General features: G+C 35.7%; 1 protein-coding gene across 1 annotated transcript; it reads left to right on the plus strand.

Annotated features, from left to right (window-relative positions):
* The first annotated feature begins 3903 nt into the window (after positions 1-3903).
* LOC149083040 (uncharacterized) lies at positions 3904-44429 on the plus strand. The gene is made up of 3 exons (XM_089236781.1): positions 3904-4507; positions 39967-43203; positions 43432-44429. Exons 1-3 carry the CDS (start codon positions 3904-3906, stop codon positions 44427-44429), a joined length of 4839 nt encoding a protein of 1612 aa, XP_089092907.1.
* Positions 44430-72089: the final 27660 nt, after the last annotated feature.

Below are 72089 nucleotides of genomic sequence, written 5' to 3' on the forward strand. Positions count from 1 at the left end.
GAAAAATATACATAATTATTTTTTCAAAAATGTGTAGATAAAAAGTTAAAACCTTTCTAAAAAAAGTTTCAGATAATACGCAATGGTCTATAATCACATTAACCGTTTAAATATTCGACTTTGATTTTTAGAGCCGATATTTCTTATCACAGTTGATGACACGTATTGAAAAGCAGAAAAAAACCTCCAAAAAAATCTATTTCGAAATGTACTGCTTATGCAGGGCCTTATTAAAGATGTGCAAAGCCTTAAAAAATTTTACATAGAAAAAATGTATTGGAATAAACATTACTTTCCAAATATATATAACTGCATTTTTTGTGATTCAAACTATAGTGAGAAAAAAAATTCGAATTGCAAACATCACATTTTAAGAAATTAGCGGAATCACAGTCACATGCTCTGCAACAAACAAAAGAGTTGTCGTCGTCGTTAATTGGAACATCTCTAAAAGCAAATTAAAGATATAAATTGGATTGAGAAAGGATAAATGATCTCAGTTTATGTGCAAAAAGTCAATTCCGAATTTTTATCATCAAACTGGCTGCAGTAGTGAACGTTTAAATGGACCCTTTCCACACATGCAAAGCAACGCATTTGAGAGTTAAATATATATTTTTATGTTTTTTTCCCCAACGTATAATCCGTGATTTTAAGGTAGGAAACCACTGCAGGTCACGTGATTCGCTGAAATTAGAAACGCGAATGTTTTTCAAACCGTGCGCATAGCATTTTTCAAAAACGTCGATAAAAATCTTACTTCAGGGGAATAGAAAAACGGGCGCAGTATCAGAGTAGAAACGACCGGGCAATTTGTGTGTACTCCCCAAGATAGTTCCGTTTTCCCATCTTGAAGAGAGAGAGCTAGCAAGGGATATCTGGTGGGAGAAGCGCCGCGGTGGCATTGTATGATGATGGCGGTAAGAGCAGCGAGTGAGAGAGGTATAGCGATGGATATGGATGGATGCCGGTGAATTTCGTAGGATGCTGGCTCGCTTCTCTTTTCCACCGAACCTGGCTCACGCGATTCCCCGGAAAAAGCGCGGGCTTATATGTCTCAGATCAGATGCGAGTCACAACCAGTAGCACGTTTTGTTTGTGTGTAGCCAATCATGAATGAGGTTCGAGAGCCAAATTCATAAGATCCACCTCGTGCGCCTCGTCGTCTGTCTGGTATTCGCCAGATTTATATGTCCAAATCCCTGTCTGGATCTTTACACAATCTTCACGTTGGAGAGAACCACAGCATCATCATAATTCTTAATTCCTCCAGATGCGAACGATGGAACAGACACCTGTGTGACGGAGCGTCTGAGACGTGCTGTTGAATATGAATCGACTTTCAGTGTGACCGACGCCTGAATACATTAATATTTGAATGACATCCGCTGGGACTTGGAGGTTATCTGTTACTCGGTGGTCATCCGAAGGTGGTCCGCTATCCACAGATGTCGTCTACACTCTGTTCCGTCGCTGATGTGTGTCGGGAAAGACACGGATTAATATCGTAATGACATACAATATGCATATTGTGATTATCCTCCAACTCGAATAAGTTATGGGATGTTAAGCTTCACGTCAACGGTACTAGGGGTCGGTCTTCCAGTGTTATGACTATCATCATAGGTTTTTTGTGGAATTGTGTATTTTAATTTCAAGTGAAACTGCTCTAATGTGCATGTCTCAGAATGAAGACAATCAGTGACTAAACGATTTCTAAGCGGATTTTATCTGCTGAAATTTTGATTGCGTGGGATTTGTGCTTGTCACTGTGATTATGTATTCGAGTAGACAGAGAACTGGGATTCATATTGAACGGTGGACGATTTGCTTCGAGGTGACGATGGGGGTAATTCAAATTTGATAAACTCTGTCCAGTTCAGTGTTCAAGGTGAGGTATCGGTGTTTTTACATGGATTTAATGTGTAATTAGAGTGACATTTCATCGATAATTTAATTTCTGCTTAAGTAACATTGCGCTCATCAGATGTTAATATCATTCCAGTTCATCATAAGAGAAAGTGTTATTGAGACTTCTAATTATTCGAAGCATTTCGAAGACTGTGCTAACAAAACATTCTTTATCCCTGTTTAAAGACTATGGATACTGCGGTGTATGTGATAAAATTAATCGTTCTTAAGACTTGAAGAGCTTAAGCTTTAGAGTTGAATTCCGAAATTTCGAGCTTAAAAAAGGGTTTTGCGTCGGGTATATTTTCTCATCAAGTTTACATTGCCATTTTTTTTCTGTTCAAACGATTTGAAAATCAACAACGGAAATTGTGGTGTTGAAAACAACCATATTTTCGTGCGATGTGTCTTTGGATCTGTGATTACATTTTAGTAGTGATAGCTAATGTGTGTGCAATTATGCATTAAAAATATCACGTATAATCAAATCAGGTGTGAGCCATTGATCGCAAGTGGAATTCTCAACAGTTGGATGAGTCACGACGCTTGAATTTCAGGTAATGTAAAAAACTGTTTTATATAATTATTGGGTATATCGAACACCTGCTACGAAAGTATTTTTCTTGACTGCTTCTTTTCGAGTAAGACACTTTATAAACTTAAAATTTAGGCATTGAGTTGATTTCACTATGAAGCATCATGTCTGTTTACGATAGAGATATACGACTATTCCTCCACCTGAAATATGACAATACTCGTAAATCTGGGGATATACTCGGCCACAAGAGTCGGCTTTCCAGCCGTGAAACAGATCGATTAATGAGCGCATAGACGCACACATACACGAGAACGAAGCTATCACCGTCAAGGTATTGAAATTACCTGCTCCTGTTTTGGATTCTGAAACGGTTCTCCCGTTGTATAGCTTCCGTAGCCGATTCAATCGTTGGAAGTTTCCGGAAGGAAAATCGATACGGCAGACTACGAAAATCCAACGCCGCTATGACATCTGTTGCGCCTCCACATCTCGAGCCCTCACCATCCTCTACATCCAGCTTGCTTACATCGTCTCATTCAGTTCTCCTACAATAAATTTTGGTTTTTTTCCCCCCTTCGATCAGGAGCTGGATTTCCCGAGAGAATCATTAGCATAAAGCCCATTGAGATACGCATAAGCAGCAAGACTAAAAATAGATTATAATTGACAATAAATGCAAGAAAAACTTTAACTGGAATCATCATCATTATAGTGAAAGTATTTCGAAACTATGTAATATTTCATGTATTCTTCATATTATGGCCAGTTACAGATAACAATTGGACATTTAATTAGGAACCTCGGTTAAATACTGCTACTTAATTGACTATTTAATTAGGGAACTTTCTGAACTGAGCTTATTTGAAAAAATATATATAAGAAGCACTCAGCAATATATATTGAGATTTCAATGTGCTGGGAAAGTGATAATGTTACGGATATATTGCTAGAATATGTGTGATTGATAATTTTCGATTAAAAAAAAATGTTATCATCAGTGAAAGGGGATACAACAAAAATAGGAAAGATTATAAACTATCATATGTAGATTACGCCATGTTCGCAAAGAACTAACTACAATCATTCTACGCACAATCTGACAAATACGTACTGATGATTTTCATGATTCGTGGTAGAAGAGTATAAAACTGAAATCTTCGATTACATTGATTAACATGACCTTAAGAAACCATTTCTATGCAGTTTTGCAGTTAATACTTAGAAAGTATAAAATGGGAGTGAATTAATGGAAAAGATAATTTTATAGAATACCTGGTAGATAACATTTATGAATGATTTTTTGGGTATTTATTAATGTATAACATGAACAGAAAATTTTCTAGTGACATAGATTGAAAACACGTGTCAAATTCGATCAAAATTTAAAAAAAAATTTAAATTATCGAATCAAAAATAGCAAGACTCTATTGATACTGAAGCTACGGAAATTGACCATGTCTCTGGATAGAAAAGATAAGCGGTCCATCAAAGGAAAAGATGTCGAGCCTAACAATTCTCTCGAGGAACCGGGAACCTCCAACAATTATCTCAGCCCCGGTGACCTGACAAGCCACAACCATCTCAGGAGATCGTGGCACAACGTCCAAGACGAAGCTCTGTCTTCTCAGTCATCGTCCCAGCACCATCGCCGCCACCACCACCGATCTAATAGAGATCTAGTAGTGAAATCGTCGATAGAAGATCAAGATCTGATCTCTTGCGGTAGTCACAGGAAACATAAACGAAATCACGGATCTCCAGACCACAAATCACGATCACGTGCCCAATCACCGAGTTCCAAGTCCAGACATTCTCACCACAAGAGTAAAGACACCGATTCCCATAACAGTGGGACTTCTTCGAGGAAATCTCACGAACGTGGTAGGAACAGGAGAGAAAGGGGAGACATAGAAGAAGGGTTCCAAATGGAGGTCGTTGAGAATCGCAACCGCAGCTGGGCCACGTGCGTCGTGGTCGCCTTCAGCACCGCGATTATTGCTTTTGCTGTACTTCTGGTGATCGTGTCTCTTTACCTGACGCCTCAGATCAACGAGCAACGTAAGTACAATTTTTCTTTGCACTTTTTTGACGTTATTCGAAAAATATTTTTTTGCTGCAAAACTCTCAAGATTTTCCTGAAATTTTTTGTTCAGTTCTATTATCACTATATGAAGGGAGAAAAATGTCCTCGCGACTTCTCCAACACAAGATATATTGAAAACTGGCTGTTTGTGAAGAGCTATTGATTTTAAGAAATTCACCTTTGCCTGTACGGGTCGTTTACGATTAGCTGATTACTGTCACCGTCCATCACGCACAGTAACGTACAGCATATATGCGCGCCGCGGAACAAATGTTCCATCAGCTTCTATAGCGTAATGGTGGCGCACTTGTCCAGAATGCGGGAGGGCATAAGTTCATGCCCCTGTAGAAGCGTAGGCGAATTTTTCTTTCCAAAAATTAGTATCTCTATATAAACAACCAGTTTTCAGTATATACCTTGTACTGTTATGATTAGACAAGTTCTTTAAATCTATTTTGCATAAATTTCAGTTTGATGACTTAAGAAAAGTACGAGAGATAATTGAACTCTTTTGACTACGATTCCCCTCACCCCATAACATATGACATTATGGGTATCAGAGCTGCTAATTTGATTATTTGAATTTTTTAAAGATGAATTAAAAATGGCTCAAGACTAAAATTTGGATTCTTCGACTTCAAAATTTCGTTCCTGGATGATTTTTCCCGAGTGGCAAACAGTAGTTTTTGAACTTGTGGGACAATAATGTTAGTTACCAAGGGCTGAAAGGTATTCCAGGTTTACAACTATGTAATGAATAACAGAATCTTTCTCGTATTTAAATTCTCAGGTTCATCATTGTATTCAGAAGCACAAAAATCAACATTGGATTTAGTTAGAATATTTAAGAATAGAAAGTAAAGCTGTCAAAGTAATAATTATTTTCACAAACGTTCCTATATCTGCGGTGAACTTAAGTGAAGGTTAGAGCTTAGTCCAAACAGTATCCTGTAAGACTATGGAAGATCATCTGCACTCAAGATATTCACCACAGATGTGAACGAAACGTTTGGAAAATATCAACTTTCTGGGGCTTTGCCCTACCCCCTTAGACAACAATCTTCCAACCTCAAAAATTTCCTATTCAACCTAGGATTAATGGATTAATATATTGCTTCTACCTAGGATTCTTCCGCACCCTAAAACTCCATCTTAGTAAGGATCTATCGGCTAAGTATATGGGAACGTGATAAGTATCTTAAACGATTTATAATTTCTTTCTAGTTACTGCCGTTTTTCTAGGCTCAAGCAATTTAACACAGCGAGGCTTCGTCGGTGACTCTTTCTTATACAAGTGTCGATCTATTTCTCTCAGAGAAAAAAAGGAGTGTAGTCCCTTCCTTTCCTTTCGGAAATTTTGAAATCGTCCTACAGAGAAAACTGGACTGGAACCAAGCTGGTTCGAAAGTCATCGGACGAAATCTCGAAATTTAAAGTTGCATAAATCACTTTTTATACAGTATTTTTTTCTTTAGCGATGTCTCCATCGTCATCAGAAAAGTTTGGTAAAAATATTACTTCATCTTATTTTCACTTTTTTTCAGACCCGGGCTACAGTGGAACGCCCCACAATTTGAATTACATTACGTTTTCGAGCCCACTTGTGAAATATAGTGCATATAGAAAAGTTTCCGAGTGTAGAAAAGATACGTGGTACGGCTGTATGCATTCGTGGACGTGCAGAGAAATGTAATCATGTGTTTTCTAAGAATGAAAAGGGAGTCTTGGGTAAACTACTTCCTCTACAAACACATACAAAATATGTAGCTTGCCCGCTATTGCAAGTCTCGACTAAGAATTTAACATCATAATATATTTCAGGTGTTGACAGAGATTTGTATTCAGACATAATACAGGGTGCATAGGTAACAGGACGTATGCCATTTTATTGGAGAAACGTTCGTTCTAGGGGCATACTTCACATTAAAGAAAGTATTCAAATAACATGTTGTACTTAGATATACCATCCGTGTTGCAAGAGGTTGTATAGTTATTAAAATTATTAACTTTTTATACAGTCCCCCCGTGCTCATGAACCCAATTAGAAAGTTGACGTCTCTTCCTGATGCCAAATAAAAAAAATCCACGTTTCTAAGTGTAATATTAATTGAGATATTCTCTCGAATTCGAAAAAAACGGAAGAAAATTGGGGAAAAATGATTAAATATATTCGGGAGAAACAATTTACCCGCATTTAATGATATTTTTCCCAACTTTTCCTCCGTTGTTTGAATTCGAATATCTCAGTGACTGTTGCTCTTAGAAACATGGCGTTTTTTTCTCTGAGCTCAAGAGAAACAGGGCAGCAACTTTTTCTAATTGGGTTCTTGACCACGTGGGGACAGTATAAAAATTAATTTATTTTTATAACTATACAACCCCCTTGCTAACACGAATGGCGTACAACACGTTAAATGGATATTTTTCTCTAATTGGAATAATACGGTTAATCGGATATTGTTTGCTGAAATCGTTTACATACGTTTGAGCGCAGCCGAACTGCATACGATATCGTTACTGCTCGCGGGCAAGAAGATGATACATATAGGGTGAACATACGACTCGAATTTTACGGGGGTTTACCGTAATTTTGTCTGTCCTGACTATTTTTTCATAAAAAAACGAAGTCTATTTAAATTTTGAGTCTTCTCTGAAATCCAGGATGGAAATTATTTTCACACTTCGTAAATATGATACAATTATCGTAATTGTAAAATAATTACATAAATGCATTCATATAATATTTTTGACAAACTAAATGATTTTTCGTGAAATCCATTTTAATCTTTTAATACATTTTTTTCAGTGATGAATGGTGACTTTTTTTTTTACTTATCAAAAGTTAAGTTTTTGACGATAATTGGCAATATCCCGTTTGGCTCCAAATTTCCTGTGTTTTTATCGAAAACATTTGGCCAACTTGAGTATAGCGTATTGTGTGGATAAGTAGATTTTGATCGAAACTTCTTTCGTGGGGCAGAGTCTGTGCAACTCTGGTGTAGAGTATAACCAATATGCTTGACAGTTACGGACATCGTCAAAGCTTTGCATGCTCGTTGTGCTCCTTATGGAATCGAAAAAGAACTTAACACACCTGTTTTTTATCCTATATCAGAGTTTCGCAAACTTTTTGTTTTAACACATCCCCTCCCCTTTGAAAATATTTTTTCTCATGACCCCAAACTTCAACCGATCCATTTAGGATCCTATACTATACCCGTAGCTTCTATCACGATTCTCTGTACCCAGTGTTTCTCAAAGTGTGCGTCGCGGTTCTTAGGAGCGTCACCAACTTTAGTCAAAGGAGTAGCAGCGAGCTAGAGATATTGATTTGTATCCCTTTTTATGATTTGAACTGGTTCTATTTTCGTATGAAAATATCACTAAACTATTATGTAGAATCACAAATGAGTAATGAAATAGGCAAAGGGGAGTCGCGGGTGACAAAAGTTTTTAAGAACCACTGCCTTGGACCATTCCGTCGACCATGGGAGTAATAGAGCCCAATTTGAGAAACACTGCCCTATATATGTGTTTCTTGTCAAACACTGTCCGTTATCTCGAACAACAGGGCCTTTACAGAGTACAAATTTATTCGATATCAACGCTATGTCAACAAGGAAGAACATGTGTTTGTCAGGATTTATGCATGCTCGACAGCAAGTTATTAATTTTATTGATTCAGGTCTGTAAAGTCTAATGATATTCACAAAATCTGTTCAAGTTTCTTCAAATATTGAGATTAGACAAGATAAGGGTTTTCCTTAATCGATGTAAAACATGCACAGAAAATTGAGATTCAACTTGATATGTATTGGCATATATGCTCAAAATCAACTTCCACTTCTCACTAGATCACGCATAAAAGGATTATATACGCATGTTCAGGCTCATCTTCGAGGTTAAATTGCTAATTGAAAGTTTAACAAGCTTTGAGATCAGAAATTTATTAAGCGTGGCATTTCCACAATAGTAAGATTTTAATACCTCGGTATTTATCTGCTGAAGCACTTTTGTATTGATGGGGTACTTATATAATAGTGTACATAAGTACTACGTATATTTATACAGTCGAATCCCGTTATAACGAAATCCATGAGACCGGAGAAATCACTTCGTTATAGCGAAATTTAGTTTTAAAGGAATTCCATGTTTTCGCATTGTTCCTATGTAAACGTATCTGGGGGGGGGGGATTACAAAGTGTTCGTTAAAACGAGACTTTCACTATAACGGTATTCGTTAAAATGGGATTCGACTGTATATATATACTGGGTGATGTTTCACGCAGTGCGTCGAAAATTTATAAAAATTCTGCGGTTTATCCTACAATTAAAATATGAAAAATAAGAAAAATCTCAAGAATCTCTCGAAAATCGAAAATAATCTCAGCTTTGACAGAGAAACGTAGTCATTAAAAAAAGATGTGATTATATAATTTACATGGATTAAAATAATACAAAAATGCCATATATCGCTTGCAAACTCTGGCAGGAGCACTGGAGTAATCAAGTAAATAATAAATTGCATGCCATTAAGCCCGCACTTGGCCATTGGCGTTCGAGCTGCAGGAATAACCAAAAGGCGGAAGTCTTTCTCGCCCATTTGCACATAGGACCCAGTCGTATCACACAATCATATCTTTTATTACGAGAGAGTCAGCCATAGTGTCCCCATTGTCAGAGTCCATTGCTCACGCTTTTACTTGTTCACATCATAGACATCGTTTTACGACCGCTTTTTGGTCAAAGTCATCTTGTACTTCGTGACATTCTATCTGACCATTGCGATGCATCTCGAATTTTTAAATTCATCAAAGTCATTGGTTTTTACGACGGATTATAGTATTTTACAATCTGCGTCATTGTTTTATTGATATACATACTTTTACTCCCTTTGCGTGACAAGAACAAATTTTACGTTATTTTTATATGGTGATTTGTTTGGCGCAGTTTGACCAAATCGGTCCTTGCGCCAATAAATCCAATCTGATCTTGCAAACTTACTTTTCTATCATTGTTGAAGAATGCACAGCAATGTCATACATACACGTGGTATTTCGCTTCAAAATGCAAAGGCTAAAAATCGTTCTTGCTTGGCTTGTCAGTAAATAGGAGACACGAGTACCTTTGGGCCATTGTGCTGGTAATCGTAGCAACTTCATCAACAACTCACCAGTAAACATCGAATGTTCGCTGAAACGAGCTCAAAATATACAATACCTTGAAAATAAAATAAAAACAAACATTTTTCCTTGTCCGAAAAAGTGACAAATCTTTTTTTCCCTTAAGATTTCATTTGATCATTTTTACCGCAAAACGTTTATTTTCCGTAGACGAGATCTGCCCCCGGGACTTACATTTTATTACCGATTCCGTACGGCACCCTTTCTTTTTTTTTTTATCACCGAGAGGTTGGTGCGCTTACCCCTCGGTGTGGGACTCCCTGCGGTAGCAAAGTTTTTCTTCGGTAATGTTATCGCCGTTTCTGTTGTATCTCTGTGTCAGTACTGACAAGGACGGGCAGGGTATCGAACTCGCGACTCCTCTAAACATCCTTTGGTGCTTTAGGCGAATATCTTATCGACCTGGCCTGGCCATTTCATCATCGTTATTTAATTTTCAAGATTTCAGTATTAATGAATGAAGTCCTCACGGGTGTATTATATGACGCTGTGGAATATAAGATGCCATCTTTCTTTCTCAAAGTAGCGAAATCAGCATTTACTTATTGTACTGAGGAAATTATGGCACATCCAATTTTTTTTCCGAAACACTCAGATCCGGTCAGAACTGAGCTATAAGACGTGTTCACTGATACTGGCTCGTAAATCTATAGAAGTAAAAATATTTGTGGATCCAGCTGCCGATACCTCTAAAAAAATTAATAAACATGAAACCGAAATTATGATTTTGAAATACAGTCGGCCCCACTCAATAGGATAAACGGATTCCCCGCTTAATCTGATAGAATCCTCCGGCACCAAAAATTCTCCCATAGAGACAATATTAAAGTTTCCCGATTGACGTGATAATTCCAATGACTTTTTCCAGCACCTGCTAGCTAAGGCGACTTGATAAGGGCTTATTCTAGTGGCTATACTGCTAGCGATAGGCCTCCTTCAGTCTACTTGTGACGTCAGTAAGTAGTCTATTTTCCCTTAGAATATTCAAGGAAAAAAATTCCCTGCTTGTGCCAGTATCATCGTTGTGAGGAAAAGAAATGATCGTGCTGAGAATTGACGATTTCTATGTCCCACATCCAATCACTATGCGGCATTTAATATTGATCATTCAACATATTTTTCAATATATGCGAACAGAAGCTCTTCACAACTGCGACAGGTGCAGGTAATTTTTTTAGGGAAATGTTTTGTGGAAAACACTTCTCTTCGCAGGCCTGTAAAAATCTGAGAAATAATTTGTGGACCGGCGAAAATAAACAGGAGGAAAAATAGATAGTGTAAGAATTTGGGGACAGCATAAATTAAATAACTAGTAAATATGAGAAAAAATAAAAAAAGAAGTCATCGTCAGACCAAAACATAAATAATAGCGTAAATAATTTGTGGACGTGCAAAAAGTAGCAAAACTATGTCAAAAATAAATAAACGAAGTAGTTTACGGTCCAGCAAAAAAAAATGAAAATAAATAAATATAAGAAAAAAAATAGATGTAATTTTAACGAACCGAATATTATTAAATAGGAAAATAATAAAAGTAATTTGCGGACTATAGCGAAAAATAAATGAATGATGAAAAATAATTTGCAGAACCGACGAATAAGACAGAAGTAGAAAGCAATAAAGATACGGTACAGGGTGCAAAATTAATTATAAATGTATATAGTAGTCACGTGAATTGGGTGAAATGTTTCGCCGGCCGGTGGGAAATTCAGTAGTACCGACACCGGTCCGTGGACCAGCGGATGGACTAACGACAAATACCCTCAAATTTGGATGTTTTTATTCTCGGAACAATGAAAGCTTCCAACATAGAGATTGATGGAAGTTGCGCGTGAATCACTGAAGAATAAATACTGGTAAACGTACATGTATTAAAGGCCTGCAGTAAATCATCATCAACCCGTGTTCTTTCGTCCTCAGCACTTTGAGAGAATTCTTATATCTTTTGATTTTTGATCGATCGGCCAGAAATACTCCCGAGTTTCATTCATCTTCATACGAGAAACGACAGCAAAAGCCGTCACGTGTTGTCGAAAGTTTCTTTTGTGCGGTAAGAGAAACTTGAAAATTCATGATCAAAGAAATTCTGAGAGAATGCAACGCTTTACGTCGGTGTTTCCCAAACTTTTGATGTTCGCGGCACCCTTGGGAATAACGTTAAATACTTGAGGCACCTTTCCTTGAATACAGAATACAGTTTACTACGACAAAAACCACTGAGTAAAAATCCCTCGATAGAGTTTTGTTCGATTAACCATTAATGTGAAACTTTCGATTGATGCTTAGAGCACAGATTCTTGATATCAGTCCTTACAGTTGACAACAAAACACGCATATTGTCCTCAAGGTCTTGCAGTCTATTTCTTGCTTTGTATTTTATTGTCTCCATAGCACAAGACTTGCTCCCATATATATGATGTTGGAAAGAGCAAAAGTTTAGTAATTGCTTTCTCCATCAGATTAGGATACTCCTATCTCAGTCGAAGCCAAAAAAACAGCCATCGACGTTTCACTCTTTATAAACTTAGGTTTGAGTGTGGAATCAGCGCGCAAAGATAATTAAATTCACTAAATGAAATGGTGAGGCAACCCAGTCGAGATTCTTAATGGAAATAGATTCAAAGTACATATATATTGCATCTTGCAATCTTGAAAAATGAGGTCTTTCAGCTTATCGGAAGATATGTTACTCTCCGCTATCACTACGAAGGTTTCGACAGCCGGCTGAGGCGAAGACGAGTCCAAGAAAGAAAATTCAACTGTCTTTGCGGAGAATCGAAACCACGTCCTCTCACTTGCCGGGTGAGCACGCTAGACTACAAAGCTAACGAATCCTCGTTCCTTAGAGATCGTGTACTCTGAACGGGGTCGTACATGGACAGCAGGACGACCTAACACATTGCTGACACCAGACCGCGACTTCTTATCCGATAAGTCTGTCATGCATGAGAATAATTAATTCGACTTAATTTATTTTAAGACCTGGAGTGAATCACAATATTTTTTTGATTATTCAAGATATTATTTCTCAAGACATAATTTTCCCCCATAATATTTCACGACACTCCTTGCCGATATCGCGGCACCCTAGTGTGCCGGGGCACACAGGTTGGGAAAGACTGCTTTCCATGTTTTGATTTAGGTATATCACACCCCTATGGTGAGTTTCAAATATCTACTTCTTTCTCTTCCTGATAGTTGATCTTAGCCCAGTTCGCACATTCAACGCCTTCACGAAATCTAAAATTCAAACATGAATTATTCTTCTAACCAAGCAAATTAATAATACTGTAATAAAGACATTAAGAATTATGGGAATATTATTTTACAAGTAAATTTATGGGAACTCGATTACATTGGAATCTGCATTGAATAGTCGGCCCCACTTCATCGGATATAAATGATTCCAGCACAAAATACCCTATTAAGCGGGTGACAATTCAATTGCAATTTCACAAAACTCATTTGGTCAGCTTCATTCAGCACAGCTACTGAAAACCCCAGGCTGACTTATCCGCCATCGTTGTGCAAAGTGTGGCGTCGTTATTATCTCTACAGCGAGTAATTGTTCTCTAATTTTTTCTTAATAATTAAGCGTCACTTTCAACAGAAAACTGGTTTTCCCAACTTGAGATGGTGGATGATGATTCCGCTAGGCATTTTCTGGTCGCCTTAATTTGAAGATATTCGTGAGGTTCTTCGATATTACTTAGGTTTTGACAAGGACGTCACTGTATCGCTTGTTGATGATGGTAACAGCTGGTTTACACACTGTAAATCGTAATTCACCTGCTGTACCCTGTTTTATTGCTGTTTTTCTATCTCGGTAAACTTCCTCAATACCAGCGCAGAAGAGTAAAGAAAAATCATAGCAGACACAGAGACTTGTTTTTGAGCCAAGTGTGGGAGTGAGAGAAAGAAAGGTTTTTTTTTTCTTAGTTATTATCCCTTGAACAACTAGCACTTGTTCCACAACGCGTAAAGTTGAGATGATTGATGGAGGAGTAAAAATATATGTTCACACAACTCGAAATATATTCCTTACACTAAAATATCCTTGAACATCCAGAGGAAAAGTTGCATACATATGTATCATTTCCACAATCGTCATTAGTTGTTACAACGCTGCTTTATTCAGTGGAAATTGATGCCGCTCTTTCAGTTTGAAGCCAAGTGTGACAAGAGTGGCAAGTTTATTGTATGTGCATCGCACATTATTTGCGGCATGGTTTGATAACATTACATACCAAGACATTTTGAAACAATTTCAAGGTGTTAAACAACGTTAGCAAAAAAAAAAAAAGGAGGTGCATATTGTGTCATCTTTGTGGAGTCAGCTGAATTCAATCGCATAATTATTCTTGGCTGAAATTCTGTTGCATTGGTGCATTTGTAGTTTCGTCTATGCCCGAGAAAATTTAAAATTATTATTTCTTTTGGTAGCTCTCGAACGAAGTGCCAGGTAAGACAGATCAGGCAAACGAAATGCCAGGTAAGACAGATCAGGCAAACGAAATGCCAGATTCCTGAATGAAGTATATACACGCACCTCCAAATGTCATTGGTACTTTTGAGAGTAAAGGTTAAATATCACGTGAGCATGGCTCAATTTTATTAATCATTTAAAGTGTGATGTTATCGACGAGGAATCTATACTTAAACTGTATAACAACATAAACACGTTAGAGTTCACGCATAAGACTTTCATTAGAAATTCCTTAATGCTTACGAGATGCATGTACGTTTAAGTATTGATGCGAGCCGATACCCCCGTGGTTCTGTTGCTCTACTAGAGAGCAACAAACATGGTATGTGTCTATTAGAGAGCAACAAAGCCTCTCTAAAACGGTACAAATATTCAATCGTCACACTTTACTCGAAACTTGAAATATGCGAGCTTCAAGATTTGATCATAACAGACCACACACAATTAAGAGCAGTCCAGAAATGAGAGAGTTTATACTACGAGAGACTTTCCCTCTCTTATAGTCGGCTAGCCAGAGGTCAAGAAAGTGTTATAAGTTTTTTCAGCATTTGAATTTTTTTTAGGCATTGAAAAGATCCGTCAGTGTAGCAGCCGTCAAAAACACATTTGAGGGGGGTTTCTTCAATCCAAAACGCCCGCCTTCGATGAAACTGGTATTAATGAAATGCTATCTCGATATATAAAAGCTTTATTACATGAAATGATGCCTTAAACTCGTCGGACAAAAAATATCAGAATATCTTAACCATACAATGCATGATTTTTTATTTTGAGCTGATAATTTTTCCCATAATGAAGCATATAGAAAACCGGGAAAAATATTTCGAAAAACATCTATCCTTAATTGTACTCCTTATACAGGGTCTTAAAGAGGACGTAAAATAGCATATAAAATATAGAGAGATGTATTGAAATATTTATTTTTCCAAATACACAACTACCGTCTTTATGATTCAAGTTATAGAAAGAAAAAAAATTGGGTTGTAAACTTCAACGTAAAAAAAACGAAATGCAAATAAATCATTTCGACCCTACAGTGAACAATTTTTTTTTTTGACAGGTTACAGAGTATTTGCATTTTTTTTTAAATTAAGGAGTTTTGCTGCCATCTATGAATGGTTTTCGAAGAAAATTTAAAATGGGAATAATGAGTGTTTCAAACATGACGTTGCTAATTGGCAACGGGAAAAGAAACATGTTTAAGGTAGAGGTTGCCGATCGGCAATAGTTATGCAACTGTAGGATTGATGTAGGATATTGTTTTAAATTATTACATACTGAATTTGATACAATTTTAAACTCTTCGTGATCATTAAATGACAATTAAAAATAAAGATAAATATTTAATTTTATTATATATACATAAATATACAAGAGAAACAATTTATGTATTTAATAGATAAATTTGCACTACTATATACAGAAAATCTTAAATCAATTTCCCAACCGGTAGATGGAAGCACATTATTGACTTGAACAGAATTTAAAATTTTTTTCGTATGCTTTCTTAAACACCTAAACTCTTTCTTGATAATATATGTAGTTAAATTCCGATGGTTTTAGTGAAATAAACATGCCGTATTGTTTCAGGCTTCTGCGTAATATTGCGATATTGATCTGATTATTGAACGGAGGATTTGCCAAACAAACTAGCTTCTATTAATCCCCCGGATAACTTCTATTAATCACCAGCTTCTATTAATAACTGAATTAATTATGTATGTTATCAAATATTTCAATTACACGCCTCATTTTCCAGTCTGTAATTAAATTATTTTTCCACATCCAAACTGCAGAAGAGAGCATTAACTGGAGGCGAGATGAGCCGATTCGGCAAATGGGGAATGAACAGTATTGATTATTAATTTAATCCTCGATTTTCGACGAAAAAATAATGCATAAATTAATATAATGGCATTAGAATGCTTTAATGAAAACACTGGCATCACATCGATTCGGCCCTGAAAGTTTGGCAACTGCCAACAGCTTAAGTGAGAATGAATTTAAGGCGTCACAAACTCATCATTGATACATTCAAAGTTTGAGGAGAAATAATAGTGGCTTTTGAATGAGCAAATTTATTTTGGAAAAATTCTGTAACAAGTCAGACTTAGTTTCTCTCGACCAAGTTGTTATACAACTAATCTTTGAAGACCAAAAATGTATAATTTGAATATTATGACGTATATTCGTCACACTGGATGTTCTTTCGATGTTGATTTCTGAATTGAACTGTCATGCTAACATCCTTAACGGAAAGAAATGAGGAGCCAACCCTGAAGATATGACCCAGGTTTTTCCTTATGGTAGGCTTTTGATTGAAAAAAAAAATGAGTTCTTTTTCTTTCTCAGAACAAAACGTACATAAGAAATTAGTTTGCTTTTCGCTTCAGATTTATTTACATTTTAGCAACTCATTTCGACAGAAAAACTAAATTATCATTGCTAATAGAAAACCAGCAAAACTCCGTGATCTAATTTCATTAAAAGCCTATTCGTGCTGTTGAATTCAACAAAAGTACCTGAATGACGAGTGATCTATTTCAAATAAATGACTCGTTAGTATAGGAAAATACCAAAATGCTAATTTATAAATTTTGTGTTTTCTCTTTGTCAATTTAATGTCAATTTTAACATTGTTCAGCTAAAGTGCATCGAGAACGTGTACCACTTGATACGAATTACGTTACTCAACCTAGGATTAAGGTGTACCATTAGATATCTGACAATTTTTATCTTCATTTTAAGAGTAAAGAAAGTATCAGAAAGTAAAAATTACAGTTATCAGTTACTAAAATTTAGGAAAAAGTTTTGTAATGATGATCGAATTTCGTAACTTGATAATTATTATCCAATGTAAATATTAACGCTTAAATGACAATTTGTAGTTATTTTACCGATCCAGGATAGATAAATTGGATAATGTGAAAATTTTTCCAGTGACTTTGGACATCGAATTAACCAAGTTCGACTTTACCTGCGAATATGCAGAATCCGAGGGAAAAAAAAGAACGATGTAGAAAACGAACCACACAGAGACATTAGGAAGTATTCGCTAACATTGTTTATTCTTTTAACGTTACAACTTAGAACGCCATAACGCTGTAAAGTAGCTAAGCAGGTTAAAATAGATAGACACTGGATAGCGTATGTGGGACATGGAAAGAAAATGAGTCTGCTGTGAAAAACGTCAGACAAAAACCGAAAAAAAATCTATCTCAACACTCTACAAACGGAAAGATAAATACGTAGATTCTCCTCGAAACTTGTGCCTCAAAAAAGTCCATGAACTTCATTTTTGTGTTTCATCGATCAGATATTAATTTAAATCAACCATTAAAAAAATTGCAGTGGAAATTTTCCTCTCAGTTCCGAAAATTTGACACGTAATCAATCATAATTCTTTATAATCAATCAAATATCTGACGGTGTTTACGAACTTTCCTCCGGAGTTTGTTTTTCCTTTTTAGGTCGTACAATTGGTTATGATAGAATATATTCTCTAATGACATTTTTCGATCCATTCGTCGGATAAAAAGAGGAAAACATCGATTAATGATAAACAAAAACAAAACGCAAGTGAAAAAAACAAACGAATTTATAGTAATATATCTGAAGAGTTATACCACGTTTATAATTTTGTTATAAACGGATGCATGTATTTGAGATCATAAGATATCTGAGTATTATTATTATATCAAAGACGAAATGCTTAAGTATCAATTTGGGTCATCTGAATATTTACACTGACACATGCAGAAAAAAAAATAGACCAGAAAGATATTTCCAACACACAATCTCTCTATGCAGCCTCAGTTGGGGGCTTATTCGCATTGTCAGCCTTCAGTCAGAGACGCTGAATTCTTTCTTACAGAGAGAACTTTTGGTATTCTTCAATACCAATGAGTTATTATGGAAATTCTGTTGCCTCTACAGAAAATTTGTGCTTCAATATAAGCAGTGTAATAATTAAAATTTCAATACTTTATCTACTGTACATATTTTAGTTGATGTGTATGTTATAGTAAAAGTGAAAAATTCACTTCTAACAAAGGAAATAGTTACTTCTAACAATATATATATATATATATATATACACACACACACACACACACACACGGGGGGGGGGGTGATTATAAAAAAACTATCCCGACATATGGGCCCCTAACTATCATACCATTCACAGAAACTGAATGAAATTTTAGCATAAGGTATTTTGAGGTATGCGCGCTCAAGAATGATATGGAAAACAACAGTGCCACTCTAACAGTTACGGTTACAGTGAGAAAATTTCGAAAATATCAAATGGCAACACCAAGTTTTTTGTATTGGAATGCGATCTCCATACTGAAAAACACTAAATAGCGTTGGAATGGCACCTGTAGCACGAAAACCCCCGGAGCTAGGCAAGGAAAAAGTAAAAAGGACTTTTCCTTGCACCAGAGCATTAATGTTCTATTTCATTCGTCGCACCGTTTCTTCGGCTGAGATCCCAGCCTGATTAGTCCTCCACAAGGCCATGTGGAAAATTTGTGAAACACAATAAAATGCTTTATTTTATGCTGCTCCTCTGTCCTTATTGGTTGTCCTCACTTTTAGCCTATCTACCGCCGGTGATTTTCATGCTACGGTTGCCGTTCGAACGCTATTTAGGGTTTTTCACAATGGAGATCGCATTCCAATACAAAAAACTTGGTGTTGCCATTTGATATTTTCGAAATTTTCTCACTGTAACCGTAACTGTTAGAGTGACACTGTTGTTTTCCATATCATTCTTGAGCGCATACCTCAAAATACCTTAGTTTTTTTTATAATCACCCTGTATATATATATATATATAGTGCATAACCAATGACCCTGTCGGTAAGTTAGATGGATTTTACCCACGTACCGAGAATTCATCACATTTATCGGCAAATATGCGTAATCCCTAGCTCGTATTGGTAGGGATTATGCATAGTCCCTATCTCGTATTGGTAGAATAGTGACGAATCGTCAGTGATTTACTCAAATTTACGGGAAACCAAGCATACATTTCATACGACGATAAATTCGACCAGCAATTGCACGTGTTGATAAAGGTTAGGAAAATAAACATTATATAAGACTGATAATAATTTTTGTTCTTATTTTCACTCAATTTGATTTTTAATGTAAAAACGTGTAATGCACGTATCACGTACAGAAAAACTAATAATTGGTTAGATTAAAGGCAATTTTTGTTGCTGGTTTTTTTCCATATTAATCAAACTGATTAACTTCATTTGTGAATAATCAGGCTAATGAAATTTATCAAACTTACCGAGACAATTGGGGATTATGCATAATAACTCGCCGCATAAACGTATCGTATTTACTTTTTTAGGTATACTTTTTTCTTCCGTGAGATTTGATAATAATAATGCTACCACTATCGCAGTTCAAAAAGGTACGGCACAGCTTTTTCCTTTCTTAGTTTTCCTTGGTGATGCAAGTGGTAATGTAGTGCTTGGAAAATGGATTCTGTAATCTCATGCGGGAATTTTCCCGAGTCATTTTCTCTTTTCCTGTTTGTTTAAAATCATTAATCCATTTGCGAACGGATCATTATGTTACGGCGGAATGCGATAAATCCGGTGATTATTCTGCAAATCGGAATTGGGCCAGAACTCTTTGCCATTTTGCTAATTGAACTTGGCAGTCGTAACACATACACTTTTTAGATATTCCCCTTCTAGCGCGTTTGAGACCCTGGCGCCACAAATGTGTGGGTTACTTTTCCTCACTGCAGATTTTTTTTTTCTTTTCGCCTCAGCAAGTTAAGCCTCGACTTAAATGATCGTGTACGTTTCGAGTTAGAAACATGGTGAATATGAACTTTGGAGATTTCATCAGAAGGCAGCACTCAAAGTTTAACTTAAAGGTTTTTTTTTAAGATTGCCCCACGGAGAAAGTGTCTCCGGGAAAATGTAATTTATCACAAAATTTCAGCAATAAAATTCTGGAAAAAATATGGAAGAATATACGTTGCATCATCTTGGATGAAGACATTCGAACGAAGTGAATTATTTCTTTACAAACAAATATTGAGTATTTGAAGAAAAAGTTAAAAATAAAGAGTTTTTTGGCATTTATGTTAAGGAATTTTTTGAGTATCAAAAATACAAAAACATTTTGAAAATTCAAACAAATGAATGCTCGAATCTAAAAGGGATAAAAGTATGGAAGTCACAAATATTTATTTTCTCAATTCCTCGTTAATATACAAGCGTTACTATATCTCGTAGTTCCTGGGGAAATGCGTTGTTTAATCTTATAAGGGAATTTCTCGAGTTCTTATCTCGTGACATTATCCAGTTTCGCTCAAAATCATGAATCTATTCGCAAACGGATCATTATATCAGAAGGAAATGCACTAACGTTACGGATTTCGCACTTTCGCCTTAAGTAATACCTTAACAAAGAGAGAAAGGGAGATAACCGTATCAAAGAGATTTTTCTTTCTGATGGGTCAATCAATATTTCGAGCCTGTTTCAGCAAGAAAGATGCTTGAGGGCTTACGACTAGTTTGTGGAAAGCAATCCTTTTGTTTTGCGCTGCCGCTGACACGTTTCTTTCTTCTCTTTAGGTTTTTTTTTTATTGCAGCTTCGATGGGTAGAGAAAAGAACAATGAGGAAAAAAAATGTTTCTTTAAAGCGAAAAATGTCTTAAAATAGAAGTTTTTAAAGATGCGTCAAGTGAAATTCTTCGTAGAAAGTCTTATTAGAGCCCGTCTATTTCTTAGAAAATGAAGACCTGGGGAAAAAAGAAAAACAAAACTCATACGAGGGTTTTATTTTGATAAAAGTGCTCGAGGAATTTTCATTAAATATGAAAATATTTCCTCGAAGAAATTTTCGAATTAATTTCAAGCACTGATTTCTCATGCATAAAAAAATTTGTACCGCTATATAGTTTCGACTTTTATTGATTATTTAGAAATGAATGATCATAGTAGGGCTAATATTTTTTTTTAGCTATCCATCTATGGTTTAATTTACAGAACAATGTTCTTCGACCTTTTTTATACTTGCAGACTGGAGAAAATATTTTAACAATTTCACGGGCCGGTGGAAATGGAAAAATAATTTGCGGACGTCCTGACGGCTGAGGCAAATTTAAAGAAATATACCGTATTTTATGAAATCTAAAATTATGTAACGGCTACACGAATTGGGAGAAATGTTTTGCGAATGGGACAGAAATCTCCCTCGTATAAAATTTATACTTATGTGCAGCATAAAGAAACACAATACATACTAATTGTCGTTCATTTTCATTCTGAACACCGGTTATAACAGATAGTTTTGTTTTTATTTGATACGTGGCAGCACAGGTTCCAGCTTAACCCTGTTTCTCGAATATATAATAAGAAAACGTATATATGAAATATACAGGGTGTTCTGTAAGTGCTAATGCTGTCTTTACCTCTATGACGGACGGTTGATGAGATATATTTTCAATTCAAAAAATGCTCAAACGATGTTGAAAAAGAGGTTCGGAGGTTTTTTTTGTTGGCCTCAGGAGAGACAGGGCAACAACATTATAAGTTAAAAGACGTGGGGACCGTATAAAAATTTAGATTTTTTTTGCTTTGTTACACACTGTATTTTCACTCTTAAAACTGGTACAAGATAATTTTTGAACGCCTTTTGAGCATTTTTTAAAATTGAAACAATCTCATCAAGTAAAGGCAACGTTACCACTTACAGGACACCCTGTATAAGTCAGAAAATTCTCTTCTCCATTTCTTTTTCTTTTTTTCACGGAATCGCAAATTGCTTCTGATATTAATACCGGTCCGTGAAAACGTTCACTTGATTTCACCGGTCCATAAGTATTAGAATAGAAGGTTGAGGTGCACTGATCCACAATTCGATGAATATGCATAGAGTAAACATAGTTATTCCTTTCTTGATTTCAGTTCATTCAATATTTATACAATTACCCCTTCTTTATTTATAGAAAACCATATTGCGTCAATAATTTCGTCGAACGAATTATCATGATTAACGGAATGAGTTCGAGAGTAAATACATCATGAAATAACTACGGTGGTAATCTCACTGCTTACCTTACGAATTGAATTTGTCAAGTAAATCTGTAATGGACATTTGGGGGATTCGAACCGTTTCCGACCGAACATTACAGTCATTGCTGTCAATGATTTTGAAAGGATTTAAATGTCAATTAGACGCACAATCGCAGTTGTGTCTAATTTGAAGTAATGAAAGCGGGGATTATTTCACGTGTAAGCGATTATCGCGAAATTGCAAAATTCGGGAAACGGATGAGCAATTCGATCGGCAGTTTGTGGCGGTGGTTGTCGTTCAAAGCAGTTTGCAATTTGGATGAGACAAGCCGCTTAAGTGATTTAGACAATCCTGAATTATGACGTAATCAAGGGTAACTATACATGGATGTACATTACGACGTGAATCGATTTATTATCATCGTAGATCATCAACTACCAGTTTCAAGTCCAATGAAACTCCTACTATAACATAGATAATGCTATTGTATAATTCCAATTTTCAGATCACCATAAAATTAAGTCATTATGATGATGATAATTCTACGTAGTAGTTCATGTGATTATCATCACTACGTTAAATGTGTGATTTATCGAAGCTTTTTTTGTTGACGTAAAATCAATTTTTGATCATATCAGGTTAGAATCAGGACATAATGAGAAATGTTATCAATCATAGTTTAAAATCCGGTTTTATATATCATTTAATTGGATTATTTAAACTTCGTGCATTAAAAGTTTTCAAATTACTATTTGTTTTTAGCTTAAGAGAGAAATCCATAGTCTATTTGATTTATATGACCAATACATTCAGGATCAAAGTGGCTATGATGTGACGTTGTAATCTTTTTTTTTTTTCAGCCCATTGTCGCAACTGGTAGGGGGGGGGATTGATTCATCGCTCTTTCAATATTCCACTGGTCACCGTTAGAGTGTACTTGTGGTCCCGTTACAGATGAACATATTCTAATTATAGAGGCATAACTCTACGTTGCTACACATCGGTTATAATGTAATTCACTGATTTTTCGCCTATGCGTCGCCTATGTCAGCCGCTCCCCCATTTGAAAAAAAAAAACAAAAAAAAAACGCAACTTTCTCTGCAGAAATAACACTTTCTATAGCTGAGAGCCTCCGTGCGAAGCTCGTGATGTCACTGAAGTCGAACATTTCACCTATAGTTATTGCATATACTCCAAAAAAAAGGTAAAGATTTCGCATATGTCGGATTTCTATATGCAATCACTACAGGTAAATGAACCACTTCAGTGACGCCATAGCTTCGCGCAGAGGCTTTCTGTTGTAGAAGGTGTTAGCTGAAAGCAGGTAGATCCGGAGCACGATACTTGCATAATATGAAAACTCAGGCATTTACCATTTTTACTCCAAAACATAGAAGACAAATAGCATCACAAATACAGCATGGAAACATAAATAACTCTGACAACATAAATAATTTACGGTCACACATACATTCCAAACGCACGTTCCGGTATTCGTTAAAAATTTCCTACAGGAGATTACGAGTAGCATGTATGGTTGAATAATAGTCTATGGCCGTAGATTGATGATAGCGCGTAGAGATTATGCAGAGACTGTTGTACAACAACAAGAAAACGAACGATAAATGGCAAATAAATAGCAAAATAAAGAAAAATTCGTGTTTTTTTTCCAGGAATCATAATTTTATTGCAGTTTCACTTTTTCTTTTGTTTTCTTCTTTGATGTGTCATTTATTGATTACAGTGAATAATTTAAAAAATAATCTTATTTTAATATTCATTTTTTTTGGTAGATTTCTTTAATCACTTAAAATACTATATTGATTAATTTTTTTCATTCCCATTATTCATGCATACAAATCTTCTTACAATTCTATTTTGTTTTTCGAGACAAATTCAATTATTATAAATAATTTTATGAATGGAATAATAAAGCGTCATTAAAAAAAGTAAAAAAAAAATCCTTCAAACGATTTTATTTCTACAATTATAGTGCTTTGTACACGTATGCAATAATTTCATACAAAGAAAACAAATTGAAATATATTAAGGTCCTAAACATTTTGAAATATAGAAGTATAAAATATACGAATGTTGATGAAGGTGCGAAAACCCAAAACCATATATTGTTATTTTTAGGAGTAACAGATGTATAATAATGTTTGGGTCACCTATTTCAACTATTTCACCTATTAGAATACAGGCTATTTCATAAGAGCGATAAGTATTTGTATACTTAAAAAAAGTAATATTCAACCCTTAAATTGGCCTAAAGTTTACAAGCGGTTGGCATGACATTATATGCCTTCATGAAAATTAGTTTTGAAAAAAAAAATATTACAGGCCTACATGTATGAGTATTCATACAATGTATATGTTACGTCAAAAATGTGATAAATTCGGTTATTATGCATAATCTCCGAGCATTTTGGTTTGTTTGATAAATTTCTCTAAATTAATCACTTTCACCGGTGATTACTGCCAAGCGTCTCATCGTTGATAAGCATGATAAATTGTACTATATGATATACTATACATGATAATCCATACATATATTGTGACATTATATCGGGGTATGGTCGTAAACTTTCTTATCATTACAACGGGGTCAGACTATATTCATCATATGTACTAGACTTATTTGAAATTTTTATATATATTCATATTTATATAATTCACCAATTACACCAGAGTATAATGCATAATCACAGATAAAGGAGATGAGTTTAAAGAATTTATCAAATTTACCAACGACACTTGTGGTTATTATGCATATTTGCCGGTAAAAATGATAGATTTGTCAAATTTACCGTGACATATACATAATAATAGTATTTTGTTATTGCTTGGACAATTATATATCTCAACGTGTCATGAGATTATAGTGCTTCAATCAACATATTTTATAATATATTTTCTGTAAGATAAAAAAAAAAATGAAACTAAAAAACAAAAATGAAATTTTTTTGGGAATTAAAATGTTGATGAACCAGCATGGTGATTGAAGTTTATAATTAACTGAATTGTGATGAATGTTAACACGAATATATTTTAAATATTACCCATATTTCCTTTTAGAGTTTCTTATTTTCAATCACTCCTACTTTTTCAGGTTGTAACTTGAGAGTAATTCGTATTAGTTGATGTAATTCCGAATTTTTATCATATTATGTATATTTATTCTATCGTTTTTCCAACTATAAATTACAAAAAATGTAAAATCATATTCATCTCTTTGCTCTGACAAACAACAAGGATCCATTATTGCTTTTTTCAAGTTTCATTGAGTCTATCTGTTGTTAAAAAATATAATTCATCAAATTGATAACATTTATTTTAACTTAAAATTTAGTGTGAAAAGGAAAAGCATAAATATATATCTATGTTTTATAAATAATATATCAACACTCTAATCATATCGTGCTGCCATCTGTTAGTTGAGCCGCGAGACGTTTTTGCACTCACTATCATAATATAAAAATGAGATCAGACAGAGTTAGTTCCCGAGACTGTCTTAATGTCAACTTTTAAAATATCATGTCCTTATTGAAATGAATGCTATAGCTCAGCGGTTCTCGAACTTTTTTGACTCGCGGACTCCTTACAAATATAAAAGTTCTATGTCGAAGCCCAATAGGCCAATTTTTTAATTATCCATCGAAGTTAGTGATTTATTTTTACTATTTAAAAATATTTATAACGGTTTTTTTTAAATTTTACTGTTGTTTCTATTTTCCTCGAGCTTCCGCGAAACCCCTGGACAGCGCACAAGGAGCCCCAAGGGCTCCGCGGAGCACCGATTGAGAACCGCTGCTATAGATCTAGTGGTAACGTATATGGCTATAGTGGCTATAGTAATGTAGAAAGTTGTGTATAAAACATTTCTTGTGAAATGCATGAAACTCTCACTGGTAACACATTATCGAGGTCACACCCGTTCTCATCACACACAGTGTAAGCATTATCATCATTGGGAAAACTATTTAATTACTTTTTCCAGAAAATTGGTAACAGCAAATGTTCGAAATATACCTGAGTTTTACATGATTTCATAAATCTTAAGAGAAATATCATTCGAATTATTCGAGGAAAAACATTTTATTTCGTACAATGATAAAGCCCTGCTGCAACATATGTACTATTATACAGAGGGTATCTCGTGAAGAAAATAGTATTACTGCGCAATTCTCATGAGAAATATTCTTTTGAGAATTATTTAGAGATGCATTTTTCAGTAATGAATTCACATCTTCACAAAGGCTTGTAGTAAATTGTTGGGGCTAAATCAAATATTTCACAGTTACTGAAGCTTTATTGATTTGCTCAATCGTGCCTATTAGTCAATAAGTGGATGAATAACAACAAAAGCAACACTCGAGAAGCGATTACAAACATTTGTTAGTGAATTGAAATTTTCGATAGAAATACGAAACGCATGTGAAAATTATGACAACAATTGCTTCGAACGTTTATTTCAAACTCTTACGCCATCTTTATTTTGTTATTCTTATCTATTTGCCCCCCACCCCACACTGGTAAATATATTGATCAAGCTCTCTATACCGCATTCAATAACACGAAATACTAGAAAAAATAGCTCGTGCATATTCCTTTCGAGTTTCTAACGAATCAATGCATGTCGGATGTGTGTTCTGAAGGTGTACGTGACAAACACCATCTATAGCAGGAGGACTCTGCGCGAAGCTCGTGACGTCCCTGAAGAAGTTATTTCACCTATAGTCATTGGATATACTGCAAAAGGAGGTAAATATATTCCATGCTTCGGCCTGTTATATCCAATGGCTACAGGTGAAAAAACTTCTTTAGTGACGTCACAAGCTTCGCGCGGATACCTTCTACTATAGATGGCGTTGGCATGACTCTAACAATTGATGCTGTCAGAGCCAGCATTAATTCTTGACGTATACCGTCGCTGGTGCAGCTATCTGTCTCTTGAAGTGAAAGTGGTAAATACTTGAATTTTATGGTATGTAAGTATTATGTTGAAGGTCAACCTGATCTCTGCGGGGAGATTTTCTGAAATGGGAGACCTGGAAAGAAAGAATTTTGGAATTAATTATTTTGGAATTTAATTCTAGAACAGAATTAAAAAAAAGCTCTAATTTTCTAGAATAAATGAAAGAAATAATTCTAGAGTTGTTGTAAGTCAAAATTATGGAAATAAATAATTTTTGGATCAAATAATTTCAGAATTAGTGAAAGAAATAACTTATAAATCAATGAGAGAAATAATTTCGTAATTTCTGAAAGGAATTCTTTCACAATCAATAAAATAATAATTTCATAATAATTGCAATTCAAAGAAATGATTTCGAGATATAGTGAGAAGGAAAATTATTTCGTACTCACTGAAATAAATAATTAAAGAATCATTTGAAGTGATTTCAGATTAAAATTCATCTCGGAATTATCTAATTTAATCAGCAATTAATGAAAACAAATTTCAGAATTCGTGAAAAAAATTATTTCAAAACTAATCGAAATTGATAATTAATAAAATAAATAATTCCAGAATAGTCTTCAATTATTTCCGTCAATGTTTAATTCGAGACCCCATTGGCCCTCTTATATTAAGATGCCACTAAATAACATGAGTTGGTGACCCGCGGGCTTCGTGGAAAGTTTCCATTTGACCCGCCGTGTCTGAAAGGTTAAAGACCCCCTGAGGTATGAGATTATCATGTAATGTTCAGTGAGCGTTTGTTACTCAAGTGATGTCTAAATATACCGCGGGTCCATCAAGTTTTTGGAAACTGCACCCTGGGTCACTGAAGTGCTCTGGAACTGTGTCGCGGATCACTTGAGTGATCTGTAAATGTGCCGCCAAGTTCATTTTTTACAAAAATAAGTTTGAGGTCTCACGGGCCTCATCAAATGACTCTGACGGCTACGGGTGGAGCATGTATAGCTAATACAGTAGACATCTCAGAACGAAGTCAATGTTAATTATAAATACTCTGTATTTGGACCCGTTTTATTTTACGTCCCGGTGCGGAAGTGTTTTGCCCTTGCCGATGTCTGACCCAACTTATACATTTTATATTTCTCATTAAATTAGGCCACATCATATAAAAATCTTACAATTTCTGATATGGTGGATCGATAGCAGCCCTTCATTTAGGAAAATTTCCTCGGGTATCAAATCCAAAGGAAGCGATGGGGATAAACAACCGACAGGTTTATTTGATGATTAAAGATGTTTGATGAGTGTTAATGTAATTGAAACACGTCGATTTATGCTAGAAGCGAACCCGATACGGCTGATGAGAGAGAGAGATTTTCAATAACGGACGCAAACAAGCCGGAGGATATGAAAAGTTGTGAGGAAGGGAAAACATTTGGGAAATGTCGCTTTTGATCATATTCCCAAATGAGAAACTGGAGAAGAGTGTTTCTCATCAACCGGCAAAGAAGATGGCGATGCAAAAGGATGAATATTGCCTCAGCTCTCAAATTCATTCGAGCCGACATTGTATTTTGGAAGTCACGTAATCTTAAATTACCATAAACAATGCAAAATTCCAGTCTCCCTCCGGTGAAGTTTAGCGCAGTCGAGCGCAAATGCGCAAATAAAACATTGTTTTTTCCTCGTCCTCATAAATAATTCAGTAAAGAAATCATCAGGGAACGAGGGATTGGCCACAAATTTTAAAACATTAATACATACATTGCCGTGACGTATCCCCTTCAAACAACCTTATTGACTTGAATCTAATAACATCCGAATACTTAAAGATGACTAATTATAATGGTAAATGCATGGGAAGTCTGTGAGATGTAGGTGGGAATTCTCAAGGCATAGATAAATTTATAAATTCGGTTGCTTATTCTGTCAAATTTTAGGAACAAAATCTCAGTAAATTTGGTGACATTAAAGTTTTTTTTTTGCTTCTCATGAATATTTGAATTTTTACTCAAGCAATGAATTTTGTTTTTTTAATGTAACACGTGTATAAAATAAGATATTTTACTGATGTTTATCCCGACTTCGAAACATTATTCTCTCATGAGACGCATGAAACTTCCCTACTTGATTTTTTTACTCTGCATGTGCCTAAAAATTATCTGAATACAATGGTGTGCAAAAACTTGACCCTCCATTTGGTCATTTTGCTCTCAAAAAAGCAATATGCTTTTCATATATTTTTTAAGTAAAGGCGTATTTTCAGCTCGTTTCGGCATTGATGCTTTTGAGTAAGGCCGACTAAACATTCGATTTTCGATTGCTCATTTACATTATTCAGTGCTGTCTGATTTTCAGTACTGCCATCTGCATTTCAAATTGTACTTGAAGTGGAATTATTGAATACTATTGTATTGAATTGTATTCTTGGCATGTTGCTTGACCTAAATACTGCAGAGCATGACTGGAATATAAGTTGAGCAGATTTGGATATCCAGACATAGGATATGACAAAGAATGACAAAGGATAGCGTATACAATCAAATGCACGTGTACCAAATTTATGAAATAAATCAATGATTAAATAGTAATTTTCAATGATATTTCTGCTAGAGCATAGTTTTTACCATGTTAAAAGGTAGGAGACCCCTTATCCCCTTATAATGATGTTAATGACGTAGAATTGCGGATGCATTGGATTTAGACTTTACAATTGAACTCTTGTTTGCGTTTCAAGAAACTCTTGAAGTTCCATACAGAATCAGCTGGCCTGAAATATCCAAGGTCTAAGAGAGCCCTTAAAATAACATCCACGTTCAAAGAGAACCGATTCTTTATTACATCATCACTGTAATCATTGCATTGCTATTTATAACTATTTTATCTTTAATAACTTTATTATTCCCGTAATCTTTTGAAAAATGTTGTTTTGGAAAACGTTTTTCAGAACAACCCCACACACTAAAAAATGCAAATCGCATAACATAAACATATGAAATGGATGTTTTATCCCAAAAGCTCATGGAAAAATTTCGCATTCAATACGGCGAAACAGTGAAGAGAGTAATCCCCACAATTAAGAAACATCATATTACTGTCGTGAGAGCATTTTTCTGAGGTCTTTTAAACCCCTTTAAATAAATAAATTAACGGAATCGAACACACACACACTTAGTATTTTTTAATGCGTTTCACTTCTTTTTTTTAACACTCTTTCTTTGATGTCTTTCGCTCATCCACCATTGTGTGTTGAAAAAAAAATAGCTATTAAAGGTAGTGATGCAAACAGCTTAAGGAATTTGAAAAAGAGGGTTTCAATTTTTCTTTTAATTACTGTAAAAAAAATTCTACGCGTGTGCCTTTAGTGACAATCTGTTGATAAACGTAGACGCTGAGGCTATCAAGCCTATGTAGCAATTTTTGCCATGACGTTATTTGTAACATGGATGTTACAAAGAATCGAGAAAGGATGGAATTAAAATGGCTGGATATAATAAATTAAAATTCAAATAATTTATTGTTTTTATTTCTGTTGGGACCGTTGCCACTAAAAACTTTAATTTAATCTGTAAATTTTGAAATTTTTTTATATCTATGCTTTCATTAAAGCATTAAATTCTGAACGGTCCAGAAGTCCTGACCTGTTTTGAAAAAAAATATATTAAAGAAGTTTTTGAACATACAGACAAACGGCTTACATCTTTTGAAAGATGAGCTTTTATTTATTTACTTTTAATTTAATCCTTACTAACATTCCTTGTAACACCCATATTACAAATACCATGGCAAGAAATGCTATACAGTCTTGACATTCTTCGCATCACTAAAAGTGTGTGTGTGAGCATGTAGAAATTTTGTATTAAGTAAAAAAAAATCACACCTTCTCTTTCAATTTCTTTAAGCTGTTTTTCTCTATCTCTTACTGGTTTTTCATTTTTTTCAAAACAGGTAGACTTCTGGACCATCGTGTATGTCCATGATCCTGTATCAGAAAATTAATAAGGCAATATGAAAAAAAACACCTCTTCGCATAACGTCTTCGGCACAGAAGCTTTTATACCATGATGTGCGTTTTGCTTTTCATACTTAATATCGAAATCCTGTCGGCAAACTATACGCTCGTTTTTCCTTTCCTTTTTCGTATATTCATCGCCCCCCCCCCCACCTTTATGCCAAAAAACATGAATGCGCAAATACGAGGAGAATGACGTTTGAATGTTTACTCTACCCATTTTACTCTTTGGAAGTTATTTTCCTAAAATGTTTTGAAGCATGTGTTTCACGAGCGATACACATTCCCGTTTCAAGTCAAACTTAGATATAGCAAATAAGATTAGTTGATACGAAAATTTGCACGTTCGTGCTTCTAATATGAGGAAGGACGTTATTTATTTGTTGAATGTTGCTTGGCCGAGGCTTATAAAAGAGCATACGGTAGTGAAATTTGATAAGGGTGACGGTTGATGTTACGATTATATAAAAATCGGAAGTTGTAGTACAATCAATAATGATACATGGGAGGTTGTTCCAATCGATTAGTCTTTGAAAAAAAACGGAACTAAATTTGAAAAAATCAATGGATGCGAACAAAGTTTGAATTTATGAGGATGGTTCAGTAGTTTATAAGCGTTTTAGCAGTTTGGTACAATTTGTAGGTTCAGTAACTTTCAAGTTTTATACATTTGAATATATAAGGTCGTTATCCGTTAATGCTATGGCTAGAAAAGAAATTCATAAGTTTTACATTACTGCGTATTTTAGAATAAGCCCAGATGATATCAAGTAAGTTTTCAATCAGCTAATTTACCTAACGGCAGACCCACAGAATGAATTTCGATTCTTTAATAAATGATTGGTTTTCCAAATGGGTAAGTAGTTCGAAGGAAAAATCCATGGATCTGATACATGTCTTGAGAATCGTACTTTTCATCATAAGTTAAAAAGAAAAGCTTTTCACAAAAGTAAAGAAAAAATCTGTGATGCTGAAATCGCCATGTACTTAGAGGATTTCTTTGAATTAGAAATACCCGTATCACACGCTCACACACAGAATGGTATCTCCATCAAGAGGTCTATTGATGCGCTTAATATAAAAGTACCTCTTTAAAGGCACATTTCGGGACCTCGTTAATGAAGTTCTTTGAAGTTGGTTACGAAGAGACGGTAAAAATACAGCATTAACGTGCTTGAGATTGGTAGAAGTAGCACCTGGGTGTGGGTGAGAGAGAGAGAAAGGGAGCAAGAGGCTCTTCTTATCATGAGATAGATCTCTTTGTAGCTTCTCGGATCCATCCTTTCTCCTTTAATGGAAGTGGAATGTAAGACAGTGAGATATTTATCGCACTTGGAGGCCCCGACTAATTCATTCCCTCGAGATGAGAGCGTAATTATGAGCTTTAGTGACGAGATCTAACGGAGAAAACACACATACCTGCAAATTTATATACACGTGTATATCAACTTATGCAGACAGTCTTATTCACTGTTGTGTTAATTTGAACTGGCTACTCTAATACTAGAGGCATTTAATGTTCTTAATCTCGTGCGTGGTCCACGTAATGAAAATACTATCGGGTGAGAGTATTTAGCTTTAATAATAACTATTGGACGCGATGTCTTTGACATTACACTAACGCGACCTTCATTTACATCCAGTTCTATTTTCAGGGTGTCCCATAAATTCGTTGATAGTTCATTAGGAATAATAAAAGATTTATATTGCTAAATTTTTCTTCTGCATATTTTTTAAACGAGTGTAGTAGAAGAGAGTTGTATGATAATAAAATATATTTGGGGTATTTTCTGGATATGCTGGTGTTTCTCATGCATTTTATTCAAAAAATAGGTCCTTTATATTATTTTGTTGAAATATATTAAGTAAAACCTTTAATATATATGTTTGAAAGTAATATATACATGTACATTCTCATAAAAATACGCAGAGGTGAGAAGGTGTGCGTAACATTGTGACCATAGTACAGTGGGAAATAATTCTTGAGTTGAAAGAAAAGCTTTTCACAAAAGTTAAAAAAAAAACTGTGATGCAGAAACCCTTCTGATAAGAAAAAATGATTTTGTTCAACTCTCTGCATCGGAAAAGATTATAATGACTCGTAACTTCAACAAAACATTGTACTGCATTTTCGCAATACTTCTATTCAATGTCGTGAGAATAGCCCGTATATTCACGAAAATATGAATGTTTCCTGAGGCAATATATAGAACATACTATGTAAAAATTTAAAATGTAACAAATTACTGTTCAACGAGATATGAGTGTTTTATTAAATTATTATTAATTACACATGAGCAAAAGATATAATTTATATTTTTTATAATTTTATTGCAAGATATATATACTGCGACTTATAAAAAATTCCAGCTGAAAGTCGTGAAAATTCAGAAAGGTATACGCGATATTGCGAGCTATAATTTCGAAACTTGGTGAAAGTAACTGAATAATAAGGAGGTTCCCACAAATAAATAAATTAATTAATAAATATATATATATATATTTTATACAAAAATTGCCACGTTTTTAAGACAAATAAATTCAACTGGTCGAATGGTCGACGCGTTTCGGCTCTTCAATGGAGAGCCGTCATCAGGACCTCGTGGTCAGAACTCACACGAATGAAGAGTGATGTTTACGTCTGGTCGTCCGAAGAGTTCGCCTTTGTATTTGCTGCGTCCGAGTGGTCTTTGGATGCGAATTGGGGAGCCATCTGTTGTAAAGTGTTGAAAGTTTTTTCACGACTGAGGTTAATAAAGCCTGTCCAAGCTGACGAAATAGGTGGTGTGTTTCTTCCATCATTAACGAGGAAATTCTGGCATGTTCTGATGAAGTATCCCTCGAGAAAATTCAATTCCGAATTGTGTGTTGCTTTTTTAAAAACAAATGGGTACGCAGTACGCAGTACCCATTTGTACCCAAAAGCAGTACCCAAAAGCACGCAGTAAAAATTGGAATTTTTATAGGAAACATTTATATTTTCGTGAATATACGTGCTATTCTCACGACATTGTACTGCATTTTCGCAATACTTCTATGCAATGTTTTGTTAAAGTTACGAGTCGTTTCAGCTTTTTCCGATGCAGCGTTGATCAAAATAATTTTTTCTTATTTATTTTTTGTCGGTCTCCTACACGCACTTCTGACTAAATTATCACAGGAAATGATGAGAACTAACTTAGGGCATATATACCCAAATTCAGAACGATTCGCTTAGTACTTATGTAGAAATTCGAGAGGAAATGTTTAAACATTGAAAAGGACAACACCTCGTGCCCGTGAACTCAGAAACATGTTTAGTTTGTTTCTTTGTAAATATACGTTATGTACACTGAAAACAACAAAACAAGTTCCGCATTTCAAAAATCAATACGGTGTCAAAGAAGATCGATGAACCTGTTTCCTCTGGCATCCATTAGGTAAAAATGCAAGCGATATTGAGACTATATATTTTTTATATTTAGTGTCTGAAATAAATACATCTTTATTTGAATGTATTTTCGATCCGTTCATAATTCAAACATGATTATCATATACGGTGAAATTATTGCAGACGTCAGAAGATAAGCAAATCTTCGTAATTTTATCATCTTTCTGCCATAAAAACTAAGACCATTGAAGTACTTGACTTGTAACTGAAGAATAAATGGTGAAATACAATAAATAAATTATGATTCATGATGAATAAAAAATGAGTTATGATTTAGATATGAGAAATGAGTAATTTAACAATTACAGTAAACTGCGGGACTTGGGTATCTATTTTGGACATTGCTCGTATTATTTCACTTATGAGTTGACATTTTTTATACTAAAAGGTGCACCACTAGAAAGCAAGAATGTATTATTATGGAGAAAAATGAATACAAAGTCGTGACAAGTCACCCCCACCTGAAGGGGTGACTACTCCATTCTCTTGATATTTCACTTTTCGAAGCGTATTTTTCCATCTCACCCAACTGGAAATAATTGGCCACAAATTAAAAAAGGAATATAAATTCATACATTTTGTTTTCATTACAAATATAAGTGTAGAAAATTATTCTTTTGTCTTCAATATAAATCTACTTGGTCGAAGATGTCTGTTTAGGGTGTTTATCTTGAAATGCGGATTTAATCTGTTAAATTAATTAAAATACGTAATCTGATCATTTTTGTAATTTCTGTAGGGGCCAGGAGGCTAACATTTTGTGTCATCTGTATAATTGTGTGCGCCTGTAACGAACATAAAATATTGTCCTGAAGTCACCCCACAAATATAGAACATTTCACTAATAAAAGAACTGTTAATTAGGGACTTAATTATCGACAGCAGTTGAAACAATAAGTATACTCATCGAGCAATTTCTATCCAGACTATAAGATGTAACCACTAAGCACAGTAAAAACACTTTTGTAATGTTTACACGAAACCTTAAAACACAGGTTAGGGGCTGTTCAAGTATTACGTAAGCAAATTTGACCCCGTCTCCCCCCCCCCCCCATTGTCAGCAAAAGTCAGAAAAATTTCGTCATCAGCTCTGCCCCTCTGAATCCTAACGCATATTGGTGGGATCAGAGACGAACACGGGGGAGGGGGGAAGAGCCCCCCCCCCCGAAGATCAAAAATTTATTTTTTTAATGCAAAAAAAAATTTGATTGAAATGTCGGAAGAAAATATCTTCATATGTTATTATAATCGATTTCTGTTAATTTCAATGCTATTTGAACTCAAAATTTATCTTTAATAAATTCATTGCGACCCACCCTATAAGCCATGTAATGATAAATGACATGAAGGCCCTTGGCCCAATATGGCCCTGAGGGGTTATCTGATGTGGCCTGCCCTCTTCAAACCTAATTTTGTAAAAATGAAGTAAGCGGCACATTTACAGATCGCTTAAGTGTCCCGTGGTACAATTCCAGAGCATTTAAGCGACCCGTGGCATATCTTCAGATCACGTAAATGACGTGGGACATAGTTCCAGAATACTTAAGCGATACGTGACACATTTAAAGATCCCTTGAGTGACATCTGACGTAATTTTAGAGCACTTAAGTGGCCCCCAGTGCGGTTCTACATCACTCAAGTTACCCGCGGGACATTCTCAGATTAATTAAGTGATGCGTGGCACAGTTCCAGAGCACTTGGATCCGCGAAACATTTAGAGATCACTAAAGTGACTCAGTAGGGCACTTATCAATAGGGGGGATGTTACTTCAAGTGCCCACAAACTATCGAAAGGTTTTTCTCGTTTTTGGCGTACCGACTAAGATGCCATTAAGAATATTTCAAAATTTCATAAATCGTGGTTGGTGACGTAAGCATTATCCAAACTTCCCCTCCCCCTTGGCATCAAAAGTCAGAAAATCGGAAACCCTTCCCCCCCCCCCCCCCCCGATGATGACGTAATACTTGAACGGCCCCTTATGACAAAAGTAGGAGGGAAAATTATGCGAGGTTCGGGCTCAATTTTTAATCATGCAGGGTCCCTTTTGCGGCAGAGCTTAGATTTGCCACCATTTTGGATTCACAGTGGATATGGAGTCATCTAATAGAAGAAATTACCCGTCATCTAGTCACCCCAGCTGACGGTGCCAGTAAACGCCAGAAATGGAAAGCATTATAAGGATTATTACCAGTTTCTTATGGTTGAAATAAGTCCACTAATAAAATCTGGAATATAAATAACTCTAGACTTTTGCCGTTACTTATACATTGTATTTATATGTAAAAATGTCTACACAATGTGTTTGGCAATTTCCATACACGGCCCAACTTAAATATTATTTACATTTTTGGGCTTCAGTGAGTTTGTAATAGCGCAATAAGAATATCGTTAGACATCATCATTGTGATGTATTTATGTAATCTCTCTCCAACTACGCTATGTTCCAATTTTCAAATAACTTACGACTGAATACAGAACTCGCTATTTTTTTTTTTTACTATTATTACTAGTCCATATTTTAAAAGTTATTACCCTTTGCATTCATTCAAAGATAACATTCTCGTTCTTACGTGATATATGTTTCTATGAATGTCCTGTCATTATTTCTTCGGGGAAGGTGTTTTTAATAGACATTGCGTTCGTGAACGAATTTCCAAATTGACATGTAATCGCTTAGCACCCACCACCCACCATCTTTCTCTGGGTTGGTTAATGGGGGCACAATGCTGGTGAATCATAGAAAGAAAAGCAGAGAAAATGCCGTAATTTCCTTTCTTTCAACTCTTGTCGTTACCACTTCGTCTCGAAATCAATCGAAAATCTCATTTTTTTTCGGCGTTACGTCTAGTTTTTTTTTTTTATGACTTGGGTATTTTTTATTTATTTATTTTCTATCCTATTCTAGACATTTTTCCTTATTTCCTGTTCCCATTTTTTATTTTGTCCTATCGGCCTTTATCGATCACTATCAGTCAAACGATGATGCCTAGCGGGGAAAATAGTCTCCTATCAACGTGATTCACCACTAACAAGACGAAGAAAAAAAAAATATGTTAGAGTTATGAACAGAATGTAGAAAAATAGTCGTGAACGAAGACAGAATAGGGGGAAAAATGAGAAAACCCGGAAGAAATATTTTTTTTCATGAAAAAAAAGAAAGAAAATGTATTGTGTGTGAAAAGAATTGAGTTTGGGAAAAAATGATGAAAATTTTGTGCTGCAAACATATGTCGCTTTTACGACAAACAATATATATATTGAGAGAGTCGATTTTCGGTGGTTTATAAATAATTCTAATATCTTACGTTAAGATGTCTGACGGCTGGAGAGAAAATGCATTCTTTATTTTTTACTATTGCCATCTCCTCAGAAATTGACTTGTTTGTCGTAAGATGGGTAAATGTTTTTGAGGGAAACTTTTGTTTCCGTGGTATTGAGTTTGAGCTGCGGTTCAGTCAATAGACTATTATAATATTCTGGAACGATGAGAATTTTTTTTTTCCCAAAGAATTAATTTGTTTTTAAATTTATACGGCTATATATATTTTGGTGACTTTTATCAGGGATGGCAACTTTCTCTCTATTCGAGGGCCAACATAATTCTCACGCCAGGGAACACCAGTCCGGCTTATGAGCCGCATTAGTGGATTGACCAGGGGAATCGATGATTTGACTACGTCACCAATAATATGGCACATGGAAATTTAATCTTTAAACTTTTTTCCTGGGCATTGTAATCCTTCACTTTCTCAAAAACTGACACCTATTGATTGCATATACAAATGCCAATACATGGCCACAACAGACAAAATGCCTATCGAGGTGGCTAAAAAAAAAAAGATGTCCATAATAAATACGGATGCCATATATTTCTAAAATACAGCAACTCAATTAACAATGCAATTATGAAAACTGAAAACTATATATACATGATAAAATATTATACAATGCCATGAAAAATATTTATGATTGTCTTATCTAAGTATGGATATAGCTTCTTGATTTACTCTAACAGGTTCATCGTATTTCTTTCTAAACGTGTCAATTGCGTTAGAATTTACTACCCTGGGGGTAAGCTATTATTTCATTCATTAACAACCCTGTTAGAGAAAAATTCCCTACGAACACAACTTAGAATTGTTCCTTACTAATCTATACTAGTGTCCTCTTGTCGATTGACAGCATATTAATAAAAAAGGGTTCATCTCAACCATCCTGTTGAAAATTTTGAACACTTCAATCATATCTTCCTAACACCTGCATTCCCCTTATACAAACATATTCAAAAAATGAAGTTTCTCTTCATAACTCAAGCCCAGTGTGCCAACAAATACACGCTTAGCTCGTCTTAGTTTATTCTGCAAATTATTACATCCAATATATTCATAGTGTGACGTCCATCGAATCCTACCCCTTGAACTTATGTGGACTGTCCCGGCGGGTGCAGACAAAACATCTGCCGGTTGTAAACACCTGCTCCTGTAGAAGTAGTACGCCGTCGTCTAACGAGAGATAAGAACTGAGAGAGAGAGACGAACCGAGATAGTGAATGGATGTGCGACCAACGTGGTCGACACTAAAGTATTTTAACTAAAATGTAGAATGTACATATATTGTTATTTAAAATTAAAAATCATTTAATCAAGAATAATGATTTGTTATCTCATTGGCAAAAATGAGTTCACCACTACGCTACAGCTAAAAAATTGGTGGCAGCGGTTTGGATGTGTTTCACGTCGTTCCGATGTTCTTCTTCGTAAAAGTTTTTGACTGTTGATGTCTCCAACAGGAGTTTCGAATTCGGCCATCCGTGCCGTCGAAAGATTTGGCCATCAGTGCCATTGAGAGATCCGGCCATCCGTGCCGTGGAGAGATTTGGCCATCCGTGCCATCGAAAGATTCGGCCACCCGTGCCGTCGAAAGATTTGGTCATCAGTGCCACTGAGAGATCCGGCCATCCGTGCCGTGGAGAGATTCGATTATCCGTGCCGTCTGGATAAATCTCGGAACTCTGGAGGAATTGGGTCATCAGCTCCGTCAGGAGAACAATAAGTGCCTTGAAGTAGAGTAGTGTGTAAACAGCAGTTTCACCCAGTGACTTTTGCGACAGTGATAGTTATTGTTGGATCATCAGATCATCTCGTTAGGTTCTAAGTCTCTCCGAAGTCCGAAGGGGTAAGTGCCATGATTAAGGCAAAAAAATTTTTTTTTGAGGCACAGTATTGTTTAAAATGTACCGCAGTTGATTTTATTTATTTGTGGTAGATTGTATATTTTGATTATTCTTGAAAAATAGCTGAATTACTTTTATTTTGAAGTTAGTTTGTATAACTAATATTATCAGCTATGGCATTCCTTGCAAAAGCTAGAAAAGAAGATTTGAGGTTGTTAGCGGAAGAGTTGGGGGAGAATGTGAATGATAGAATGAGAATTTTGGATCTAAAAAGACTGATTATGAATTCAGCAGATTTTGAAGAAGAGTTTGTTAAGGGGCAATTTTTTAATATTGTCGAAGAGCGAGAGGCTAGGGAGGAATTAGCTAAGAGAAAACTTCAGGAAGAAATAGAAGAGAAACAGAAAAAAGAAGAATTCGCGAGAAAACAAATGGAGGAAGAGGCAGAAGAAAAAAGAAAAAGGGAAGAACGGGAGTTTGAATTAGAGAAACTACGCTTAGAAGCAGCAATAAAAAACGAGGGTCGAGGTTGTTTGGATTTCGATATAAGAAGCTGTGGGGGAAGTTATGAGCTGACAAAGCTTGTCCCCAAGTTCGATGAAAGGGAAATGGATATCGCGTTGTTTCTTGCTTTATTTGAAAGACAAGCCAAAAGAGTGGGGGTAGAAAAAAAAAGGTGGGTATCAGCCATGTTGGCTCTTTTACCACCCGACGTGGTACAACTTATAGCAAAGGAATCAGAAGAAAATTTCGATAACTTTGAACACATCAAAATGGTTCTCCTAAACAGGTTCAAAATGACCCCAGAAAATTTTCGATTAAAATTTGTCAAACATCAGAGAAATTCAGCCAAGCCGTGGCGGGATTTCGTTTTTGAACTTTCTAAATATTTTGATGAGTGGGTGGAAGGTTTGCAAGTGACTGATTTTGAAGGGCTAAAAAAATTGATGGTCACTGATCAAATAAAAAGGCGCGTTCCACCGGAAATGAGAGAGCATTATATTGATGAGTGGGCGAAAATTATCACTCCCTATGATTTGGCCGAAAAATTGGATGCTTACGAGAATGTTAGAGAAGGGTCGAAAAACCCTCAGGACAAAAAGTATAGCAATAATAGATGGCAATATGCAGATAAAAAGTTCCCTAATAAATCTGCTCACTACGAGAAAAAAGATCTACAAAAACAAGAACATAGAGAATTTGAGAAACGTAGGTCCCTTAAATGCTATCAATGTGGTTCGCCATCGCATTTACGTCCGAACTGCCCAAAATTGAAGCGAACATCAGAGGGTACAGTTAATTATGTTAATGATGGGTCAAAAGATCTTTTAGACCCATATACAACCCTTGGTAGAGTAAATGGCATTCCTATGAAAATTTTGAGGGATTCGGGGGCCACAATAGATATAGTTTGTGAGAAGCTTATCACTCCTGATATGTTGACAGGTGAAAACATATGGCTTAAAACGCCGTTAGATCCTGATCCCAAGTGCCTACCCTTGGCACATGTTGAATTATGCGGTAGTTTTGGAAAAATATGTACCAAAGCAGCAGTCATTAGAAACGAATTAGATCAGGGGCGGTATCTCTTAGGAAACCGTACGGCGGAATTATTGGAAGGGTGTGAGAAGCCTTGTTTTTTGTCCCCAGAGGCGTTGAATGCCGTAGAAACAAGGGCTCAAACGAAAGCAAAGTTTAATAAGTGGATCATCCCAGAAGAGAAAAATGTTGAAGTTCTCGGGGAGAGTTGTTTAGGCGCGCAAGAAAATGAAGAGGCAGGTGATGATCGTCTGTTATCAGATATTATTGTTGACGAAAGTGATAATCTTCAATTGCCAGAAGTCAGTAAAGGGGCTGAGGAATTGTCTTTGTTGAAGGTTAGTTCTAAGAAACTATCTAAAATGCAGCAGGACTGTCAATCCTTAAGGGAATTAATGGCATTAGCCCAAAAGCCTGTAAATCCTACTGCGAAGAAGACATATGTTCTTGAAAACAATCTGTTGTTTAAGATGCATGAGGACCACCTCGGAAACATAACAAAACTACTACTAGTACCGATGGAACTCAGAAATAGTGTTAAGGCACTTTGCCATGAAAGCACTTCGGCTCATGTAGGAGTTACAAAATCAAAAGATAAGCTTTTGAGATATTTCTTTTGGCCTGGGTGTTATAAAGATATGGAGGAATATGTGCGTACTTGTGACCAATGTCAAAGAGCGGGAAAACCTAACGAAAAGAAGAAGGCACCTCTCAAATTGGTTCCCATTATTCAGGAAGTATTTTCAAAAATTAACATAGATGCTTGTGGACCTCTTCCAGAGACCCCAACTGGGAAACGGTACATCATTACAGCCATGTGTCTATCTTCTAAATACCCAGAAGCTATACCGGTCGTTGCTATTAAATCAGTGAGTGTGGTCAATGCACTACTCGAGATATTTAGCAGGACAGGTTTCCCGAAAGAAGTACAGTGTGATCAAGGGACGTCGTTTACGAGTGCTCTCACTTCGGAATTCTTTCAGAGATTTGGGGTTAAGGTGAGTCACAGCTCCGTGTATCACCCACAGTCCAACCCTGTGGAACGGTTTCACAGAACCATTAAACGTTTGTTGCGGTGTCTGTGTGAAGAATCTGGGCCCGATTGGGAAAAACACCTTCCGCTAGCATTGTTAGCGTTACGTACAGTTACACACGAAAGTACAGGGTTCACTCCTTCAGAACTAGTGCACGGGAAGAATCTAAGAACTCCAGAAACATTAGTGTATGAACAGTGGACACAGTCAGGGGATGAGGAAAGTCCTGTTACAGAATATGTTCTTAAACTCATAAATAGGATGAAAAGGTGTCAGGACTTGGCAGTTAGCAAAATGGAAGAATTACAGGTAACTAGAAAAAAATGGTATGATAAAAATTCTGTAAAAAGGGAATTTAAGCAAGGTGACGAAGTACTCATTTTTGCAATTTCTAAACCGAATAAGTTAGCAGTTCAGTGGACTGGTCCCGGTGTAATTCAAAATAGACTGTCCGAGACGAATTACATTGTTAAGCTTCCGGATAGAAAAGAACAAATATATCATGTAAATATGCTAAAACCGTATTACAAAAGACCCGAGAGCATTAATTTCTTGGATTGCGTAGGAAATGATGGGTACACAGACAATGATATAGATTTTCCCCATTTGGATACCAATCCAAATATTTTCAATTTTGAAGACATTGTCCAGAAAAGCAACTTGCTTGAACGTATAGATCCCCAAAGAATTGAACAATTTCATAAACTGTTGAATAAATATTCTGAGATATTTTCTAACGAGCCAGGAATGACCCATCTGGTTGAACATGATATCACGTTGATAAATGATAAGCCCGTCAGAGCTAGGCCGTATAAGATTTCTCAACGACAGAATGGTATTTTAAAAACTGAAATTCAACGAATGTTAGATTTGAAAATAATTGAAGTAGGGGAATCAGATTATACCTCACCAATGATCTTAGTTGAAGCACCACATAAGGATCCCAGACCTTGTATTGATTATCGCCGGTTAAATGAGGTGATACGCACCGAATTTTTTCCATTGCCAAATATCGAAGAAAGGCTTGAATTAGTTTCATCAGCAAAATTTATTACCTTGTTAGATTTATCCAAAGGATACTGGCAGATTCCATTGAGTCCCACAGCTCAAAGATTTGCCGCTTTTGTTACCAGTTTCGGAACGTACAGGCCACTACGCATGCCATTTGGTCTGAAAAATGCTCCATATTTCTTTAGTAAACTTATGGCAGAATTACTAAGAGAATACGAAAATTTCGCTGTACCATACCTCGATGATATAGCTATATTTTCTGAGTCATGGGAGAAACACCTGAAACATGTCGAATTAGTGTTAGAACGCTTGAAGGGAGCTAAATTAACACTAAAACCATCAAAATGTCGTTTCGCCCAAGATCATGTCAAATATTTGGGTCATATAGTTGGGCAAGGGTATAGGAAACCATGTGAAGCGAAAATAGAGGCCATTGAAAAGTTTCCTACTCCAGAAACCAAAACTGAAATAAGAGCTTTTTTAGGATTGGTAGGGTATTATAGTCATTACATTCCTATGTTTTCGGTATTGGCTGCACCGTTATCAGAAGCTTTAAAAGGGAAAGAAAAGAAAGGAGAAATCATCTGGACTTCTGAGTGTAATGCGAGTTTCACTTGTTTGAAAAACAAGTTAATTAGTCAACCAGTGCTATATGCACCAGATTTCTCTAAGCAATTTATTGTGCAGACTGATGCGTCAAATATGGGAATGGGTGTAATTTTAGCTCAAGAGGATAGTGCAGGAGAAGAACATCCTATACTTTTTCTCAGCAAAAAGTTTTCTCAGGCAGAAAGAAACTACACTACTACTGAGAAGGAATGTCTGAGCATTGTTTTTGCTGTTAAACGTTTACACTATTATCTAGATGGTCAAAAATTCTTGATTGTCACTGATCATAATCCTCTCGTGTGGTTACAGAAGAATTGTAGCACAAACCAGCGTCTGATGCGTTGGGCATTGTCACTCCAACAATATGACTTTCAGATACAGCACAGACCTGGTCGCAAAAATAGGAATGCTGATGTGCTAAGTCGTAATATTCCCGAATGACCTGCAATTTGTTGAATGTTTCGAAAATTTTATGTATGAATGCTTTAATTTTTCTTGTTATTTTTTGTGTTGTATTATTCCATTATAATTGCAGAGTTTAATGAAGAATTGTGTTTTTTTTTGTGTGTTTTTCAAAAATTATTTTGAATTCGGTTATATATAAACCCAGAAAATTCTACGTATCATATTATTATTTTTTTTTTTCAAATTTACTTTTTGTGATTTAATTGCAATGTATCGCGAACAATGTTTTTTTTTCTTTTAATTTTTTTTGTGCCTCAATTTGCCTGACATGGTACTTCAGTGGTAATATACCCCTATATAAGTGTTAATATAATTTTATTGCAATCTTCTTATAAGCTTATTTGTGGTTAATTTAGATTGTGAATTTCCATTGTGAAAATCCCAATGGAAATTTCTTTAAGGGGGGAGGAAGCTGTGACGTCCATCGAATCCTACCCCTTGAACTTATGTGGACTGTCCCGGCGGGTGCAGACAAAACATCTGCCGGTTGTAAACACCTGCTCCTGTAGAAGTAGTACGCCGTCGTCTAACGAGAGATAAGAACTGAGAGAGAGAGACGAACCGAGATAGTGAATGGATGTGCGACCAACGTGGTCGACACTAAAGTATTTTAACTAAAATGTAGAATGTACATATATTGTTATTTAAAATTAAAAATCATTTAATCAAGAATAATGATTTGTTATCTCATTGGCAAAAATGAGTTCACCACTACGCTACAATAGTTTGAATTTCACAGAATTAAAAATATTTTTATTTGAAAAATATAATTTTTTTCTGACCTCTGATTTTGAACCCCTCCTTTCGTGGCACTTAAAAAAACTGGCACTTGCCAAATAGCCAGTCGCTTGGATCGCATTGACCATACGCTTGGAGCACGTTCGGAATGGGTAAACACGTGATGGTAACGAGAAAACATGGACCAGCTTCACATGGATCAGGCAGACTAGCTGTAGGTGTGAAGGGATGCGAGTATCCAAGGCTTTAATGTCCATTAATGCCATGGGTACTTCCAAAGTTGCAAAGACTGACTAAGGCAAGAAATGCCAGGACTATGAATGGTTGTCCAGCAGATAAAAATGCAGAAACAGATGATTTTCCGAAATTATGCCCAGAAGATCCCATGACGATCGAAAAAAAGAAGAATATGACGATCGAATATGTCAGAACCCACTAAGAAGCGACTATGGTATGACGTCACCAGAAGCGGAAAAACCAGCAACGAGTGGTCAAACAATGAGCCACCTTAGAAAAGTGGATGATTAAGGACATCTTCAAGGACGAGATGACATCCCAAACCCAATGCTTTACACGGACGCTATCTTATACACTTGGTAATGCAAACGAAAGTAGGGCTACTGACATTTTGTCCTGGGCGGAACGTTGTGAAGTATATTATCAAGAGGTAAGAATCTGTAATACCGACACAAGATTTATCGGGCAAGCTGCGTATAGATCCGCTGTATCCCGTAATAATGCTTTAAGACGCGATATACAGAGGAGCAGTGAATCATGAGCAAAAACGGCATACATTAAATTAACGAGTGTTGTCCGAGCATTATGCTTATATTGATGATTCAAGGCGTGGGCAATCATGGTCACATCGCATACCGCTTGAATATGCTAGATGATACCGGTAACAACGAAAATACGGTCGTGGGTCAATGCCTAGTAAAGGGTGGAACTGGAGACGTGACCATCAAACAGACAACTACAACAATGTACGACACCGCAGATATAAGCTGAGACCGGCAGCGTAATATAATAAGACCGATAGACGACAAATTCCTACGTACAGCAGGTCAAACAACGGCTATAGAAATGAAGCAGTTCGGTGTGTGGATTGCGAGCTCATTCATATTGCCCACGATTTTTGCTTCTGCACAAACCATTTATCAAGAAGCAGGGCATGGCCCAGCTATCTCCTCACTATAGGCTTGCGCAATGCCCGACCAACATTTGAGTTTGAAGAAATATAATAGCGATGAATATGATATCATAGGAAATAAAAATTGGTTTAAACTGTATGTCTTTAATTGAATTCAGTCTCACGTGCATAAAAGGGTCGGGCTAAAAAGAAAAATCGAATGTAGACTACACTAAATCATAGAAAAAATTGTGTAATCTGCCGACATTCATCGAAATTCTTCCAACAAGGAAAAAGATTGACGCAGGGTTTTCAATTTCGCACACGTGCAAATCCCAAAAAATTCTATTACACATCTTATTAACTCTTCCGTAGTTTAGATGTTTGTCTAATTCCGGAAGAGAAATTTCCGGCAAACGATTTTTCCGGCAAAAGCGCGAAAAGGTCGATACTATTACTACGGTTACAGCGAAAAATGACATCATCCGTTCGTTAATTGATCGTTAAAACAGCGAGAACCAATCGAGATGCAGTATGACATCGGTTAATGAGGTAAAACGAAGACTAAAAATAAAAGAAGAAACCTTTTAATGGAAATTAGCTTTTTTTTTTTCTCCTGCCTCCACTTTCCTAAAAATTCAACAAGAGAAGGAAACACCAATTTGCAAGATAAACACGAAATTCTAGTAAAAACGTGAAATTAAGATTTTTTATATATATTGAAAGAAGTTAATTGGTATTTTGGGACCAGTGAGAGGAAAAAGAGAGATAAATTGCTTTTTATTCCATAAAAGAAAGCAATACACTTTAAAAATATATATTTAAAAAATTATAAGGCTTTACAGAATGGAATTTACTAAATTTATCCCAAAATAAATGACCAGTTTTTCTCCGAAATTTAATTTGATAACGACAACGATAAAATATCAAACGAGCATCGTTATGTTACAAATAAATTACATATTCTGCACCGAAATCACGGAAATTGTTTTTAAAACGAATGTTAGTTCCCAATTTCATAAAATAAACATATAAATATTAATACAAAAACTTAATGGGAATTTCTCTCCTAATTCCGGAAGAAAAATTCCCTCAGCGTGAGAGGTCGCCACTTTTTCTAGTCCGTGGGCATCGTGATAGTCTCACATCGGGAGTATATACCAGGCATCTTCAACCCGTTGCTCGCAAACACTACGGTGCTCCCTGAAGCAACCCGAGTGCTCGATGCTCGTGTCCGATTTTGTGCTCGGGAGCACTTGATCACCGTTCCAATTATACACCTTGTACAAATTGCATTCAAGGATTGAAATCATCCTGATTTTATACATTCGTATGTCAAACTTTCCGTAAAGGTGCTCTTCTTTTGATAATGGGTACGGGCAGTGCTCGCGAGTAGAAAAAGTTTGAAGACCTCTGGTATACACGTACGAGTCCCGTTGGTGGCTCCTGCGTTATGCTGGTGGTCGGCTGAAGTTTGCTTTTCGCTGTTTTCCAACTGAGAGGTGCGAATGCGAGCCGATTGCTTATTCGAGAAAGTTTTTCGGCAGAGAGCAGTAGCCCTTCAACATGTACACGTACATAATATGAAAATTCAAGCATTTGTCATCTTCACTTCAACATACAGAAAAGGTATGCCAGCAAAAACACGAGATAAGCCTGATAACATAAATACGTTAGAGCATGCATATACACATACACTAAAACCACACATTCTTCCTCCTAATCAGATCATGATCCGCCGATCTGTCTCAACGAAGAGGTAGAAGCAGGTGGTCGAAGAACAACACACGTTCCTACATGTTACCGATCCGTTAGAGAAATTCTGCATAGGAATGCGTACGAGTTGCAAGTACGGTTATGTATTAGTACTATCGTGAAAGGGCGATACTATTAACTACGGTTATAGCAAAAAATGACATCTATTCGTTAATTGAACATTTAAAACAGCTAGAACCTATGTAGATGCGGCATGACAACAGCTGATGAGGTTAAGCTAAAAATAAAAGAAGTCTTTCAATGCATGGACCCCCCCCCCCCCCCGAAAATGTAATTGCTCTTTCCTCAAATCCAACAAAACACTAATTTACAAGATAAACATGAAATTCCAGGAAGATCGTGAAATTAAGATTTATACGTACAGGGTGTTCTTTAAGTGCTAATGCCGCCTCTATCTCACCAATCGTATGTCGTAGAGCAGTGTTTCTCCGGTACGAGAGAAGGTTCCTTGACTAATACGGCATCTGTGATTGGATGGTCGGTGCAGGCATCATTGACTTTGTTCGGCCTTGCCTACAGATGAAGAGATCCTCTGTAATGTTGAGCCATTTAAGGAGCCCAAAGCTAGTTTGACGCGTGTTCGTGCCTTCACACATACATTGCTTCCAGCATCTCGTAACAGCTTGGTCAAAACGGTCAAGTTGAGAGAAAAACGTCGATTTGCCCACCCTGCTTGGCTCAATCCAATGATGCGACCTTGTTCAATGTCCCGCAGTTGCGTAAGAGGTACTTGAACGTGTAGTGACTGAGATCATAGACGATTTCCTGTGAGGTCACGCTTCACGTTGTAGCATATTTCGCCTTGTCAAAGATTATCTCCTGACAACGGATCGTCAGAGATTCGAACGTTTTTTCTTGATTGTGTGTCGCGATTTATGATGGATGTCGCATGTAACTTGTTCGTGTGTGTATATAAATAAATATTTACGTTTTTGAAAGTCACTTGCATCTCCTCATTGCCGTTGCCTTTAAATGCATCTTAGAGACATTTTCAGCAACCAACGATAGTTTATCGAGCGAAAACAGCGGTCCACTTAGCGAAAGCAGTGGCAGAGGACGTTTCGAAGAGCTACAGGAAAAAATGCTTGCATGCCCTCTGCTGACAAAATTATTGGCATAATTCTTTCGAACTACACAGTAAATAATTTGCATAACTATGTGTAATAAAGCTGCCTGCCAATTTTTGACTAATCTTTCTTCGTGCGTGTTTTTTTATTGGGGAGTATGTGGTGAAAGAAGTTAATTTATATTGGAGGTAAATAAAGAACTATAAATTGCTTTTTATTCTACAAAAGAAATATTAATTATATAATAAGCCATTACGGGATTGAATTCGTTAAATTTATCTATCTATCTTCTATATATATAAAATTGATTTTCTGTGTGTGTGTATGTTCTCTATACAAATCTACAATTTTAGATCGATCGTCACCAAATTTTGCATATATACCAAATGGGACCCGACTTGAACGATAGGCTACTTTAAAATTTCGTCAGACCAGGGCAAATGCCCCAAATGGGCAAAAAAACCGTAGCGCAACAATGGTTTTTGGGCCTCAACAATCACTTTCCGAACGTTTACTTTGGTTACCGTGGTTCCCTAGCAATGCGTTTAAGACGTGTATATGCCTTTACAATGGTTTGTCGTTTCTTTAATGCTGTACGTATATGTATAATATTTATGCCTTTATAATGGTTTGCCACTTTATTCAATCCTCCCAGTAATGAGAGCTTTTTGAATAGACACCATCATCAGCATCACTTTGAGGGTAAGGCAAAGGATGATGCCCCATAGAAATCAGTGTTAAAATTGCCGATTTTACTGTAGAAATGCTGAAATTTTTGTGGAGTTTTCTGTCACATACATAATTTTAAAAATTGTATTGAATTCTAGATTTCTGAAATATTGAGTTCGATTAGAGATATACGAAGTCCGGGAGATCAAATATGAAGTAATTAGCCGGACCTACTTTTGAGTTGGACATTCATGCAATAACATTGATTTCAACTTTTTATTTATATCTTCTCAAGCAAAAATTAATGTCTCCGTATTGTCTTTTGATATTCAACTGCATAAATTCATAGGTTAGGATGTTTTAAAATTAATTATGGGCCCGTAAAGTACATCGAAGAAATTCCACAGCTTCAAATGAGCATTTTTGAAAGCTGAAACAGGCAGATGGAGAACTTAAAGTTCGGGGGGGGGGGGGATCGAAATACCTAGCACCCCTTAAAAAAGAAAAAAAAATATATTCGTTTCTATGTTCCTTTAAATCTAGATTTGTTTATTTCAGGAAGTCGCCATATTGATTAACTTAGACACGGTTTGCATGTCCCTCAAAGAAAGAGGGAGATATCACGTGATCCAAAAAATCCTCATTGAAAAAAACCCGGGCAACGCCGGGTATTATAGCTAGTTCATTATAAATGGCTAGTTTTTCCTTCAAAATGTAAATTGATACCGACAACGATAAAATCTTATACAGGCGTCTATACATTCCATATTTATGCGATATCCTGCAACGAAAACATGAAAACTGCTTCTAAAACAAATGTTTCTTCTCAATTCAAAAAAAAAACCCATATAAATATTGATATAAAAATGTAATATAAATATATGGGCGAAATTGCCAGGATATAGCGAAAGAAAATAGATTCTACAGCGAGATTGAGAATCGAGATACACAGATCAAAACTCGAAACTATTATTACAGAATGTCAGAAATAGGGAGGAAATTGCAAGTTGAAAAGAAAAGATATAAAAATGGGAAAATATGGGTACTGGATTTTGGGAATGTAATTTTAGAAAGATTTGAAAAAGAAGAAAAATGTGTATTTATATTAGGATATGAATTTTGTATTTCTGTCGCTGGCAACAAGACTCAGATTCGTGCTCGTGTCACTTTTTATAGCTTATTTTAACTTTTTCCATTTTCATAGAAATCGTTTTCCAAAAACCTTTCAGTCCCGATAGAAATTCATTCATTCAAATTGATATGTTCGTGAATCGAAAAATTGGCTGTTTTCTCTTCCCTTACCATTTTACTCAACTAGAATTCAATCCTTGTTATGCTTCGGTTAAAAACTATAAGTTATGCCGAATCACGTTTCTGGATTCTTCAATTATGGATCCCGTTTAATGTGTACTTTTCTCGGGAAGAAAGGAAATGGAATGAGAGATATATAAATGGATAAAAGCTTTGGGAAAATGTAGGCATAGAAACATGCTAAATATTTGATTCTTTTTCCTCCGATAGCTTGAGAAAGTTTGATCTAGATATTTATGTCTAACGTATGAGGGATTACCGTGTTGTTGGAATTCTCATGTGATTTGTTTTCTTACCTAACCCATTTGCATCATTCGAAAAAGTGGAAAATTGGACCATATCACCAATTTTTTTTTATTTTATAAAGTTGGAAATATTTCGAAATTACTTACACGTTGATCACTATCGTCATTGCCAGAAGATATCGCAATAATACGTCTACATTTTGTAGGTTTAATTACTTAACTACTATTTAGAAATCAAACTCCTCCATTTTTATCAATTTTTTATTATTGGTTTTACCCGTAAAAATATTTTAATCCATTTGCAATCATTACTTTCCGCTAATTGCGTGCATAGGCGGAAATAGACTTGGAAGTCTCGGGGGGGGGGCACGATGATGATGTCAATTCATATATACATTAGATCAATCGACTCCACCTTTGACGCTGCCCTCCCCCGTATCTCCGCTCATGACTGCGTGCATTCGTGCTATGACTATGCGCTCTATGCGCACTAGCACTGTGGACGGAGGCTTTATTTCTTCGTTTCCCGTCACAGTGGAGGCATTGTATACATATTTTGTATACATTGTGTATTTAGACCATTCTCAAATCTCTCCCACTTCAACATGATTCTTCTTCTGCTTTCTTGCTCATAACTCTTTTCCACATTTCTTTCGAAATCTCAGGCTGCTGTCTGCGGCCCTTATGTGCCACTGGGCACGCGTGCTATTTTTCTCCCTAGTCATTGGGTTCAGCTATCCATTTTTAGTGAAATGGCTTGTATGTTGCATCGAGTTGATGGCTGTCTTCATGGGGAGAACGACGCGAGTGATTTGATACTTGCGAGCGCGGGGAACCACCAGTATAAATCTCTGCTAACTTTTCCGATACAACTCTGCCTCTTTTGAGGTAACGGCAGTAAGGTGCTTTGCATCAGTCAGGGGTTGTGAGCGGTTCTATGTATCTACCTATAATGATTTCTCTTTCACTTGTGTACCCCCTTAGAATATAGCAGAGCTGCATGACCCCGGATCAAGAGCTGCATGTCTTTTTTTTTCGTTGGATCGTGCGTTTACCGTTTCATGTGTGTGAATGTTTTTAATGATTTCTGCAGTGTTTTCAGTGCCATGTGTCTTATATGTGTAGAAGTAGTGCCTACGTGATAGGAAAAGTCTTTATAAAAAATACTTCTTTCCATGAAAACACACGGAATGTTCTTTTGCATAACAATCACGTGCCTTATTGAGGTCGACCTCAAGATGTCTTTTTATGAACATAAAAAAGAGAAAATTTTAAACATGCGCGTGAGAGGATAGATTGTTTAGAGTATACTGTGAGTGTACAGTATTTTGTACAGAAGCTTGATGGGGGGGGGGGAATTCATGCCAAAATACAATGCACTACTTCTTTGTTAGCTCATATACCTTGAACCATAAATGAATATTACCAGCTATTCCGGAACTTCGTGCTTATAGTCGAATAAGTATTGACATATTATGCATTATGTATGATCAAATATTATCATCTGTGGTATTCTATGCACAGAATATTATGGTTATGATGCCGTGACCTTTGGCTTTCAATGCCCGGAGGTAATCACCCTTTTTGTTTACAGATCTGTGCTATTTACGGGACCGAGATGCGTAGATGGTAGATCAATCCAGTGTGTTCCGCAGAGGATTTCTGATGATCACAGTCATTCCTTTGAGAGCCCATTAAACATTGTAATCCAATATAATCCAATAGGGCATTTGACTACTCTTGAGGAGAATGGACATTCACTCGTCTCTACACATCCGCGATATTGAGGAAAAGAGAGAGAGAAATAGAGCTGTGTGCGAGTATGATTAAAGCATCTTACGACGTAAATTATGAGCTACGGGCGATTCCCGGTGTTACGGAAGGACTATTTACTGAGATTTTATTGCGCTTTGGAATTATGTAATTTGCTTATATTTTGAATGGCATTTATCCAAGTTCATTCCTGGTATAATGAACTGTTTGTATTAATTTCTCGCTTGGTAGTTGAATAGTTTGCCTGGAAATCTTCGCATTTCATATTTTCATTTTTTTCTACTGAATTTATACACTGCGTGAAACGGAAATAAATTCAAATATTATTATTAAAAAGGAAATTTTGAAGCATGATACATTGTTCAGTTTCACGTCAGGCAAACAATTTCTCCCTCTAACGACGTTGTAACAGAATACAAGTTGAGAAATTCAAAAAAGCTTAACATTCTTTCGCCATACGGCGTGCATTATGATGAGCTGCCGTTTGAAATCATATAAAGTCTGTTTTATTTTAACATATACCTCGTAATTGGTAATGAACCTCGTAATGAACATGATCTATTTTGGACAACAAAAATATCTTCAAATTCCCATCGATTGTTTGGATTATATTCTGTGTCATTATATTAATTACACAGAATTTAATAATTGCTTCCGCTGAATCTATTTTTCTTCAGAAGATTCTTCATTTTCCCTTCTTCTTGGATGTTGAGTTTTGATGTTATTATCTATTGATTTCTCTTATGTTGGCCTACTAGGAAATGGCTCATCGTATAATCATATAATGAAAAGACACTGATCCAACTTATTCATGCTTCCGATGTATTTCAATTATTCGTTGTTCTTCCATTTTCTTATCAGTAGCTACAGCTACTAAACTGCGCTTGCACCTCGCAAATGTTCCTCTCAGGAATTTGCTTATCAGAAACTAAGATCTTCGATGTCCCAAATGCTAAACGATGATTTCATGTTTCTCAAAAATTTGTTTTGCATTAGAGGTGACCGAATGAATTCATTGCAAAAAAGAAAATCCAACGCATCTTGCAGAAAGTGGTTTGTTTTACACCTTGTGATGTGGGAAATGTTTCATGTAAAATACATCATCATGGCATTGCATGTTCGGGGAGAGAATATTGATTTCAACCCTTTGGCTACGCTAATAGTCGGATCTTCTCTCTCTGAATAAGCGAAAAAAAATTCTCCTTTCTTTCAGTTTTCGCTAGTGAAAGATAGATGGTGACCAAATGCAGACTATGTATAGATCGTATAGGATGAAGAAAAAAGAGGGAGGAGAGGGAATGTGTGCACACACAAGTACAGGCAATTCTGTCAGAAAATAATAGAAGGGAAAAAAAATAGAATACAACATCTATACGTTATATTTCCCATCCTCGTTAGACATTTTGCCTGTTGTGGCCTTGTATTTGTATTTAAGAATTTCATCTTAAAAAAAAAACAACAATCATCCGAGGATGATTCAACAGGCCACTAAGTCTACCATTCAAAAGTGATGGAACAGTTCAAGGGCCAAGCGCCACTAGTAGGTTTGCGTCCCACTTCACTGTCACAGCTTGGCCATCCAAGGAATGAAGAAATGCTGAATGCATTTCTGAACACTGAGCTACCTTCAACAGTCAAGACATGTCACAGATTTAACAATCTCTCAGAGTTCCGAGTCATTCATTAATTCATTTCAGAGTTTATCAATAAATCAAAATACAGTCAAAATCCTGCTTTTGCGACACCTCTTGAGCTTTTGACCCCATTTGGGATGTCATCATATGCGTCGAACCAACATCCTCGATGCGTTGAAGTTCGTTATAACGGGGTTTGACTTCAGATATTTAGTGAGAGAAATTTCGTAGTTTTATTTTTACACTCCCTTTCAATATGCAGGACTAGAAAACGAAATTCCACGAACACGGCCAGAATATTAAGATCAGTGCAGCTTCCTGCATAGCGTTGAAAATGCTTCACGTAATTGCATTACTTTGAGAGACAAAATTAGAAATACGTGTGGGAGCTTGTGTAATAGGATTTCTCAGTTGGTAATTCCTTTAAACGCTAGTCCGATGCATTTAACTTCTTTTTCTTCCCCCTTCCGTTTGGAAGATATAGGGAAAAGATAAAGGAAGAAACAAATGAGATTCAAGAAAACTTTTTTTCTTCTCGCGCCCACGCGGTTAAAAGATGGATTGAATTTTGTCACGCAAAAAAAATTGTGTTTTTTTTTGCTTTAAATTCCATTTTATTTACTGAAATCATCCACAATTTTTTTTTCCTTTTCTTTTAAAAGACAATTAAACATTAACTCGAGTTACCGTTAGAAAGTTTCAAAAATGTTGAACAAAGTATTATTCAGAGCGCGTGCTACTATTAAGAACACGCAATGCTTTTTTTTTTCTGCACCTACAATGATTCATAATATGGTCTGAGAATGATTTTTATGGGGTTTCTGTAAATATTAGGTCCATTTAATATATGAGGTTTTGTGAGTGATGGAGTGGTAGAAGTATGCCTAATCTATACAGAAAGAAGACTTTTTTTTTTTCAAGCCAAGCACAACTCGGGTCTATCGCCAGAGGCAATTTACTACCTAGTGAAATGTGCCGGAAGTGTAAGTGTGTGTGTACCGAACAGCCTGAGTGCGTATCTAGTTGTTGTGTATGATTTTTCAGTGCTGCCATCTATATCTCAGAAGTGAAGTGAGTGATGTGTAGTGACTGAATATTTATACTGTTTGTAGGACTGCTGCTCTCTGTGGCGAGACTTTTTAACTGGGACAGAAAGAAGACTGGTTAAGTGCATAGGTTCTCAACTGTGGTTCAACAAGAGTCTTTCAGTGGTTCTGCGGCATATAAAGCTGTGAAGTTTTTCATTTGCGTTACAATAAGAATTCCTACATTGGAGAAAATTTCATGTTTGGGCTCCTATAACACAATCTATTAATCATCCAGGGTTAAGTATAACAGTGTCGTATTCATCAAGGGTTCGAGTAACAATGTCGTAATCACTAAGGGTTCAGTGTAACAGTCGTTGTTCTATTTTCCAGAACAGCCCAGTTCAGTATATGATTCCATTTTGAGCCTAGTTGTAGTTTATGAGAGGCCATGACCGGACTAGCTGCTAAATATTAGGGCCGTGAAAATAGATCAAATACGTTTTATTTCACACGTGTGTAAGAACACACATTCTCGGTGAAAGAAAAACAAAAAACACGAAAGTTTTCATTATTTGTGTTTTAGACATTCCGTCGGTCATGTGGTTGGAAAAAGTGTATGTCTGATTTTTGCGTTTCCCGTTTACGTCGGGTAATAGATTTGTAGTCACAATATAATTTCAGACATTTGCTCTCTCTACTACTACTTTACCACACACCAACTCCGGCCATATCGCTATACTGAAACTTACTGCCAGTAAGGAGTTGGGTTGAAAATGAAGGAGCCATCTATCGGCGGTCTCCTCAAGCTCGTTAGGTAAGATATCTTGTTATCTATATTCCTTCCCTGGTTAGAACCTGGGACCTGACAGCAGCTTTCACGGTGATGGAAGGGCATCTTACCAACACGAAACTCGGGCTCACTCTCTGTAAATTTGTTTTTAGTTCTGTTTCTGCGGAAAATTAGTCTGCAAATGATTTTTACTGTTTACTTTTAGTTGTCTGTTAAAAAAATTACTCCTTTAATTAATTATATTCAAAGAATACATATTTATATATAAATTTATTTAGAATATGCATTTATTAATTTATATCGTAATTATATAAATCCTCCTACAATATCCTAATTATTTCTCCTATTTATTTATCTTTTGCTAGTTCATAATTTGTCTCCAATTTATTTTTTTTTTCACAGGTCCACAAATTATTTTTATGTTTAATAACTTTTTGCTGGTCCGCAAAAATCATTCCTCATTTTTATTTCTTTCTTTTCTTGTCCACAAATTGTTTCTCTTACTTTTGCTGGTCTACGAAATTGTTTTACTGGTTTCACCGGTCCGCAGGAGTAAAAAGGTTAAGGAACACCGATCTATATTTAAAAAGCGTTTTCCATTGAATATGTCCAACTAATGCACAGAAATATACCTTAGGAATTGTATGGCAATCTTTTGAAATTCAAAACTCATTTAATTATATGTTTGTAAAGTTGACAGAAATTCAAAAATTAATTTTCTCCCTAGAAAATTCAAAAAATAAACATCATTTATACACACAGTTTTCTAACTTAATTTTCATTCTTATAGTTACAGCACCGAAATGATATTTTCCTGCGAAAACATGCTCGGAATCTCCATTTCTTTACCAACTAGGAAAGAAAATCCTGAAGAGTTAAAAAAAAAATGTTGAGCAGCCAATTGCTTTTCCTTGACACCGAATCATTTCTCACAAAGTTCTAAAAGTGTTAAACTTAGGAAAAAAAAAAAACCACATACTTCAGATGCATTGGTGATGAACGTCATCTTTCGACGTCAGCATTCAAGACATAAAAAAAAAAACAAGCACGAAATCTTTGAAAGCAAAAAAGTCTTGGGGCAATTTTCATCTGAAGCGGAAAAAGGAGACTTCCAGGAATTTCTAACTTGATTTAAAAGAATAAAGGGAAGATTAAAAAAAAAAACAAGGATTACAACACTTGGTTTAACGCCTTGAGGAACTAAAAAGTTTGGTATCGCCTTCTTAGTTTCTTGTTTCCTTTTCTTACTTGCTTGGCGCTTCGTGTTTTTTCGTTTCTTTAGAAAAACCACAAAACAACAGATTTAAAGAAAAAGAAAAAAAAAAAAACCACTGTTATTTCGAAATAAAAAACCACTGAAAAGAATGTTTTGAGTTTAATGAGAATAAATTTGGAGTGATCGTGAATCCTTTGATTTTGAGGATTTTTTCCCATAACTATCTAATCTATGATTATTAAATATATATTTTAATTATTTTAGTGAACACTGAATTTCTTGAGAAACTAATTAAATGTTTCGGGTTGGAAACTCATTTTAGAGAATACAAAAGTCATCATCCACTCTAACTTTTAAACCACTGGTATGGAAATATATTTCCAATTACAAGAGGTATTCAAATGATATGAATATACAAGGTGGTTCCATAATTCCTTTGTTGCATTTTACTGGCTGACCGTTTATCCTAGAAGCACACTTCCGATTACAGAAAAGTATCCAAATAACGAGTAAAATTCAGACACGTCACTCACGTTGCAAGGAGTTGTATATTTATTAAAATGAAAAAAATAACTTTTTATACGGACAACTTGATCTGAAAAGCCCAATTTGAATGTTGTTGCCGCGTCTGTCCTGAGGCCAAACAAAAAATATCCACGTTTCTAAGTACAATATTCACAGATACATTTGAATTCAAAAATCGGAAAAAATTTGGAAAGAGCTGCATAAATGAGGGGGGGAGGGACTTTTCGAATTCAAATATCTCAGTGAATCTTGCACTTAAACACATGAAAGTTTTTTGTTGGAATGAGGGGAGACAGGACAATCACGTTCTAATTGGGTTTTTTGAGCACAAAGTGTCTGTATAAAAAGTTTATTTATTTATTTTAATCTTTTTCAATTTATTCATTTTAATTCAATTTTGTTGAACGTATAGGACCTCTTGAAACATGAATGATATATCTCAACATTATTTGGACGTTACACGTTTACACGTTATTTGGATACTTTTTCCAATTGGAAGTATACCTCTGGAATCAACGATTCGCCAGTAAAATGCGGCAAGGGTAATTATGGAATCACTCTTGTATAATTTATATTATTAAGGGCTGCATATGCATATTAAACTTCGGTTATTTTTTTAAAATCATCTTTTACCTCCAACTTATATCTACGAGAACTGTTTCTTCTGTATTTATTCAGTAAATCAGAAAGGTTCGGTGTTTTTAACTTGAAATATTCACAGAAATATTGCAGGTTAAAATATTTAGCTTCTTGTAAAGAGTCACGTCAGTAGCGAAAAAAAAGGTTGGATACGAATATTTCTCCATCTATTTTGATTTCATTTTAAATGTATGACTTTTGCGTAGTTACACAGGCTGTCCTGTAAGTAAGTGTTAATGCGCCCGTTATCTCATCAATCGTTCGTCGTAAACGTATAGTTTGAATTTGAAACATGCTCAAAATATGTTCAAAAATCCCCCTGTACCAGTTACGAGAGTGAATATATACACAGCGTCCCCCCCCCCCCAAAAAAAAAAAAATTATTATATCGGCGTCCTAAAACAACCAACAAAAAAAGTTGTCCTGCCTCTTCTGAATCCAACAGAAAAGATTCCACGTTTTTAAGTGCAATATTCACTGAGGTTTTTAAGTTGAAAAATTGGAGAAAAACTTATTATGTAGACGATTACTTCAATATGTTTAGCATCCATAATTTTTTCATTATTTTCTGTTTATTTTCGGCCACATCGTTTGGTAGATTGCCTTTCGTGACATTTATACTACATTTAGATTTATTCATACACAACTACTGTATGAGATAGATGACATATGATAAATATATTTTAACAATTTTTGAATGGAAAGTGTATAGTTCTGTAATCAGCTATTCAAAGCCAAATTCTGAATAGAACCAGAAGCGTATTTACGGGAGAAGAGGGGTTATAGCCCGTGGCGGCAAGTTCGAATGGGTGACCAATTTTCGTAATTGATGAGCAAGAGCATTTAATTAGAATGGACAGTGAAATTCTAAAGGCCTGCAAGCGGCGATGCGATGAATTCGCCTCTCATAATACTTCAATTCCTCCCACGTACTTATTAATTTAACCATTTTACCTATTTATATAGCTTTTACTTTAACCAGAGAAATTTGGAAATTCATTTTTTCTCAACTCTGTGGAACCGTTTATTCGATATTAGCAATAGGTTCTCATTTATTCGCTGTGGAAGATACGTCAGATTGTCTTGGTGAGAAATCTTCTCTTGTTGGATGAACGCCAAACTAGCGAAAACAGTAGCTGATCCATACAATTAACAATTAATGAATGATCGCATAGCCTGAGTGAAAGGTGTCTGGAAATAGAATGCTTTAGATGCTCGGAACACTAACTTACACAACAGGAGGGCTTTTAGGAAGGCTATGAACAGAGTTTATTTTTCTTAAGACAAGCTTCGTTCACACGGGAAAGAAAACACTTGGGAGAAAACTGATTCGACGTAAACACATGCGAGAACTGCAAAAGTTCAAAAACATTGTGTAAATCGATGATATCGATATAGTTTTCTTACTGGAAAAGCCCCAAAATTGAATTTATATACATCGTATATTTAACCAAGACCGAAAGAATAGTTTGGCATTTATACGATAAATGAAAAAGAAATATCTTTTTATTTCAAACATTAGCAAAGAAATTGCTTGAATTTTTCATAGGGAGTTTATCATACGAAAAAAAGGTGTCAGTTAAAATTTGGGGCGGATCAGACATCGTTTACAATCACTGAAAAATATATGAAAGTTCTGGCTTATTTCACCCCGAATAACAAATTATGAGAATCAGTGAAATCCTATGCGACTGTCACTGAATGTGTAAATTCGAGAAGTGTATTCCATACAAGAAGTCAAAGTAACAGATGCTTGAATTTTCTTGATCAGTGAGTATCGTATTGAGCAGGGAGTGCACGAAATTTTCACTGATTCCGCAGGCCAGAATTTTTGCAATATAGGGTGACTATACGAAACCTGTGTTTTATGGAACATTCTCGTAATTCTGTGACCATTCCAACCTTTCCATAAAACATCCCATTTTTCCTCTTTATTTCCATAGAGGCCTACTCTAATTTTCAAGATCAAGAATAAAGATTATTTTTTCATGACTCCCCCAAATTAATGCTTTTGATAATTTTCTTAGCTTTAATTGGCAACTTTACTTGTTTTTGAAATTTTTTTTGGCTGTAATTGGCAACTTTATTTGCCTTTGACAAATTTTTCCGCTGAAATTGGCAATTGTTTTTTTTTTTTTTAAAGTTGTTAGCTTAAATTGGTGACTTCACTTGCATTTGAAATTCTTTTTGTGATAATTGGTGATATCCCGTATGGTTCTAGATTTCCCGTATTTTTATGAAGGAAATGCGGTCAGCATAGGAATTTATTGAGTTGCGGGTATTGCCACTATTTTTACAGGAACACCTTTCACGGACCAGATGGAACTTCTTAGCGGGCCGGAGGTTGTGCACCCATTATGTTGAAGGTCCGCCTGCTATCTGTGGATCCTGTGAGACTGATCGACGAGTAAAAAAGATAAAACATATGGTTCCAAGAACACTTAGCTTTTAGATATAACTCATGCGATACGTTCTGGAAATTTCGTATTCAGGCAAATAACTTCATATTTTTGAACTACACTGCAAGGATTCATCACTAACAACACAAGGGATATTCATACAAATAACTACGCAAGTTAAAAATCTACCAGGAAAGTTTGAATGCAGCTCTTGGCAAGATTTCCATTATAGAAAACTTCCCAGGACTCAACCACGGGGAGGTGGCTGCAAGTTCGAGTCCCGATTATTTTTTTCTTTTAATTCTAGTTAGAAAACCATAAAAGAATCTAGTTATAATTTAAGATTATTTTAATTCATTCATTGAGTTGGTGATTGAATTAGTTTAACACATTCGAATTACTTACACCATTGAGTTGATATGAGTTATATTTCAGATTATTATATTTTATCATTAGGAATTACATCGATTAATTTATTCCTTGCTATTATATAATTGAGATACACAGATGCAGTTTGAGTTTAATAAGAAGAGCTAAGTTTGAATCAATTGAGATAATGAAGCATTTCAGAAATATATTTTCATTTTAAAATGATTTGCGGTTTGAATTAAGATTAATTTAAGACAATTTGAAGGGGGGGGGGAATCAACTTTTTTAACTTGCTTCAAGTTAGATTTTACGATTTACAATTAAAGAGATTTTGTATACTCACCTGTACTTACCTTAGCAGTATACTTACCTGCAGCCGAGCCACTGCACGAAACGGACCATGCAGCGGTGAAGGCAGTTGCAACTGCGACGATAACTCCGAGGCTTGGGATCTGAAACGAGAAGAAGAAAAGAAAGAAATGTTAGATACAGTAGTTGACAGAAATAAAAATTCCAGTTTTTCCTCCCGGATCCTATTCGACCATTATCTCAGTCCAGGATGAACAGTCGTCCATCTGGAAAGGAAATCTGAGGACGATTGAAATTGTTCAGACCGAGTCATGGAAATGGAAGAATCTACCATATGATTACGAAATCATCATACAATCAGTGAAATGCACTATGGATAGACGTTTAAATCGAAGTCTCTCAACTTATTTTTTCCATCTCACTCTTGTAAAGGAAAAACGTTCCCACCGCATTCCCTGCTACGTCAAATTTTAACTGTCTACGTTGTATCCTTAGTTGCTTCCTCCTTCCCTGATGCGCATTCACAATTATCCCCCTTCAAGAAACATTTGTTTAAATGATGTCTAAAGACTCGTTTAGTACTGACCAAAATGAATGATCAGACCATATTAGAAAAGACAGTCGTTTCAAATGAAATCTAAAAAACGTGTTGAATAGACAAAATTATATCTGATTCAATATTTACACTGTAAAGAAATAAATATAGTGAATATACTCACTTGGGTATCCAATGCAGACACTGACGTGGTAATCAGTTGGTGGCCTCTTCTTGTCCTGTAAGTAGAAGACATCAAGCATTGACATTTCATCAAAGGGAATATATACTGAATTGACTAGGAAAATGCATCATATTAGAAAAACGAGCACATGGTTTTTAAAAACGGAATTTGTATTTTATTGCAAGTGAAAATTGGGTTCATGTCAAGAATCACTCTACATTAAAAAAAAATGGAAATAAATATCAATGTGTTTCGTATGTGAGTATGTTGTTACAAATGAAAGTTCTTATAAAGTTCTCAATAAAAGTTAACTTACGTAGATGATGATCAGGTGGCCATCTTCGAACCCCAGCTGTTTCTTTTTGGGCTTCACCTGTAAATAGACATCGTAAAAATTAATGTGTTAAATTTGAGGTTATTCTACAATAATGCATACGTGTACATATTTTTTCCAAAAGAAATAATTTACACTTCTATCAGTTAATTTCTTGAGTAATATTAATTTGATAATATTAGACTGCCATCATTTCCAATTCCAATTAGATAACTAAATAATTATCTCATGCGTAAAGGGTTCAAGCCGAATCGTTACAAACATTCTATCTTTCTTTAAAATGATAAATCTTACAGATAAGATGACAAGTATCAATGCTTAGAGCCTATACAGCGCACGAGTAATAACTACATTGCGATTTCAATTAATGAAATACGTATAGGCCTAATCTATAACTTCGATTGAGACACTAAAAAGCAAAAATACGTTAAACATGTTGATTATAAAAATTTTCAATGTTGAACGATGAACAAGAACCAAAGTCTCGTGATTGAAGATGAATCACGAGAAACTTCAATTGATGAAACTTCAAAAAGAATTGCATTTATAGAGGTCAGTGCATACAATTAAAGAAATCATGAAAGCATGAGAAATGAATCACATTTCATAAAGCCAATACATTCAAAATGATAAAAATTTAGTAAAAACTTTACCCTTGGTTTTTTGACGACGACGTTCCATCCCTCGGTGGAGATCCCAAAGATTTTTTCATCTACGGACTTCTTTGGGACCTCCTCAAACCCCACGATTGAAAAATCAAATGAATTCTACTATTAAAATGAAGTTAATCTTGCTAAATTACAATCAATTGAATCCCACGAGTGTAATAGGCGTATAAGAAACGTCAGAAGATCCTGAGCAACGAATTACAAAGTATCGTAAACGATTGCTAAATGATATAAACATTGGTTTTTTTTTGGAATTTTTATCAAATTAAATAAATACAAACACAACGCCACAACAGGCGAATTGCCCAACGAGATGGCTGACTTGAGAACATCGTGGATCCCCGAGGCGTTTTTTGGAGGCCCTACCTACTACTGCTACACCACACATGCACCCCCCCCCCCATCCTCCGCGGAACCCCCCAACGAATCGGTACATGCGGGAATGGGTAGCGAGTCAAAATCGGACGGGACATATGCGGACAACATGGAAATAGGGTCAAAATCGGACAAATTTTGCCGCGCCCTCGATGTTGGCGCTGTATCTCCCATTTGTTTCTCCAACCAGTTAAATGGCGACAAAATGGATACAACAAGAAACCGGGTCAAAATCGGACAAATTTTGCCGAGCCGGCGATGTTGGCGGTTTATCCCTAATTTTTTCACCAAGCTGCTAAGTGGCGATTTTCTCTTTGATGGACATTATAAAGACATGCAGAGAAACTTTTGATGAAATTTGAACAATGAAAGACGTGAGTCGTCTACCAGTCGCCAGAACAAGTTAAAAAAATACCCGTCCTCTTTGAACCACTGACAAGTGATGGATTGCTACACGTAAAAAAAAAAACGCCGACATAACTAACACTACAATAATATATAGCTTCAGTAGAACTATTGCCATTATTATTGCCGGGCTCGGCGCGGAGGTGATCATAAGTCCTTATCCCGAGGGATTTCTATCCTAGGAAGGGTCTCTACAACTAATCTCGCCTGAGTATTGTCAGCACAGTGCGTGGACTACGGCATTGTCAAACCAAAGGAAGTTGATTGTTTCATAAGAGGGAAAATTAGTAAAATCATACATAAATTAATGAGCACTTATACGATCATATACATGAACGATATCGATTGATCGTACATGCAAGATATATCGTGTGAAAAGAAAAATAACTACATCAAATGAACTAAATTTAATCAATAAAAATCACGGCAACTCACAGATGTCACACGTGGATAGAAATATGATAATATAGAAAACATGTGAACTAGTTCTACAGAAACATTAAAAAAATATTTTATTCTAATGAAGTGATCTAAAACTATGCACACACACACTTATTCCGATTACATTCAATCCCGTTTTTAACGTTCCCGCTTAGTACGACTTATTTCTGTGGTCTCAACTCTAAGTACAGTGGATCCCACTTACAACATTTTTCAAAAAACCTGTCACAAAAGCATTGTAAGCGGGGAAATGTTTTAAATGGAAAATCTTAGAGCGAATTAGTGAGTTGGAAACACCAGAATAAGTCGTACTAAGCGGGAAAACTATATAAGCAGAATCGACTGTAATTCTCATTAAGATTTCCCATTTAAAGCGGTTCTCGCTTACAACGTTTTCCATGACAGTTTTTTGGAAAACGTTATAAGCGGGATCCACTGTACATTGAATTTTAGTTATACTATTTATTATTTAAATAAATATTGAACGATTTTTTATTGCTAAGATAATGACAATCAAATTTAACGATGATGTGTTGTATTTCAATATTACTTATGGAATCAATTTCCTTTTCAACACTCGTTACCAGTTTTACGTCTTTAATCAAGAAAATGTCTCTGCCATTATTTACTCCCAACTATATATTTATTTGTACAATATTGTTGGCCCTTGGGCCTATACAAGAGGATGCGATTGAGAATGACAAAGATAGTGTTTGATATTGGATAAAAAACTAGTGATAGAGGGAGATTCAACAATAGACTATGGGAGTTTGTTCCATTCACCAATGGTATGAGGAAAGAAGCTGTATTTAAAGCAGTCAGTGGAAGCAGAAATTGATTTTATTTTAAGGGAATGGTCGAGTCTTCTAGAGATGTAGGATGGTTTGGCCAAGACACCAGAAGTATCTATGTTGTACTGACCATGGAAAATTTTATAAAGCCATGTTAATCGAGAAAGTAAAAATATAGTAATGTATCATAAAATTTACGACTTATTTTCTTATTTTTCCTCTCTAGATGTTCTTGTCTCATTCAGGAGCTCAATACGTATCTGGTCTAGGTACAACCTTCAGTTAATGGAACTTGCGTAATTCATGCTAGCTTCCACCTTATTGAAGAAAAAATAAGTGTGACCATACGTCCCACGTTTAAATAAACTTACCCGTTTTGTGGTCCAGGATTTTTTATTGTTCTTGATTATGCTTGATAACTTGATCCACATTGCAGCTCTTATTGATGAACAATCATTAGTTACACTTGTCCGAAAATGGGTAAAGAGCACGAATAACTACATTTACTAAGAAATTTATTTCAAATGCTCCAGAGGAATGTGGACCGGAGGAGGAGGCCGGACACCCTTTGCTTATATTTAATCGTTCGAGAAAAATTACTGGGGTCACTGGTCGAAAATCTGGGGTGAATGGCACCGAGACTACCTCAAATTACCAAGGACTAAGATCAAGAGTTTCGGAAGTGTTTTGAACCAGTAGGCACTCATCTGTGTTTTAAACAAATAAATTTGCTTTCTGATCGATTCTGCAGGTGTCGGATGCATGCCAAAAATTACCATGGGTGCTCAGAACCCACAGCACCGACTCGGATTATCCGAAAAACGATAGAAAACGACTTTCGAGAGTGGGGGGGGGGGCTATATTGATTTAAAGGTAAATATAATAAAAAATGTTAAGAAAATACTACGTTTATATCCTGGTTCACAAAGCTGGAGCCCCATCCGCGTTCTACTTGTGTAGCGGTATTTGAAACATGAGCAGTTAACGGCGATAAGGAACTTACTTCCATTTGATGACATACTGTATAATAATTACATTAAAACAATTATTTTTCTAGTTTCTCTTCTTTGGACCTGCCTATTCAGACACAATCTCCCCTGTTATTAATCCCTTTTATTAATTCAACTCCCCCTTTGTTATTAATTCAGTAACTTGATTCGTTACAGATTAGGACTGCGAAGATCCATGACATCTTTATAAGGGAGACTGACATGGTTTGCAGATATATGAATGCTATATTTTTTGTTTGATGGCACAGTAAATTAACTATAAAGGTGCTTGTGAAAAATTTTAGCTAATTATTATAGGTACACGGAAGATCCCAGTTCAGGAGAAGACTCCTTCTGTCCCAGTCTAGTTCAAACGGGAACTCTAAGTACATTGTGTGTGCAGCGAATTACATTCAGTAGTGTACGGAAGATTTTCTCATGAGTGCGGAGGGGGGGGGGGGTAAACTTTTTCTTTGTCGAAGGAGAATGATAGTTAACCTACAAAATAGGGTGGATAGATCTGTTGGTTTTACACGTCTCAGTTTTTGTCCAATTCGGATCCCGCTTATAACGTTTTTGAAAAATAGTCATAAAGAACTTTGAATAAACTAAAAACGAATTCCCTCAGAGAGAGAGAAAGTCAGACTGGGGCAGAGACAGGGAATGTCTAATTTAACACTACTCAAGACAAAAAAAAAATTGGTTTACCAAAGAAACTTCAACGGTTTTAGGGTAAAGGTTTTAGGTTTTAGTGGGCTGCTGATTCCAAAACTGGTGTTGGTTTTGACGAAATGACTCTAGTTTTGAGATAGTACATATTCTCAACATTCCAATGCAGTCTGTAATCACTATTTTTTGCGGCAGATTTTTACTTTTGTGTTTTTTCATTTATTTTCGTAACTTATTCTCACTATTATTGCATTCATAGCATCATTAAGGAAGCGTAATTTTCATATTTACGGAATAAATGCGATAAAAGTGAAATTAGCCGATGTAGATGAATAAATACGAAAATTTTGATTTTTATAACATTTACTCAAAATTTCGAAGATTTACAATGTTAAGCGAAAATAGGTCGTGATTTTGCAGAGCAAAATGCTTTTGAATTCTAACTCGTGAATTAAGAGTTCAGTTGCCTTCCGTTTCTGAGTTCTGTCCGAAAATTATGGATGTTATTGACTATTTATAGAAGGACCAAACTATATATCCATCCGCGCACGTTTTGCGCATCAAGTTAATTTTCTCATGAACGCAAAAGTCAGAGCCATTTTTTTCGAAAAGACAGAAAAAAGTTTGACAGCAGCAGAAGAGTTTAAATACATTTATTTTACACGATATTCGACGCGACAAATTAAATTCTGCAGCATATACAGTGGTTTTATGCTGGGCCTATCTGACGCCGTGACAACACTTACATCAACTTTGCACCCAAATTTTGTACTTTGGAAAGCTTCTCCAAGATAATATTTTTTGCAACGTTATGGCATGGTATGAAGTCATTGATAAATAGAATCATACTACTTTCAGTAGTCATCTAAAATACTTCTGTTGATGGCCATGCACATGAAATTCTACTACCCAATTTGCAAAGGCAGTTATTCAAAGTCTTCGTAGTCCCGCTAATAGCAAGAATGCTGACACAGTCAACCTTCGGTTTACGAACGTCTCGGTTTGCGTGAATTCGGTTTACCAACAACAAAAATTGATTCGGTTTACGAACACGCAAGCAGGAAAATATTTAACTAAATTCGAAATGATAATGGAGAAATTGAAGTGCCAACGGCCGCATTTCGATTTTTTCAAATGCATTCCTCCGAATTCAACTCCTTTTATCCAGCTCATAGATCAGCTTGTCATTTCAAATTTTGGGACGGTTATCATCAAAGAAATTTTTGAAACACGTTTTGCAATAACCTCTGATACATATATAATTACCACTATCTGATTTCTAGAAACATCATTTTAATGTCCCACAGTGCTCATAGAACTTATTGATGAAGTTTGGCAGCAAGTGACTTATAAAACCATGAATTCGGTTTGGAACGCATTGTAGCCAGATTGCTTTGCAGGCAGAAATTTCGAGAGCTTTGACATTGAGATTAATAGATGAAATTAATCAGACTAGACATGGGTACAGCTTTGCCCATGTATAGCATATATGCCCGTTTTCTCGTAAAGTCTGGATTTTCTCTGGAAAAAAGTGTTTTTAGTGTCGGTATGATTATTATAGGTTTCGAGTTATTCATTTGAGCGTGAAAAAGTGTAAAAATTTACACTGTAGGAATCTTCGGGGTCTTAGAAATGAATGAATTTATTTTTACATTAATTCCTATGGGCAAATGTGTTTCGGTTTGCCAACCTACCTCAGAAACGAATTAACTTCGTAAACCGAGGATCGAATGTATTATGTACCTACAACGCCGTTACTACTCACAGAGGGAAGTACTATTAAAGAAGGAGATATGGAGAGCCTACTGAAATATTAGCTTCTAATTAAGTACTTTATTACTTCGCTACAAAATGAAACCTGAAGGAAAAATGTATCGTTAGTTTTGTTCATTTTTGCGAATAAATGCGAAATCTCAAATTTAGAAAATTTTATTTTTGCGAAATTTCGAAATTTTATGCGCAAAATTTACGTATATCACATCATCAGACAGCTGTGAGCAGGGATTTTTGATGGTTCTCAAATTCATAAATTTCTTAAAGATTAGAAATTTTCAGCGTTTTTGACGGATATTACTCAATATCCGTTCAATCCGGTCAATCTTCAGTTTGATCATGTTTCGTATCGGTTGTTGAGAATTTTTTGAATGATTACAAAGCAGAGAACGATGAAGAATTGCAGTAAAATACGATTAATTTGTAATTTGAATTTAAAAATTTTCAAACGTTTGAAAAATAGACTGTTAATATATGAGCACAAAGGCGCATTTTCTTCTTAGTTACTTGGTCCAATTTCACAGACAATCTGAGTCATTTTAATGACAAGAGAGGCGGTTTCATCAAGATATGAAAGTAATGGAACAGAAGTATCAAGGCAAGCTCGAGCCTCGCGTATGATGGCTGATTACTCTACCGAAGCCTCCTATGAAAGACATTCAAAACCCATAACAGAAAAACATGCAAATGCTTCTCCTTGGATTAATTTAATAACATTTTGTGTTCATGTTAGTGGACAAAATGCAACATTATAGAGTATATCATTACTGCATTGATCTATTCTGATATCCTAAATATATTCCCTTATTTTCATTCCATATATTATACGATACATAAATGTATACACGATATGTATAATGTATATTATGCATATATTGTTTTACTTTTATTCTGAACATAAATGTACCACAAATTTCGTGTGATGTGCATTGCCTGCATATTGAAATCTGATAATTGAGTGGAGTGTTTTTAAAGATGTGCATTTATTGATTTACAAATACGCATTATTTTATTTTATTATCAAGGACGGGCTTAAGCATTTTGTGGCCCTCGAAAACGGAGTTTCCTAATCCCTGAGTAACCATGAACACCCTGGAGCACGCCAGGTTTACATAGGCAGAATGAACATCAAACTACTATTTCATGGTCACAGAGAAAAAAATTATTCGACAATAAATTTAAACGATATTGTCCGCTGCTTCCAGACATTTAAAGGTTTGAGAGCTGTCGGAGAAATCGAACCGATTACCTATCCAGGACCTCAACTTCATACTCTTTCAGCCGGGCAAGTATGTCTGCCTCGTGTAATTTTTTAAATTTTAAAAGAAGAATTCAGCAACCCATCGTCCGGAGCACTAGATCCACCTCCATCCTTTACTTGACTTGGAGGAAGGGGTTCTGTGAAAACCCTAGGCAAGAGGAATAGGGTTCGATGTCTGAATTTTAAAGGTTTTAGACAAAATTTTAAGCTACAGCGAAACCTCGATAAAACGACTCTGCAGACCAAGAAAAAATGTCGTTGTAGATTATGTAGGGATTATGTATCGTTATGTCGAGAGGTAACAGTTTAACATTAGAGTATAGGCATTTTCAAACACGGCCTGAAAAAATATCGTTGTAGAGTAATTTACCGTTATATTGAGTATCGTTGTAGTGAGGTTTAAATGCATTCGCTTTGTTGAAAACGAAGTTTTTAAATTAAAATGCAATAAAAGTATTTTCTTTCATCACGTTTTTGCGGCCCCTAACATTTAACGCCCCGGTTGCGGCCAACCTTCACACTTGCTAAAGTCCGGCCCTAAGTATCATCAGTATTGACTTATCTTGCAATTTATGTATTGATTACTTTTCATGATTAAATTTATTCATTCCATTGATTCAAGCTTTCTAGTGATGTAAACTCCGCTCGCAGATTTAAATGCGATTTGTGTGCTGCTTATGCAGTACTACTGAAATTTAGTTTTCACTTTATGTTAAAAATTACAGCGTTTGAAAAAAAATAATGCCAGATTCACACACAGAAGCAGCACTCAAAATTACCCTGAAATCACTAAAAAGTTTTTTTTCAATAAAATTAGTGTTGAGCAGTCTACGTGTCAAAGCACTCGAAATTTCTGCCTGAAAAGCAATCTGGTTATAATGCGTCCCAAACGGAATTCATGGTTCTGTAAGTCTAAAGCCGCCCTTAGAGGTGTGCGGTTGCACCGGGCCCCGCATTCACGGTAACTTATTGGAGGCTTACAACAATTCTTAAATTATTTCTTGCATTAATTCCGAATTTTCATCAATTCTAGAATTTTTTCTTCCGTTCATTCTAAAAAAAATCAATTCTGTTATTGTTTTTCAAATTAATTCTGAATTTTCATTGGTGTTGGATCCATTTCTTACAGTTATTTTTAATTCCTCAATTCTAAAATTTTCATCAGTTTCTGGAATATTGTTTCCTCTCATTACTTTAAAATTACCTTTAAGTACTGAATTATCATTAATTTTTTTTATTTACATTTTATTGTGTATTTAAAATTTTTTGTTAGGATATTTCTCAGCATTCCTGCATATTCTGAAATAATAGCTGATGATCTCCCCTCCCTACAAAACATATGAAATCGGGGCTAAGGGGGTCCTAAACATTTTTGATGCCTCGAAATTTTTGAGATGGCCCCGTGTCTGATAACGGCGTCCCTGTGTAAGTCACTTTTTGCAAATCTTCATGAATAAAAATTATGAGGAATGTAGTGTATTAGTGTATTAAATTATGTTTGCAGAAGTCAGCGATTGTTAATTCTGAGGCAGAGATTATTGCAAAACACCTTCTTAAAAGTCCTTTGATTTAAACCTTCTCAAAGTTTTAAAAT

Source organism: Pholcus phalangioides, unplaced genomic scaffold (genome assembly GCF_987345545.1).
Source record: "Pholcus phalangioides strain wild (caught in Gottingen) unplaced genomic scaffold, Ppha-v1.0 ptg000009l_1, whole genome shotgun sequence".
Taxonomy (NCBI): Eukaryota; Metazoa; Arthropoda; class Arachnida; order Araneae; family Pholcidae; genus Pholcus; species Pholcus phalangioides.

What these genes read in the sequence shown, in the direction of transcription:
- LOC149083040 (XM_089236781.1), top strand. Translation starts at nt 3,904, where the DNA reads ATGTCTCTGGATAGAAAAGATAAGCGGTCCATCAAAGGAAAAGATGTC. An exon ending in GCCTCAGATCAACGAGCAAC is followed by an intron (nt 4,508 to 39,966) that starts GTAAGTACAATT and finishes TAATATTATCAG; the next exon opens with CTATGGCATTCCTTGCAAAA. An exon ending in GATTTCTCAACGACAGAATG is followed by an intron (nt 43,204 to 43,431) that starts GTATTTTAAAAA and finishes TTACCTTGTTAG; the next exon opens with ATTTATCCAAAGGATACTGG.